We start from the raw sequence: 72,089 nt of genomic DNA on the forward strand, positions 1-72,089 counted from the left end.
CATATAGGTTTTTTATGGAACATTACATGTAATGTTTTTTTTTAATAAAATACTTTTTAAAACTTATTTTTGGTATTTATTTATTCAAGCACTTAGTCTTTTATAGTTGACCAGGGTTTTTTTACCCATTGTTTGTTTCTGTGCATTAATGCTATAGAATTATTTTCAAATTGTTTATAGCTGATCTTTAAAACAATCCTAAAAATAATTACTCTTTTTTTAAAAAAAATGGCCTTTTATATCTCTCTTTTAGTATATAGCACCCAGAATGCAAAACCCAGCTCTAAGTGCTTTGGGAAGAAAAGCAGATGTCACTGTAGAGCTTGAGGACTGAGAAGCCTTTGGCAGAAGGGTGGTGTTCACAGACAGCCACAGGAGGGAGGAAGGAGCCATGAGAAGTGTGTGGTATGGAGAGTCCCCAGGGAGGGGGAAACCAAAAGTTGATATCTGTATACAGGAATTCTTGGAATCATTAAATGGGTAGGAATATTAAGACTCACAGGAATTAATGGCCAACAAAATTTTTTAAATGATTTACATAAACAAATTAACAAATAAGCCATGGGAAAATTTTTCTCCTCACTTAAAAGTACAAATTAAAATGAGATGCTATTTTATTCTATTTGAGTGGGGGCAATAGTAGTAAATACTGGTATAATTTACAGTGAAACTAGTATACTCATTTTGGGGGTAATTTCTTGTGAATTGCTTTTCAAACTTATATAAGTACATGTCACATTCTATAAAGTATAGATCCTTTGACAGACTTTCATCTCTTATGAGAAAAGTATTTTTAAAAATTCTTAAGTGAAAAAAAAAAAAAAAAAAAAAATATATATATATATATATATATATATATATATATATATATATATAAAATAATGGGGGGAAAAGCAAAATTGAAATAGCCAGGGGTAAGGGTAAGGTAATAGTCACTGCTCTCAAAGGATTATACAAATATGTACTCCTACCAAATGTGAATCAAATACCTATTTTTATGCCCTAGCTAATTCTGACTGATACCAACCAGTCTTTGTAGGTAAAACACACTTTAATGCTTTTGTTTTTCTTTAATAATTAGTAATGTTGAGCATTTTATAAATATATATATATATATATATATATATATATATATATATATATATTCTTTATACTTCCATGATTTAATTAACCTGGTCTTTTGTCCATTATTATTTAGGGTGATATCTTTCTTACTGATTGTTACCTTTATCTGCCTCAAGCTACATAAAATTTATTTTATAATTTCTTGCCTTTTGACTTAGTTTCTTTCCACACAGATGTTTAAAATGTTTATAAAGTGAAATTTATTGTTTCTTTTCACTCTTAAAAAGTCCAGTTTTCCCCAAGAAATACATTTTCATCCATATTTTTTCTGGTATTTGGGGAATTCATTGTTTTCATATTTACATTTAATTCTTCATCTAAATTTTGTTTTTAAATAAAAATGAGATAGCTTATTTTGTCTTTGTTTTCTACAGCTGCTTAAAACATTAGAAAACTAACTGGGCACAGTGACACACGCCTATAATCCCAGGAACTGGAGAGGCTAAGGCAGGAGGATTGGACATTTTAAACCAGCAACTTAGCAAGGTCCTAAGCAACTTAGCAAAACCTTGTATCAAATAAAAAATAAAAAGAGCTGGGGAGGTAGTTCAGTGGTAAAAAGCCCCTGGGTTCAGTCCCTAATACCACAAACAAACAAAAAGCTGACAAATTGCAGATTAATAAGAGAAAAAAAGGAACATACTCTTGCATTGTAGTTTCTAAAAGACTGCTTGTATGTACAAAAATATTATTGTTACATACTATTTTTGTATTAAGCCAGCATCTAAACTATTTTCCTCATGATTTCCAATTGACTGGTTTTCCCAGTATACAACTGTATCATCTATAAGTAAGAGTAATTTGGCATTCTTATTACCAATATTATACCTTTTCTTTTATTCCTGGTTTTCAAAGATGATGAATTGGTGTTATGTATTTCCCAAGAGCAATCAACCAACCCTGGTGACTGGGTAAATTATTTCACCCTCAGGGGGAGTTAAATTGAACTCCCTATACCATTTAAGAGGCAGTATTTCCATTGTGTTAACTAATTTCCTACATAATTGTGTTTCTTGATAAGTAACTCATATGTGAGTGGGGAGAACATGAGGTGAAGGGGTCATTCTATAAAATGGGCCTACCATGCCAATCCCCACATGCTTTCTTTTAAAAAGCAATTTTTTTGCAGCCATGCCTGGCTTAAGTCAATAGGATATGCTATATTTCTCATCAAACAACCTGTTACTTACAGGAAAAAAGTAGGCCCATGAAACTCCTCCCTGCCAATAAGAATACAAGTTACCCTGAAGTGGAAGTCTTTTGTAACCTTTATAAGACCAGATACCAGGACTCAAGGACACAGGATGATTAAGAGCAAAGACTCCACCCATGCCTAAGAACAAGTTCCAATTTGAATCAATCAGCCAAAGTGACCCAGAGTTGCCTTAGATCCTCAATACATCATTATAATAGTAAAATCTCCCCTTCATGGGGTAAGACCATATGCAGTGGGGACTTGAAAGTCTGATACAATCCTGCTGTTATTCAGAAGTCAAGGGTGGACCTGGGCAGTATTCTGGAAACTTTCCTGGGACCCCCAATAAAACAGGAGAGCAGGAGGGGTGCACCATTCCCTCTCCTATCTAAGAAGACTCTACCGATTTCCTTTCCCCATCCCTTGTAATCAACTCATGCCTACTACTCTGAACAACACATATGAAGTCTTTCTGGCATGGTTACAAGAACTGGTGACTGAGGACATTTGTGATCACGTCAGCTCCATGAATGGCCTCGCTCTGTAACATTTTTATTTTTTCCCTTACATTATTGCTGGTTGCCAGAAACTCATGTTATTGCATCATCATTTCATGCCAATTAAATAATTGAAGATCACCACTTGTGTCACATTCTTGTGCCTACTAAGAATGTAAGTGGATGACTTAAATACTGAATGCTAGCTTTGTTCACAGTCTTTGATTAGCTTCACTGTGTAGTGCACACTTCCTCTGCTTTGGACCCTTCTAGGCCTTTATATTCTGGAACTTGAACCCTTTTCACCACTTTCTACCAGAGATACCAATCAGGAATGAATGAATGCATGAATTTACAAACCAATGAAGACAGGAGGGACATGAATGACCATCAACCTCTGCTATAGGCAGATGCTTGATGAAGTTTCTCTCACTGACCTTCATAGCTGTCTGGTGGGGCTGGTATTGTACAGCCTTAAAATTAAGGTTAAGAATAGAATTATGTCAGGAAGAGGATGCCCTAATTAGTTACACAAGTGGAAATACTATCTCTTAGAGCCAAAAGGTAGAGAGAATTTAATCCTACACCCACAAGGCTAAGTGATTTACCCATGGTCACCAGGCTGTCAATCACCTTTTCCAAGTAAGGAAATGAGGGACAAGAAAGTTGAAGTTTTCCTTTAGGTAAACTAGAAACAAAAGAGGTATGTCTTGGGAACACAACTTAGTAGGAACTAAGAATGCAAATTAAAGAGGCAGGGCTGGGCCTTGAGGAGTTGAGGGGAAGGGGGTCTCAGGGCTGGGACAGGTGAAGCCCACAGACTGAGCCTGTTGAGTTGGCACATGGACACCTGAGGCCTTGACAGTTCGGGGGCAGGAGCTCTGCTGGGAGATGGGTTTGGCTCATGAAGAGATAGGATGGAGAAGAGAGGAACCTTTTGCTTGTTAAAGTGAAACCCCTATTTGTGAAAATAATGAATGTTTAAATGGATTTAACTGAGTACAGAAACCCCAGAAATCAAATGAAGTTATCAGACATCTGGTTTTGTGTGGCATTTGAAGAGGGATGATAAATAGCATTATTCAGGCCCTTGAATGCCAGGATGGGGACCACTTTGCAAGTAGATAAAGCTCAGAAAACTATATGTTGAGGGATTTAAACTCAGGTTTCACCTTTCTCAAAAGCCCATGTTTTATCCACTAAGGTATGACATCTCTAATTTCCTATATTAAAAAGTACCTCTAGACCTTTCACTTATCTTTTAACAATATGAATTATATGTCATGTTTTGTTTAACTTTGACCACCTGGTAGACACATCCGGAAATAACTGTAGGTGAAGTTGGAAATAAAATCTAAATAAGTTACCTATTGATTACTCATTTACTCATAATGCAATACTTTCTTAAAGTTACTATTTTAAAATACAAAAGGTATTTTCCTTTGTGGTTCATGAGAACTTTCAAATTTTTTTGAAATTTTCTTTTTTTGTTTGGAAACTCAGTATACATCTTGTTTGGCTGATATACACCGAAACAGTTGCCTAGCCACATTTTATCTTTGTTCTTTTTAAATTATTATCTTTGTTTTTCAATAGTCATTTAGCAAGTTGAACAGTAAATGCTAACCCATCTCTCTGTCCTCTCTCCCAGAAAGCAAAGCAATAAGAGGATTTCCAAGCTGGACAAAATGGCACACCTGTAATCCCATGTACTCATGAGGCTGAAACAGGACGATTGCAAGGTTGAGGCCAGCCTCTGCAACTTAGCAAACAATGGTTTAGGAGAAGCATTTGCTGGAAATGGAGTTCAATAGTAGAGTGCTTGCCTTACATATGATATGCAAGGCACTTGGTTCATTCCCCAGTACTTAAAAAAAAAAAGGAAAATAGAAGAAATTTTAAATTTAAAAGAAGATAAAAATGAGACATGAAAAATATTTTAATTAGACTATATGACTAATTACAAATCTGGTTCCTCAAAAAAATGTAAAGATAAATACTGAGCTAATTCGCTAAAAATAAAATAATAAAGCAAGGAAGAAAAATTCACTACTCAAAATAGTAAACTATACAAGAGAAACCACAGAAATAGGAAATTAATAAACCATAAAGGAATAACTTGCTCAATTCTATTCAAGTAAATATAAAAGCATGAACGAAATGGATGATTTTCCAAAGAAAGTAAAACTAAAGCTAGAGGAGAGAGGAGAGAAAAATCTGAACCAATTATCATAGAAAAATTGGATTGAGAAAATTCCAAAGAAATGCTCCCAGAAGCACTACCACTCTCCAAGAAAGCACCCAGATGATTCCTTTGAGAAATTGCTCTAACTCTTAAGAATCAGATAATCTCTGGGTCAAACAAGTTAATTTGTCCAACTGAAACGTTGGTTGCTGTGTCACGTGAACTTACACAGGCCATTGTTGCCCATTCAGTTCTCTTTTGGTGTTTGAAAGAGCCATAATGCCCTCATGGACCAGGACCCCCAACCCAGATCATAAAAATCAAGCAAGCATCTTCCAGTTCTCTTAGCTTATATTGGGTAAATGCACACAAGCAGCTAATGCACAGTCCTTCCCACTGACTTACTAAATTTGCACCAAATGCTCTCTGTGGGCCCACCCTCACCCTACATGGGGGAGAGAAAGCAGAGAACAAAACACACAATGACCCTGACCTCCTAGAATTTATATTCTATGACATAGACAGCAGAAACAAAATAAAACATGCCTATTAAATGATGCTAAGTGTTACAGAGACAAGCTAAGCCAAGAAAGCTTGTTGGTGGGGACAGGGGGTGCTTCTATTTGGGGTGGTCAGGAGGAATCCACTAATGAGGTCATCTTTAAGCAAAGATGGAAGGAGTGAGGAGTGAGCTTAGACAGCTCAGGAAGAGAATTCAACAGAGGGGACCATTCTGGGTGGGGATGTATCTGGCATGTTCAAGAAATGGAAAGAAGTCATCCAGGCTGGAGTGAGTTCTGTAGGTTAGGAGAGTTCTAGATTAATTTATAGGAGATGGGATTAGATTAGAAAGGGCCTAGTCAGAGAAGTTTCGCTCTCAATCTGAATGAGATGGAAAGACATTGTAGGGTTCTGAGCAAAAATTCTAATTTCACATTTAAAAGGAACACTCTGCCCATAATGCAAAGGACAGTGGCAGAGGTTGGGAGACCAGACAGGAGGCTGTGGCCACAATCCATGTATCATGGTAGCAAGGACTCAAGCAGTTGCAACGGAGAAAGTGAGAACTGGTGGGATTCTGGTTATGCCCTGAAAATCTTTCCAGAGTCAAAACAATATACACAAACGTACTTGGATATGGACCTAATGATTGGCGATAACCAGTAGAGTTTTCAGGGTCAAAGACATTGGACAGAACAATCAATGCAAAATCAATAGTCTCTTATCCAGAAAACTATGAGCAAGAGCAGAAAGGGTTAACTTAATGAAACTCTAAGTCTTTTGAGTGGAGATTTTTAAATAAGTAGTTGATTACTATTACAAATATCACAAAACGCTTGGGACCAGAAGTGTTTTGGAATATTCAAAAATACAAAATGTGATATCTTGGGGATAGGACCCAAGTCCAAACACAAAATGTATTTATGTTTCACATATGCCTTATATATATTCCCTGAATGTAAATGTATTATAACATTATTAGTGCCCCTGCATTTTGACTATGATCCATCACCTGAAGTCAGGTATGGAGTTTTCTACTTTAATTCACGTCAGTGTTCAAAATGTTTTAGATTTTTGGGACATTTTATATTTAGGTTTTCAGATCAAGAAGACTCAGCCTATTAAGTGTAAGTGTTCATAGTCCAAAAATTTATAGAAATTAAACTTGAATTAGTCATTATGCTTATTGTCTATGATTGAATAATGAAGTTCCTTCTTTTCTAAATTCTAGTCCACAAACTATTATGAATTGCAAATCCTTATTTCTAGAATGCAGAACTTGTTAAAGGTCATAGGAACTACTCAGGGGAGTTAGGAGGGCCTAACAAAGAAAGGAATGACGTTGTTGGTGGTTTTGGTTCTATAGGTTTTCCTTGAGTTTGACATTCTAATTATAATTCAAGATGAACGGATACTTCCACATCACAGACTGAGGGAAAGGATCTGGTACAAAAACAAGAAACTCAGTCAATCTGATTTCGCTTGGTGAATACCACCATCCCGGGTACCCACTCTTAAACACTTTCCTGATGGCAAATAAGGAACACATGGCCCTTTGCCACCACAACCTGGCAGCTCCATGGGTTGGCTCTACCATATTGTTCATTTCTGCCTCCTGATTCCTAGCACAGTGCCTGGCATCCAGCAGATTCTCAATAAACATTTTTGTTGCATAAATAAACAATTAAAGGAATGAAGGGCCAAATCTTCTTGGACATCATTCTATCCCTTTATAGAATGAATATTACAATAACACACAAGTAATTTTATGCTATCCCTCAGGCCCTCGATGAAATTTTATCCCTCACTTTATGAACATTTGCTATAGAAGCTTGGTCAAGTTCTCATAGCCTCTCTGTCTTGGCTTCTTCATTCATAATATAAGGATAATAATACCAAGTTCCCAGTCTTGTTGAGAAGATTAAGATGATGCATGGAAAGAACTTAACACAGGGCCCCATAATTATTACATAATATTATTGACATCAAAATGGCATTAAAATTATTCAAAAGAGTATTATAAAGATGGCATCTTGTAGATAAGCTTTTAAAATGTTTCCTTTGTCATGAAAAATTGTATACAAAAGCAGAAAATACAGTGGACCTCCAAGTACCTAATACCCAGTTTCAACAATTATCAGCTTGAGGACAGTCACCCACCCCTATTCTCAACCCTTTGTTATTTTAAAGAAAATCTCAGACTTTATGCCATTTCATTCTTAATACTGCAATATTTTCTAAAAAATAATAATAATGAAAGTAATAAAATCCCATGTCACAACTAGAAATAACTAATAATGATTCCTTACTTAGATGAATTGTTAGTTTGCTGAAGGCACAAGTAGAATGGAAGAAGAAAATGGAGTCTCTCCAAGGCAGAGGCTTGGGTAAGTTCTCTCCAGACACAACACAATGGAAGAACCCATTGTCAAGGTCAAGGTGGACTCTCTTCCCTACAGGGTATGGGTGGAAGGCAGGAAGAAAACCAAGAATGAAGTCTGAATCTGGCATTCCACACCAGAAGCAAGGCAAAACAGAAAGTTAATTATGATTTTATTTTTACCTACACCAAATAACATATCATTTGAAACAATTCTGTGCAAATTCTTCTTCCAGATTAGTGGGGAAATAGAACTTGATCTTCTCATTTCATCTATCTTGAGGCACTGTTGGCCATGTTGGGTTCTATGCAGGTTATTATATTATTCAGCCCATAGAAGGATGATAGGACTGGTTTGGCTTCTAAAACTGGAGAGCTCAAAAGCTCACCCTTTTGGAGAATTCAATTCTTAAATATTCTACATTCTTCCCCCTTCTTTTTTTTCCTCTTATTTCTTCTACAAAGTCAATAACTCATTAAAAGTCCCAATTTCATTCTCTGCTTCTCTACATGTAAAATCTTGATGTAATGTATTTACCCTTTGTTCTTAACTGGAACTTAAAGCAATCTGGTATCATCAAAATAAGATCCACTGGTATTGAAGATATTGAACACCAATAATTGAAACCCAGACTATCAGCCCCCACTTGAGAAACAAGGTCAATGTAAAGTCTAGAACTGAGTGGGGCAATATCAGCAAGTGCAGGAGGAAGCCAAGCAGGCCAGGAGACAAGGCACACCAACCAGGTAGAAAGTAACATAAGATATGCTGCTCATTTCTTCTTTAAAAGCACAAGTTACCTTATAAGCAATGACAGCTTTAGCTGGGGGAGATAAGGATCTGGATTGCAGAAGTTTGACAACAGCATGAAGGTGTGTATACCACACCTGGTGTTACACACAAATCTTCCCATGCAGCTCTGTTACAGAAAGTGTGGGTCACAGCTGTCCCCAAGTAACTCTGGAATTTGTTATATGACACTGGTGATAGCTGTGTCCACTGGTCTCTGAAAAAAACCCTAACAAGCTCTCTGTTCCCAAACTGGTCATGGTTGAGGCTTTCCCTGCAATGGCCCCAGTTCCCCACAAAGCCCCAGAGTCACAAGCCCCCAGTATCTTACTTTGCTCTCCTAAGGTGCTGGGTCATAGGATTGGGGATAGCAGAGAGGGTCCACCCATGGGAAAACTCCCCTTCTGCTCCTTTCTTTGTCCTCCCCTTTCTCTACAGACTGCCCCTTTCCATCAGCAGCACTCACCCTGACCTTGAGCTCTTCTACACCTTCCCCTTCCCTTCCAGAAGCTCTGGTCTTGGCTAATCTTTATGATGGAGGTTGGGGTGAGGTGACTTTCAAGCCACTCTCTGAAACATTCACTTAAGAAAGTGAAAGAGGAAAATTGAATAGAGTAACATCCCTGACATAACTCTTTATCATCCATGTCTCCAGCCTCCACTAAAAAGAAACTTCCAGAAAGCAGGACAGTGTCTGTCTTACCTGCTGCTGGGAACAGTACCTAGTTGATGGCAGGGCAACAAATATTTGTTAAATGGAAATGAATGAATGAGTGAGCAAGTAAGACCCAGCACCATGTATTCCACACTGAAGGGGCTATTCTATGGAGAACTTGAAAAAGACCAATTGCCTTCGAAGACAAAGAAGCCAGATGCATTTCCTCTTTTGACCTCAAGAGCCTCTTTTGATAACAACAACAACAAAAAAATCTTCATGACTTTCTTGTGTTTGGAAGTATAATTTTAGTACCTCTAAAAATGTGTGCTAAAAGAAAAATGGTAAGAAAAAAAATACAGTGAATCAATGGGCAAATAACAGATGACTTAATCCAGTCGGATTCGAAGGAGATATGAAACAGATCTGATGCAATTCACAGTGACTGAGCTACATGCTGATTCACACTCACTTCTCAAGGGCATCTTGGTTTGACAGGTTTTATCCAGGTTGCTGGAACCCAGAGTGTGGGAATGGAAAAGGGAGTGGCATTAGTTTAGGGGGATCTAAGGCCACCACGGAGAGGGCACCAGTCATAATACAGCAGGAAGCCCTTTGGAAAGCCAAAGAGTGCAGGAAGGCCTGAGGCATTGGAGTTAGGTTAACTGGGAAGCTACCAAAAAAAGAAGAAAGAAAAAGATGGAAAGAGTCAGTAAGACTCCACCTTGTGAACAACTGCCAAAGGCCCTGATAGCTGTAATCACGAAGCACATTATTCAAAATCAACTTGTTGGCCCAATCCTGGTCCCTGTCAGCCTCTCTTCCTTGTAACTTGCAAAGTCCCTGCCCCTGCCCTCAGGATCTGCTAGCAAAGCTCCAACAAAAACAAGCTTCTACCAAATGTGACTTATAGCAAATTATCTTTTTTACTAATTTTTTTTTTCAGTACTGGAAATCAAACCCAACGCCTGGTGTATGGTATATTTTTGTTGTTGCTGTTGTTGTTTGGCTGGTTGGGGTTTTGTTTGTTTGGGGGGTTTTTGTTTGTTTGTTAACACAAGGTCTCACTAAATTCCCCAGGCTAGCCTTGAACTTGCCATCCTCCTGCCTCAGATTCTCCAATTGCTGGGACTACAGGGGTGCAACACTGCACCCAGCTTGAAGTTATTCTCATGCTTTCATTTTATTTAAAATGAAAGCATGAGAATTTTAAATAAAATTTTAAATAAAATTTTCATTTTATTTAAAATTAATTGCTTCAAGGAAACAGCCTGAAAAAAAGGATGGTCAGCCTGCTTGTGTTAATTTCCTCTTTTGAGATGAGTTGTCTTCTCATTGAAGGGAACATTGTTGCCAGACCAGTCGCACTTGGACCATGAGGGGAAAACATTGCTTTCTAGGTGTCCTGGTCAGTCTCCTCCTGACTGGTGGAGAAGGTAAGTGATTCATTTCTTCTTAATTGCCCAATCTCTGTCATCTGAATCTGATCAAAAGACAGAGATGACATTGATATTTTTCTGGGTTTTGTAAAGATTTTGGCTTTTTTAAGTCATTAAATGGTCAGAGCAGACATGGGGTGATCTTCTATGTACGACATGAGTAACTCTATAGGTACCTAAGGAGTGTCTATTAAAAGGAGGCACTGTTTTGGGCACAAGGAACTTCATTTGGAACAAATGTGCATGCATCTCTCTCTCTCTCTCTCTTTAAAATTTCTTTTGCCTTGAAGGGACACTGTTGCTTAGTGATGATGAGACCAGGCCTCCTAAGCCAGAATGTCAGAGTCTGGATTTCAATTCTGCCATTTACTACCTGTGCCTCAATTTTCCCCTCAGTAGAATGAGGATTGAAGGTCATTGTGAAGATCAATGAGTTAATATATGTGCCAATTTCCATACAGCAGTGCCTGGCACAGAATAGGGACCATAAGCAACTTGTGAGAATTCACTACTGATGTTAACAGAGAACCCTCCAAGAGTTATTACCACAACATACTTGAGAGCAAGGCCGTTGGAATCCCAGGTCAACACATGGGTATCTCTCAGTGTCAGGGGCTTAAGAAAATTCCCATGAAGGTGCAGTTGTCCAGGAATGATACATAAAAGTAATTCAAAGCTCTCTCTTCCAGAAATCTATGAATTAGCATATACTATTTCTCTGGGCCTTAGTAACAAGAACTCATTTCCCAGGAATTCTCATGCTACCAAAATGACCCTGGTTCTGCATCTTGCTGGGCTTGCTTTAGGCCTCAGTTTCCCCATCTGAAAAGGTTGTAATAAAAATACCTATGTCATTTGGTGGCTGTGGGAATTAAATGAGTTAACAAGTTTCGAACACAGGGCCTGATTTTAGTTGATGGCTCATATGAATGCCAGCTCAATGTTCACTGAATGCCAGTCACAAGGAGGAGGTGGAGGGAGGAAGAAAGAGGCTCCTAGCAAGGTGAACATGTGGCCTTGGTGAGGAGCATTCATCCCAGTCATGAAATCCCATCTCCATCTGGAAGAAATGAAGGGCCATAATCTTTCAATGAGATTTATTTCCCTTACAGCTTGGGGAGTAGGTGGAAGAATATCTCATACATTTTGATAGTCTGGAGCACATCATTCTGAAACTTCACATGGGGCTTGAGAGTAGAGACCTTGCCTGGTATGCACGAGGCCCCCAGTTCTATCCCCCAGAACTGAAAATTAAAAAGAAGAAAAGAAACTATATCATGAATCAAAATCATCACATTGAAGGGTCAAAAATGCTGATTTCTGGGCCACCTACACTTAGTGTGACTAGGGAACCCTGATGCAGATATTATAGTAAAAACTACTATTAATAACAATAGTGTTCAGAGTCATGTTCAGTGTTTTTTCTTCTTTTTATTAGGAATTCTGCCAGCCCGTGATTCTCTGAAGCCTCAGAAGGTACAGTTTCAGTCCCGAAATTTCCAGAACATTTTGCACTGGCAGCGTGGGAAGGCACTTACTGGCAACAACAGTACCTATTTTGTGCAATACAAAATGTAAGTAAATTGAGCTTCTTCCCCTAGCAGAGAAGGCCACAGGGACAGCATGTTCTGGAATGCAATGGGGTGTTAGGATCTAAGCTTTCATCTGAGGGGCTTCCAGGGGGTTGAAAAGAAGCAGAGGTAGGGTGACTTATCTTCCGTGAAAGCTGTCTGGGAACTTGAAATGCATGATGACATGCAGTCATTAGGGGAGATGCTACAGCCTAGCAAACAGCACCGAGAGACTTTGACTCCACAAAGGTGCTTGGCACAGGGTGAGCTCTCAATAGACATTTGTCAAAGGCATGTTGAAAGTTACTTGTTTAGCACATGGCCAGTACTCGAGGAAAACCATTGATAGTTGAAACGATCCTGTGGTAAACATTAAGATGAGTGCATAATATGTCTTAATCTAAAAATCCATTTTAAAAGTGGGTTCACTATTTAGAAAATTATTTTCAAACATTGATGACTCTTGTACACATGAACACATACTGGAACAGGCTGACGCATGCTCTTCTCCCTGTGATCTTTAAGGTAATCTTATAAGATCCTTGCCAACACCCAGAGATAATAAACTCCTTTCTTGGATCAAGATTTAGAAACAGACCATCTTGATTTGGAAATGGCAGGCTTTCCCACTCGTGTATTCCCTGTGGGTTTTTGAGGCTCTTCTTCCCTTGACACAGTTCGAGATGCTGGCTGAGCATGAGACAGAAGGTCATCACAACTTTTGCATTTTTTCATCAGAAATTCAGAAAATCAGATGTAGACATGAATCAAGGTAGCAATTCTTATTCCATAAATACATCTGTGTTTTCCAATATGGGATAAGTCCTAGAACAGATTTTTCCTATCAATTAATTCCAGAAAAAATATCCCCAGAAGTTTCTTGGTGTTTAATTGCTCCAGCTTTTCTCTAAATACTTTGTGTAGTAATTGTAAGATGTAAAAATCATTACAATAGAAGGTTCTCCACTACAAAAAAAAATTACATCTATGCACAATTGAGGTTGTAAAAAAATTCCAGCATATAGAAACTAGAAATTGGTACTTTTATTTATGTATTTATTTATTTTTACCATGAAGCTAATGAAGATTAAATTTCAAGTCCTCATGGAAGAATTTTTAGTCTGTGATTCTTTTGTCTTTAAGAGGGCTCCCAAGCTTATATAAATTTCAGAACTCAGAATACCTGGATCCATTCCTGACTCCATAGGAATTGTGCTATAAATAGAATTAATCTCTATGAATTAATTGTGCTATTTTCAACAGCACAATGCAGATTTATAATTTGGAAAACTTTCACTTTTGTTGCATTCAATTTATGTGGGTCTACTGTTAATATCTGTGTCATTTGGGATGTGGTAAAAATGAGATATTATATTTAAAAAGAGGTCTTTTTTTAAAAAAAAAAGAGAGAGTGAGAGAGGAGAGAGAGAGAGAGAGAGAGAGAGAGAATTTTTGATATTTATTTTTTAGTTCTCCGCAGACACAACATCTTTGTTGGTATGTGGTGCTGAGGATCGAACCCGGGCCGCTTGAGCCACATCCCCAGCCCCTAAAAAAGAGGTCTTGACACCTAACTTCAGCTACCAAACACAAGGTCTCATCAATAAACAACAATTTAAAAAATATCAAATTGTGCTCCATATGTTGGTTCTGTTTTAATCCTACTGTAATGAGACTGCTGTTATTGTATAGATTAGGAAGAGACAGAACAGCAATATTCCTCATTATATAGCTAGAAAGTTAAGATTCCAAGTCCTTCAACAAATATTTTGGGGAGGCTTCTCTCTGGCCTCCACTTTCTGCTCTGTTCCCCGACCATCACCTCTTGAGGAGATTTGTGACTGGTAAGGATGTAAAGCCTACCCATCCCCTGGCCTCAGGCTGAGCCAACCTGTTTGCTTCTTGGCCTTACCACCCTTTTGTACAGGAGCCTCTATCTCTCCAACCGCTACTCACAGGGCTCACCATGGAGCCCTCACTACTGTTTCCATTCTATTGTCAATAAAGATATAAGCTATGTGCATTCAGTAAGCATCATCTAAGTGCATCAACTTCTCAGGCTCAGCTGTGTTACTCACTAGCAAGCTGATGAGAAGAGGAAGAAAAGCCACATACTTAAAACCTCAGAAGCATTACGGATGTGGAGGATGACTACTTAAAAATGGAAGTTTATCCATACATCAGAATACTGCTCAGTATTTATACACACACACTTACCTTAGTGATACAGAAGTTGTCAAGGTTGAATTCGTCTTTCACCAAGCTAGCACTTAACAAGAATTTTTAAAACATTTTTGGGGCTGGGGATGTGGCTCAGTGGTGGAGGGCTTGCCTAACATGTGTGGGGTACTGGGTTTGATCCTCAACACCATATAAAAACCTTTATTTATTTATTTATTTTTATATCCATCTACAACTAACAAATATTTTTAAAAATTCTTAAAGATAGCTGTAAGTGTTCACAATGGTACTAATATTAGAGGACAGGTTTCAAGCTTTCTAAAAAATTAATACACTGGGAAAAAAAAAAAACCCTGAAGATTCCTTTAATGAAGAAAAGAAATGCAGATCTTGCTCTTTTCCTCTCTCCAGGTATGGCCAGAGACAATGGCAAAATAAAGAGGACTGCTGGGGGACTCCAGAACTCTTTTGTGACCTTACCAATGAAACCTCGAATCTGCAGGAACCTTACTACGCAAGGGTGAGGATGGCCTCTGCTGGGCGCTACTCCGACTGGAGCTTGTCACCGCGCTTCTTTCCTTGGTGGGAAAGTGAGTTCTTCCCATGCACTTTCTTTGCCTTTGCTCTTTCTGCCCTTGAACAGCCTCCAGGGCTTGGCCAGGTTCTGCTAGGTGGAGGTCTAGCCCTGGTCTTATTTAATCGTGTTTTCTGAACTATCTAGGGATATCTTCTATTACTCTGATCCCACAGACCAGGAAACCAGGCTCAGTCCTTGCTCAAGTTTCCCAGTGTGGGTTAGCAGAATCAGGATTCAAACCCTGTTGCCTCTGACTATAGAGCCTTCCCTCTCACACGTTGCCAGATTGATGCTTCTATTGAAAAAGTATTTTTAGAGAGCAGAAAAGAAGCCATATTGTCCAACACTTCCCCAAATAAGAGAGTTAAGTTCCTGAAAATGCCTACAGGAGAAGAATTTTATTTTGAGGAAACAAAGATTTTTTAGACACCTCCCCCAAAGGAGAGACAAAAGCGCTCTCTAGGAATACATTTCTGGGTGATGTTTATTTCTCTTTTAGCTTAATCATAATCACAGAATAATATAGTATAGTCTAAGATGTAAAATATAAAATAAGCCATTACCAACAGACCTTGTATAAAATGTTAGTGGAAAGGGAGGGAGAAAAACTAAAACTCTTAATGTACAAGTATTGTCTGTATAACAAACCAGGAAAGAAAATGCAGGTATTTAGCACAATTCTCACAGTTGCAAAGAATCATGAAGCTGTAGTTAATATTTTCTTTTCACATTATTAACTCAATGTGCACTTACTTTTTCACAATAAGGAGTTCTTTCAGTCTTTCTGGTGTTAGTTAACTGACATAATCTTACATTAGTTTTATCACCAAATATTAAAGCCCTGAGAGGCCCTCCAGAGGATGCCAGGCATGACCTGACCCTGTTGTGCTCAGATCAACTCTGTTTCCCTTGATCATCAGAATCAATCAGACAATGCAAGGACCTTATTTTCCTTTCATTGGCTGAATAGTACAAGAAGCTTCAAATGGTTGGGAGGCAGCCTTTGCTTCCAGGTCTTGAAATTATTCTTGTTATAAACCACAAGAATTAAAGGTCAAGCCTACAAGAAACAAAAAGTTTATGGTTTGTTCACTATATGCCCCTCTCACTTCCACTTTTGTATCCTAGATCAGAAAGACATAGCACCTTATTTTGCTCACAGGCTTAGAGCTGATATCAATTCAAATACCACCTTACAAGGTGTCTTTCCAACTGAGTATTCAGGTGTCCATTTCAGCTTCCTATAAAGTCAGGAATTTCTGAGTGGTGGAATATATGGTAAGGCCAAATATTATTGTGGGTATGAGACTTTGGTTCACTTCTTCCATATTAAGGATTTCTTTGTCTTAAGCAATGTATCATGGGGGGATATGGTCATGACTAAGGTGTTCACTACATCCATGGGCATGCTGTGGTAGAGAGGAATCTTCTGATAAAAAGCATGAAAGAAGTAAAGAAAAACTGAAATAAAGACTATTACACTAGAAGTGTCTATTCCCATGCCTCTTATCCCCTTCCAGTGGGAACAGAACATAATAAATAAGTAAATAAAAGTCTGCTTACAACTAGGTGGCAGATAACAGCCACCAGAGTGTGCCTCTGTTCAGCACTGGTCTTTATTAGGAAGCTGTATACTCAGCGGGATCATCACAACCTTTTTGAGAAGTTCATATTGTTGAGTTTATATACAGATGCTCTTCAACAGGTGGTAGATAAACCCTCTGTACATTGAAAATATCATAAAACTGCATTTATTGCCCCTAATCTAACAATGGCTTATCAGTACAGCCCACCATGGATCGCTAGTTTGTTTCCCCTCGTGGTCACAGGGCTGAATGGGAAGCACAGCTCCTGGGCTGCTGGGCATTTCACTAGCATGGAAAAGGAGAAAAATTCAACATTTGGAGAATAGGTTCTGATTAATTTGTATCACTTTCACCCCACTGGAAAGTCAAAAAAAAAATTATGAGTCAAACCACTATAAACCAAGGACTGTACGGCCTCTACCCACTTCATACACCATCTTGTTCTTCAATCCGTAGAGTAGTAATGATGGCACTTGGGGGAAATAGGCTGTCACCATGCCTTCCTAGGTATTTTAAAAAGTTTTATTGAGATTAAAATTCACAGACCTTATAATTTACCCATATGATATATAAAATTCATTAGTTTTAATGTGTTCACATATATGTATAATCATCAACCTATAGTGGATTTTAGGACGTTTGTATCACCACAAAAGAAAAAAAACCATGGCCTCTTGCTATCACCTCTCTATCATCTCCTCAACACCCCAGCTCTAAGCTATAACTGATCTACATGCCAGCACTATACAGCTTCCTGTTCCATGTGGAATCCTATGTGGTCTTTTGTGACTGGCTTCTTTCAGTGAGCATCCAGTTTTCAAGGTTTATTTGTGATGTAGCATGCATGGATGCTTCATTCCCTGTAGGCTAAATGATACTACATCATGTGGGTGTCCCACTATTTATGCACCCGATCCTCAGTTGATGGACATTTGGTTTGTTTCTGCCTTTTGGCTGTTCTGAATAATAAGCTATAAACATTCATGAATGCAAGTTTTCATGTGGGAATATATTTTTGTTTCTTTTGGTTATATATGTAGGAGTGGAATTGCTGGGTCTCATGATAAACACTATATTTTACTATTTGAGGATCTGGCAGACTGTACCAGTTCTCATCCCATCAGCAGTGTATGAAGTTTCCAACTCCTCCATGTCCTTAGCAATACTTACTATATGTCGTTTTGATTATAGCCATCCTAGAGGGTATGAAAAAGTATCTCCTGTGGTTTTAACCTGGTGATTTAGAATGTTGAGTAACTTTTCTTATACTTATTAGCCATTTATCTATCTCCCTTGGAGAACCATGAATTCAGATCCTTCACCCAATTTTAATTTGATTATTTGTCTTTTTATTTTTGTGTTATAAGAGCTCATTTTATATTCTGGATACCAGTCCTTGATTGGATATGTGATTTTCAAATATTTTCTTTCATTCTGGAGGTTCTTTTCACTTTCCTGATGCTGTCATTTAAAATATAAAAGTTTTAATTTGATGAAATACAATTTAGCTTTTTTTTTCTTGATCACTATGCTTTTGGTGTCAAACTTGAGAGTACCTTGCCAAATCCAAGATCATTATTGTTTATCCTGTATTTCCTTCTAAGTCTTTGATTCATTTTGAGTTGTTTTTTTTTTTAAGTATGATGTGAGGTAAGGATTCAATGTTATTTTTTTAATATGGCAATTCTGTTGTCCCAGCATCATTTACTGGAAAGACTAGCATACTCCCTTGAATGATACCAGCAACCTTGTTGAAAATAAGTTGAAAAATGTTTATTTCCAGAATCAATTCTATTCCATTGATTTATAAATGTATCATTTTTCCAGAACCATGCTGTCCTGATTACTGTTGCTTTGTATTATGTTTTGAAATTGAAACGGGTGAGCCCTCCTACCTTGTTCCCCCACCCTCAAGATTATTTTGGCTATGATGGGACCTTTGCAATTCCATAGTTATGTAGACCTTTTATTTAAATACTTCCTGTCAGTAGGTGCTTTTTGCTTTGCTTTCATATGGACACCAAAATGTTAACATTCTAGATCTTAATACTGATAAAAGAAAACTACTGAGATGTCCTAAATTTAATTATAAAGGTCCAGAGAATGCATGGAAAGAGAAAAGAGGTAAAGTTAATCAATATCATATACTGAAAAGAACAACATTACATTCTTCAATGTATGTTAGAACCAATTCCCATCAAGACCAACCAGTCTCTTGGGCCACAGTGTCCTGTTACCTGTAGTCTTTCTAGACTATTCACACCAATAAATCTAGAAGCAACAATTACTTTTTCTTGTGGATTGCCCTCCCATCCCAAAGCTATCACCACTTCAAATAGTCCCACCCCTTTACCTATAACCAATGTAGGCTCAACTTAAACAGTACTTTCCTTTCCCCTAAGTTTACAAAAATACCCATAGTTTTAGATCTAGCAGATATTTTCTACCTGCTACCTAAGCTTGCTACTAATAGTTGTAGGATTGACCCAGATCTTTTTTTCATTATGGTTTACCCTGTATTTTACTCTGCATCTATAATGACTCAGCAAATGCTTTTACTTCAGAGATCCCTTGGTGACAAAGAGTTTTGGATTAATAGCACTGAGGGGTCCATCCATAGGCCTCTTCTAACTGGTGTGATGTCCAGTTAAATCCAAATTAATTGGGTCATGTCAAAAATGCTGGATGCAATAGAATTCAGAAAACATCTCTTTCTTTTGCTGTGTTGTTTATTTTATTGTTTTGTGTATTTTGTTTTCCAACTCTCTAATTAGCAGACAGGAGAAACAGGAATTGAGCAAACCAATATGTGGTCTCTGGTACATGGTTTCTTAGGAGAACTTGAAATTCAAGCTCAAGGCACTCAACCAACAATTCCCTGGTTGAGGAAAAGGTGGTTGCATGAGGAAGCTGGTTTACACCAGCTGAGGGGAATTTCAGAGTGGTTGGATGACTATGTGCAAGTCTAGAAATGGATTCCAGTCAAATGACTCATCAAACAAAGCTTTCTCCAGTCTAATCAATTAGGCTACTCAGGTAGGAATAACGAAATACATTGGTTGAGATGAGGGGAGATTTTGGCACTATTTTGTTTAAATTTGAATAGTGTTAAGAAAGGTTTAGTTTCTTTCTATGTGACTACCCTCTAAAAAAAAAAGAAAAAGAAAAGAAAAGAAAAAAGTTTTGGACATGGTTTTAAAAGTCTTTTTATGCCAGGGCCTAATAGGTAAAGAATAAGAAATTCAGTCAGTTAAAACAGTTAAAATTGCAGCTTCTCTCAGGAACCAATCTTGAGGAGCCCTGCCCACTTGGCTCTCCTCATCCTCCAACTTGGCCCTCTCCTCCCACAGCTCCTGAGTCTTTCTGAAAAACCTCTTTTAAGAAACATGCTTTTCAGATCGTAGGGCAACATGTTTGCAGAGCCTGTGATACAAGATCATGAGTCACCTGTATGCATTGGCTCACTGGAGACCTGTTTTTGACCTGCAAAATATTATCTGAAATTTTGATTCCTGTTGTCTATCTGGAGACAAAGCAAGACTTTTAAAAACCTTAAGTTAAAAATAGAATTTGATGCTCAGTATAATTTCAATATTATCTGAGCCCAGAATTTATTGAATTAAAAATGCATATGGCTGGGGCTGGAGTGGTGGCTCAGTGGTAGAGCGCTTGCCTAGCATGTATGAGGCATTGGGTTTGAGTCTCAGCACCACATATAAACAAATAAATAAATAAAGATAAAAAAATGCATTTGGACTTTTGGACTAGGTCTGATATGGTAATGAGGTAAACTACTGTCAGCCTTTGTTCATTCTGAAATTACTCCAGGCATTCTACTAAGGCATTTTACTAAGTTCCAGAGGAAATATGGCAAGCACAGCATAACAGAGAAGTCCCTTACCCCTTACTTTCTAGAGCTTTCTGTTTAATAAGGATGACAAATATTAACAAAATAATCATGCATCCATAAAACAATAACTGTGGCAGATGGTGCAAGGGAATGATGTACAGTGTCCTGAAAGTCTAGACATGGAGGGACTTGGTCAGGGATATCAGGAAAAGCATCTCTGAGAAGTGACACTTGAGCTGATATCTAAAGAGAAATAGGGTTAATCAGACAAACGGTTGAGTAGAGCATTCCAGACAAATGGAGCAGTATTTATAAAGACCCTTTGGCAGGAGGAAGCATAGCAAATACATATATTTATATATTTATAGTAAGTGTGTGTGTATAACAAAATATTTCATACTTATATGAATATATAATCATATATATTTATATATAATATATATCTTATATAAAATGTTTATTTTTTTAATTCTTTTTTAAAATTTTTTAATTCTAATTTGTTATGTATGACAACAGAATGCATTACAATTCATATTACACATATAGAACACAATTTTTCATATCTCTAGTTGTATAGAAAGTAGATTCACACCATTTATATCTTCATACATGTACTTAGGGTAATGATGTCCATCTCATTCCACCATCTTTCCTACTCCCATATCCCGTCCCTTCCCCTTTCTTCCCTTTTTTGTCTAATCTACCCATGCTCCCTGCCCAAACCCCATTATGAATCAGCATCCTTATATCAGAGGAAACAGTTGGCATTTGGTTTTTTGGGATTGGCTAACTTCTCTTAGCATTACATTCTCCAACTCCATCCATTTACCTGAAAATGCCATGATTTTATTCTCTTTTAATGCTGAGTAATATTCCATTGTGAGATATGCCACAGTTTCTTTATCCATTCATCTATTGAAGGGCATCTTGTTTGCTTCCACAGTTCAGCTACTGTGAATTGAGCTGCTATAAACCTTGACATGGCCACATGACTATAGAATGCTGATTTAATTCCTTTGGGTATAAAACTAGGAGTGGGATAGTTGGGTCAAATGGTGGTTTCATTCCCAGTTTTCAAAGGAATCTCCATACTGTTTTCCAGATTGGTTGCAGCAATTTGCAGTCCCACCAGCAGTATATGGCGTACCTTTTCCCCTACATCGTTGTCAACATTTATTGTTGTCTGTATTCTTGATAGCTGCCATTCTGACTGGCATGAGATGAAATCTTAGAATAGTTTTGCATTTCTCTAATTGCTAGAGATGTTCAACATTTTTTTCATATATTTGTTGACTGATCGCATATCATCTTCTGAAAAGTGTATGTTCTGTTCCTTGGCCCATTTATTGATTGGGTTATTTGTTTTTTTGGAGGTAAGATTTTTAAGTTCTTTATATACCCTAGAAATAGTGCTCTACCTGATGTGCGTGTGGTAAAATTGCCCCCCAAATGTAGGCTCTCTGTTCACCTCACAGGTTATTTCTTTTGCTGAAAAGAAGCTCTTTAGTTTGAATCCATCCCATTTATTGATTTTTAATTTTAATTCTTACACTAAAGGAGTCTTATTAAGGAAGTCAGAGCCTAATCTCACATGATGGAGATTAGGGCCACTTTTTCTTCTATTAGTCACAGAATCTCTGGTTTAATTCCTAGGTCCTTGATCTATTTTGAGTTGAGTTTTGTGCTTTGTGAGAGATAGGGATTCAATTTCATTCTGTTGCAATATGGATCTCCAGTTTTCCCAGCACCACTTGTTGAAGAGGCTATCTTTTCTCCAATGTATGTTTTTTGGCACCTTTGTCTAGTATAAGATAACTATAATTATGTGGGTTTATGTCTCTGTGTCCTCTATTCTGTACCATTGGTTACAAGTCTATTTAATGCCAATACCATGTTGTTTTTGTTACTATTGCTCTGTAGTATAGTTTGAGTCATGGTATAGTGATGCTGCCTACTTTACTCTTCTTGCTAAGGATTGCTTTAGTTATTCTGGGTCTCTTATTTGTCCAGATGAATTTCATGACTTCTTTTTCTATTTCTATGAGGAATGTCATTGGTAATTTGATTGGAATTGCATTAAATCTGTATAGTGCTTTTGGTAACATGGTCATTTTGAAAATATGTTTATATTTGAATTTTTTCATCATTTTAACAGTATATTTTAATAAACAGAAGTTCTTAGTGTAATCCAATTCATCATTAATTTCCTTTGTCATTAGTACTTTAGGAGCCCACCTTTCCCCAAAGAATAGAAATATTCTCCTATGTTAGCAAATATCACCAAACATTTTCTATAAAAGATCCAATAGGAAATACCTTAGGTTTTGTGGGCCACGTGTGTCTGTATTGCAACTACTCAGCTTTTCATTGTGGTGCAAAAGCAACTATAGACAATTTGAGAATGAATAGGTTTGGCTATGGTCCAATGAAACTTTATTTACCAAAACAAACAGGCCAAATTTGGTTTATAGGTTGTAGTTGCTGAGAATTATTGCTTTTATCCAACCAGACTTGATTTTGCAAATTAGTAGTTTAGAAAAATAAGATTTTCCCTCCAAATTGATCCAATCTCATTTATTAAAAAGACCAGTTACTCCATGGAACTGTACTATGGACATAAATCAAATCATATCCAGGTTGTGTTGTGTTCCCTCCACCAGGTTTCTGAATGCAATAGTGATCTGTCAGGATGCATAATGTGTTCACATGTAAAATTTCATTTTCTAAGTGGTTTGTCAAAATTTCTATTCTTTCTCCAGTGAAAATAGATCCTCCAGTTGTAAACATAACCCAAATAAATGGGTCTTCATGGGTGGTACTCCATGCCCCACATTTGCCATATAAAGAACAAAAAGGAAAAAATATATCAATGGAAAATTACTACAACCTACTATACCGAGTTTTTATAATCAAAAGTTCACTGAAAAAGGTAAGATTGGATGAACAGATAAGTTTAAGACTTTTTAATTTGTTCACACAACTAACACATTGACTGTATTATTTTCCTGTCTTTTGCTACTCACTCCTCTATTTTTTCTTTTATTTTCTTGTTCTTTCTCACTTTAACCTTCATTGAGAAGGAATCAGTGCTAGGATAACCATTTGAATTTCTGTGTGTGCATGTGTGTACAAGTATGTTTGTGTGTGTGTGTGTGTGTGTATGTGCGTGCTTATGTGCCCTTTCATTCAGCTTGTCTTCCTTGTAGAAACTGGTATTGACAATATTTAATTCCACTTGACCGCCACAGATGTTCCTTCTGTGGGTTTTATATGCTTTATTTACTTGAGTAGCTTTTTTTCACAGCACAATACATTTGTACCAATTTTGCTATTAGAAAATCCATCATTTGGTGCCTTTATTTGGGTTTAGTGATGAACTGAATGTTTCTTTGGGGGGTGTCCATCTAAGACAGGATTACTTTGATTATAAGGAAGAAAAATCCTGTTCAAATTCACTGAAATGCAAAAGCAGAGGAGTTTTACTAGGAGATAACAAGCAATCTCATGGACAACCAGAAAGAGGAAACCATTCTTCTCACTTCACAGTTTAAATTCTTGAAAAAGAGACTCTGTCGAGCTAATCCATCAACAGTCCTCAGGGAAGTCTCGGGTAGAAGCTACTTGGCCACTGGACCAGTTCCTTTACCAAGTTGCAGCCCAGGACTCTGGGGAAGGAGGATGTGTCTAAGAAGGAACCCTACAACCCATCAACTAGGGTGACCATGACAGCTAACTGAATTTAACACAGGTAGAGCTTATCATGACTCACTGGAAATCATTTATCTTATGATTTTTTTTCTTCCCCTTGAAAATAGGAGCAACAAGTATATGAAGGGGCTAATGGTATTGCTGAAATTGAAGCTCTCACGCCTCACTCTGGCTACTGTGTAGTGGCTGAAATATATCTGCCCCTGTTAGACAGAAGAAGTCAGAGAAGTAAAGAGAGGTGTGTGGGAACCCCATGACTGATTATGGAGTGCTCCGCAGTATGGAAATCAAAAGCTCTCTGAGGATGGGAAGGCTCATGTTTAAGAATTTATTGAAAGTCTTTTCCATGTTTTCTTTAAGCAATGTTCACTGTTACATTTCAGACACTTATTTTGTTTTTCTATTGTTTCTTTCTTAATATTTCACTTGTGAACAAAATTTGACTGATACCCTTCAAAAATTAGAATTTAAAGAAGGTAAAGAATAAAGGGCTCTGTGAAATACAGAAACTTATTTCTGATTGTAACATCCTAAAAAATGATCTTCATTTTCCTAAAACAGCAAAACAAAATCTAAGAACCAAAGAATAGTAGGCATTTAATAAAAGTATTGAATGAATTTTTTGAAAATAGAATTACAGGCTGAGAAACAATCCTTAAGAATCATTTTTCACTCTGTTGAGTCAGTTAAATTGACATAGATATTCCAATTTAACATTTTTATACAAATGTTTATCTATGCATTTCTTTTTCTATATTTATTTTCTATTATGAAATATTTCTACTTAATGACCAAAATTTTGTTTTAAGTCCTGTTCTGTATATATAAGAACAGTTTTTTGAAAAAAAAATACTCATGATCTCTGGATTAATATCTAGATTATTAACAATAACATCTAAACATCAAGAGAGGTCCACTCAATATAATTTCCCCCAATTAACGTGTAATTACATTAAGATTTTCTTTTTTGTTTTGGTTTGGTTTTAATATTGTCTTCAAAGAATATGTCTTTATTCCCAAAATTAAGTGTAATATTTCTCAAAAAGAAAAAGGAAATTTACCTCCCCATTTGGACCACAATAACAGCTCAACCCTCCTGGCAAAGGGTGTCTTACTGAAAACCCCTTCATCCTTGCTGGTGGAGGATCTTATGAATAAAGGTGTGATTGGGACTCGCTAGAGTCCATGGAGAGAGCTTGGCTTGAATCTAAGGCACACAGATGGTGGTCATTTTGTTTGGGATACTTTTGGAGATTATAGGGATAATCAGAGTCCTCCAACCACACATCCACACACACACCTCTAAAGACCAGTGGCCTAAAGCTCAATAAAGTCATCTTCACTCGGGGCTAAGTTCTTGAGGTGTGGATCAGAGAACACTTGAATAATTTCTTATAAAAAATTGTGCCAAATGTGATTATAAAACCTTATAACTAGTACTCCTGATTGTATACAATTAGTCACAATAATAAATGGATTTTCAATTATTCAGAAATGCATGGGGTGGAATAGAAGAAAAAGAGTTAGAGATTGATTTCATTGCTTTTCCATATGCTCAGGAGCATAGACTTAGAGATTGAAAAAAAAGAATTTTATGTTTTTGAATTGTGGATTTTATTTTTTATATTTAGCTTATTACTTGGCTATTTTTTGCCTTTTATTCTTCTTAGGGAGGAGAAAAAATAGGAGCAATGGGGTGGGTGTGGAGTAGGGATTATTTGTGGCCAACAGCATTTAAGAAGGCTGACTTTTGAGAAAAAAAAAATTATGGTTGCTTTGTGAAAGTTATCAAGTAGCATCAAGTTTTATCTTAATTTTAATTGCTTTGCTTTTTTTCATACCTAAGCAGTTAAGCATAGTTAGGCAATTACAAAATATTCTGAAAAATAACAATTGTCACATTCTTCATCATGTTAGTAATGTATTGTGCTATTATTTCAATAAATCTTTAAAAAAATTGCTTGCATTTTTTTAATTTTTTAAATTGTATTTGTTTTAATTAGTTATATATGACAGTAGAATGCATCTATTCACTTTGATATATCAAACATAAATGGGGTATAATTTCTCATTTTTCTGATTGTACATGTTGTAGAATCACATCAGTCATACAGTCATATATGTACATGATGTAATAATGTCTGTTTCATTCTACCCTCCTTCCTATTCCTGTATCTCCTCCCTTCCCTTCACTCTCCTCTGCCTAATAAAAAGTAACTCTATTCTTCCCCAATGCCCCCACCCCCTTATTGTGAAGTAGCATCCACATATCAGAGAAAACATTTGTCCTTTGGTTTTGGCTTATTGGCTTATTTTGCTTAGCATGATATTCTCCAACTCCATCCATTTACCTGCAAATGCCATAATTTCATTCTTCTTTAAAGCTGAGTGATATTCCATTGTGTGTTTATACCACTTTGGGGGATATTTTGTGTTGTTTTTTTTTAATTCGTTCATCTATTGAAGGGCACCTAGGTTAGTTCCATATTAATTGAGCTGATATAAACATTGACATGGCCATATGACTGTAGTATGCTGATTTAATACCTTTGGGTCTAAAACTAGGTGTGGGATAGCTGGGTCAAATGGTGGCTCCATTCCGAGTTTTCTGAGAAATCCCCATACTACTTTCCACAGTGGTTGAACCAATTTGCGTTTCCACCAGTAATGTATGAGTGTGCCTTTTCCCCCACATCCTCACCAACACTTATTCTTGTCTGTGTTCTTGATAATTGCCATTCTTACTGGAGTGCAATGAAACCTTACTAGTTTTGATTTTCATTTCTCTAATTGCTAAGATGTTGAACATTTTCTCATATATTTGTTGATCAATTGTATTTCTTCTTCTGTGAAGTGTCTGTTCAGTTTCTTAGCCCAATTATTGATTGGGTTACTTGTTTGCTTTGTTTTGTTTTTGGTTGTTTGTTTGTTTGTTTTACTGTTAAATTTTCTGAATTTTTTATATATCCTAGAGATTAATGCTTTATCTGAGGTGCATGTGGTAAAGATTTTCTCCCAATCTGCAGACTCTCTCTTCACATTATTGATTGTTTCTTTTGATGATAAGAAGTTTTTTAGTTTGTGCATTTGGTAAATATTTTCTCCGAATCTGTAGACTCTCTCTTCACATTATTGATTGTTTCTTTTGATAAGAAGAAGTTTTTTAGTTTGAATTCATCCAATTTATTGATTCTTGGTTTTATTCTTGCCCTTCAGGGCCATGTTAAAGAAGTCAGAAACTAGCCAACATGGTGAAGATTTGGGCATACTTTTTCTTCTAGAATGGACAGGATCTTTGTTCTAGTGCCTAAGTCTTTGATTCACTTTGTGTTTGATTCACTTTGAGTTTCATACAGAGTGAGAGATAGAGGTTTAATTTCATTTTGTTACATGTGGTAACATGTAGAAGTTTACTGGTGAAATTTTTTGGATCTTCTAAGTATAAAATCATGTCATCGACAAATCATGTCATCAGATAGTTTGAGTTCTTCTTTACCTATTTGTATACCTTTAATTTCTTTCTTCTAATTTCTCTGGCTAGAGTTTCAAGGACAATGTTAAATAAAAGTGGTGAAAGAGGGCACCATTGTCTTTTTCCAATTTTTAGAGGGAATGTTTCAATTTTTCTCCATTTATAATTATGCTGGTCTTCAGTTTAGCATATATAGCTTTTATGATGTTGAAGTATATTCCTACTATCCCTAGTTTTTCTAGTGTTTTGAACATGAAGTGGTGCTGTATTTTGTCAAATGCTTTTTCTGAATCTATTGAGATGATCATATAATACTTGTTTTTAAGTCTATCAATATGATGAATTATGCTTTTTGATTTCTGTATGTTGAACCAACCTTGCATCCCTGGGATGAACTCCACTTGATCATGGTGCATCATCTTTTTAATATATTTTTGTATGCAATTTGCCAGAATATTGTTGAGAATTTTTGCATCTATGTTCATCAGGGATATTGGTCTGAAGTTTTCTTTCCTTGATGTTTTTGTCTGGTTTTGGTATCAGGGTGATTTTAGCCTCATAGGATGAGTTTGGAAGGGTTCCCTCCTTTTCTATTTCATGGAATACTTTGAGGAGTATTGATGTTAATTGTTCTTTAAATATCTTGTAGAACTTGGCTGAGAATCCTTCTGGTCTTGTGCTTTTCTTGAATGGTAAGCTTTTGATAGCATTTTCTATTTTTTTTTTACTTGAAATTGATCTGTTTAAATCATGTATGACCTCCTCATTCAGTTTGATTAGGTCATATGTCTCCAGAAGTTTGTCTATGTCTTCAATATTTTCTATTTTATTGGAGTATAAATTTTCAAAATAGTTTCTAATTATCTTCTTATTTCAGAAGTGTTTTTCAACATGTATTTTAGTTATTTGAGTTTTCTCTTTTTATCTTCATTAGCATGGCTAGGGGTTTATCTATTTATTTTTTTCAAAGAACCAACTTTTTGTTTCATCAATGTTTTCAATTATTTTTGTTTCAATTTAATTTATTTCAGCTCTGATTTTATATTTTTTGATTTCTACAGTTTTTGGTAGAAGGGCTTTGAGGTGTAATGTTAGGTCATTTATTTGTTGAATTTTTATTCTTTTAATGAATGAGCTCAATGCAATAAACTTTCCTCTTAGTACTGCCTTCATAGTGTCCCAGAAATTTTGTATATTCTGTCAGTGTTCTCATTTACTCTAAGAATTTTAATTTTATCCTTGATTTCTTCTACTATCCATTCATCATTCAATAGTGTATTATTTTGTCTCCATTTTTTAGAGTAGTTTCTCTGTTTTATTTTTATTGTTGATTTCTAATTTCATTCCATTATGATATAATAGAATGCAGGTATAATCTCCGTTTGGGGGTTTGTTTGTTTGTTTGTTTGTTTGTATTTACCAAGATTTTCTTTGTACCATAAGATATGGTCTATTTTAGGTAAGGAGCTATGTACTGCCGAGAAGTAAGCATATTCACTTGTTGATGGATGAAATATTCTATATATGTCTGTTAAATATAAATTATTGACTGTATTATTTAGTTCTATAGTTTCTTTATTTAGTTTTTGTTTGGAAGATCACCCATTAGTGAGCGGTGTGTTAAAGTCACCTAGTACTATTGCATTATGATCTATTTGATTCTTGAAATTGAGAAGGGTTTGTTTGACATATATATTGATGCTCCATTTGGGGAGGAGCATAAATATTTACAATTGTTATGTGTTGCTGATACATAATCCCCTTAAGTAGTATGAAATGTCCTTCTTTGTCCCTTCTGATTAAGTTTGGCTTGAAGTCCACTTTATCTGAAATGAGGATGGGTACTCCTGCTTGTTTATGTAATCCATATAAATGATATATTTTCCCCAGCCTTTCACTTTCAGTCTGTGGATGTCTCTGCCTATGAGTTTAATCTCTTGGAGACAGCACATTGTTGAATCTTGTTTTTTAATGCAATTTGCCAGTCTGTGTCTTTTGATTGATGTGTTTAGGACGTTAACATTCGAGGTTATTATTGAGATATGATTTGTATCTCCTGTCATTTTGTTTATTTCTTTTTTTAAAATTCACTTAGTTTCTCCTTTGGTTGACTATTCCTTTAGTGTAATTCCTCCCTTTGCTCATTTTCACTTTTTTTTTCACTTCATTCTCATGGATTATTTTGTTGAGACTGTTCTGTAGTGCAAGCTTTCTAGTTGTGAATTCTTTTAATTTTTTTATCATGGAATGTTTTTATTTCATCTTCCTGAAACTTAATTTTCCTGGACATAAAATTCTCGGTTGGCATCATTTTCTTTCAGAGCTTGAAATATATTATTCCAAAATCTTCTAGTTTTGAGGGTCTGGATTGAGAAATCAGTTGAGATCTGATTTCCCCCTGGTAATTTGTTTTGTTGTTGTTGTTGTTGTTGTTTTTCCTCTCTCATCCTTTAAGATTTTATCCTTATTCTATATTTTACACATTATCATTATAATATGTCTTGGTGTGTGTCTGCTGTGATTTCGTGCATTTGGGGTCTTATAAACCTCTTGTATTTGATTTTCCATTTTATTCTTCAAGTTTGCAAAATTTTCTGATATTCTGTCATTGAAAAAAATCCTTTGGTTTGTATCTCTGCTCCTTCACTTATACTGATAACTCTTTAGTTTGGTCTGTTTGTGTTGTTCCATAATTCTTGGAAGTTCTGTTCAGCCTTACCATCTTCTCTGTATGGTTAACTTTATTTTAAAGATTATGTATTTTGTCTTCATTGCCTGAGGTTCTGTCTTCCATGTGGTCTAGTCTGTTGGTGATGCTTTTGATTGAATTTATAATTTGGTTTATTGATTCCTTTATTTTAAGGATTTCTGATTTTTTTAAAGAATCTTCTCTAATTCTTTATTGTGATGATCTTTCACTTCCTGTATTTTTTCTGTGTTTACTCTTCATATCATCCTCTACTTCACAGATCAGCTTAACTATGTAAAATCTAAACTCCTTCTTGGACATTTCTTTTACTGTACTGTCAGTGGATTCTGTTTCTGGAGCATCTTGGTTTGTTTGGGGCACCTTGTTCCCTTGTCTTTTCATGTTGTTTGTGTTTTCCCATCTAGCAGTGTGTATCTGAGGCAATACAGATTCTACCCTATAGACTTACATTGTCCCTGAACGTTTCCAGTACTTTGCCTTTAAAGGTGAGACCAATATCAATAGCACCCAGTGTAAACAAAATATGGCTTTAAACCTAATAGCTCCCACTAAGGCATCTACTGCTTCCTCACAAACTGAAAATTTAATAAAACAGTTTACAATTTCAAATGATGGATGAGAGAACAGAAGTAGCATAGTACATGATGTTCACGAGGGAGGAAGAGAGAAGCTAGAAGCAAAAATTCACTGGAAGAGCGGAAGAGGAACTGACAGAGATTGGCTGTTGGTTGGAGAAAAGGTGAAAAGAGAATCTAGGAAAACAGACAAGTGAGAGGAACAATAGAAAAAATTTAAAATGTAAGGATACAACAAAACTGCAAAACACCATTCATATATCACCATCCTCCACACACTCATGCATAAAAAACATCCTGCTCCAAATAAGGTAGAGATGTTAGAGAATAATAAAATAAAATAAATCTCCATGGGAAATCAATCTCTCTCTGTCAGTGTTCAAAAGTTTCTCAGCCCTGTCTCTGACGTCTCACAGGACCACCAGGTCCAGACAGCCCTTGGAGACCCAGTCACTATCCCATGGATCTGGGCTGGAATACCCCAGCCTTGGCCACACTGCAGTCCCAAGATCTCATCGCTGCTCCAACTTGCAGAGAGATCCTCGAGGATACACCCACACAAAGGAGGGACCCTGAGAAGTAGCAGCAAGACAGGTACCACCAGCATTCCCAGCAGGATGACCCCCAGGTGCAGCCAAACCCATAGGCACCCCCACACTGGACCTCCGGGTCCTGTTGGAGTCCCCAGACAGAGGCAGCCGCCAGTAGCAAGCCTGTTGGTACTCTGGTCCCCCAGGCCCTGGCCTGCATCCAAAGATGGATGTGGCCATGTGCAACCAAAGTTGGAGTCTCCCCTGCAGCAGACTTTGGGTGGTGGTCGCAGCAGCAGTGGGACAGTGGCAGCGGGGACAGCATCACCCAGGCAATCTGGAATGGGAGGGCAGCAGAGATATCAGCGACAGCATTGTGGGGGCATTTGTGTTGGTGGCAGCCATTGACTGCAGCTGCATGGGCAGCGGCACCCAGAGAGAAGACCTGCAGGCTACCTGGACCTCAGGGCTCAGTAGCTGTGACAGCACCAGCAGCATTGGAAGCATGTGGGCCGCAGCCTCACTGGGAGAAAAGACCTCTGGGGTCAGCAGCAGTGGTTTCCGAGGTAGCGGAAGCCGTGCCCAGAGAAAGGACCTCCAGGCCTGGCAGTGACATCCACCCTTTTTTTTTTTTTTTGCTTGCATTTTGAAATATTTGTCATGTGGGCTTTTAGGAGAATACAGTGTTTAACTCTGTCAGTTAAAATCCCACTTGGCCGTCTACACTGAGTACCACCCAGCAAGGAGCACACCGTGTTCAGCAAGATGCCAGAGGCTCTCTGAGTGCCTGATGGTCGTGGGGCAACTCCACACTTCCAGCTCTGGCCAGAAGCTGTGAGGCCATCTTTGTCTCCTCCCTTTCTCTGACATCCTATACTCAAAGCATAAATACATTCTATTGGACCTACCTTAAAATATGACGCTTCTCACAACCACCTCATCCCATCATTTCCCATCTGGTTGGGATTCCGTCCACCCTCTTGACTCTCAGTTCTGCAGCTTCACTCCAGTCTAGGCTCCACAGGGTAGGCTGGGTGAGCCTTCAAACACAATCAGATCATGTCACTCTGCTGCTCTAAGACATTCAGTGACTTTTCATATCTAAGGGTTAATAGCAAAAGCCCTCCTAATCCTCCCAGGCCCTAGATGACCTGTTTCCTGTTCTTATTACCTCTCAGACTCCATTCATTCCCACTCACCTTGGTAGCTTCATTTCAGCACATTGACCTCATTGCTTTCCCTTAAATACAAATGCTCTGGCCTCTGGGCCTTTGCACCAGCTGTTTTCTGGAAGGTTGTACCCTGATTTCCACAGATTCATTCCTTTAGCTCCATCTGGTCTTTGCTGGACCACTTTGTCTAATCACTGACACTTCCCTCACTATTTGATTTAGAATCACAATTTACCCTGGTAACTCTTGATATCTCTCATTTTTCTCCATACCACTTTAACCACCTAAACTAATAAACTATAGTTTACTCATTGGTCTTGTTTATTATTTGTCTTCCCCGTCATCAACCAGGATATGAAGGGCTTTTTCCTTCCCATAGCTCTATCTTCAATATCTAGAACAAAGTTGGGACGTAGTAAATATTCAATTAACATTTATTGAATAGATTAATGAATCAAGAGTGGAACCACTAAGAGAATGGGAAGAGTGGGTCAGAACAATGGGAGGGAGGGTTTTCTTGAAATGTTGTGCAACCTGCTACCTCATCTTCCTGCAAGGATAAGTGTGGGAGAAGAAGTTATTCTTTTCCCAGACATCAAAACCAAGGTTCTTCCCATCCAGAGGTCAAGTCCAGAAGTCCTGTCCCATATTTTCTTCAAAAGGTGAGAGGGAATAAAACTGAAAATATAAAAAGGACACATCCACATTGACAAAAAGGGATTTTAGAGAGCATCCTCAAGACAGGGTCCAGGTGAGGGAGTGAACCATGAGAAACCAGGATGTCCTAGAAACATAAAAGCCTATTTCAACTCGGGCTGGATCAAAGCTGTTGGAGGGAGGGGCATCAGAAGGGAGCTGGCTTCTATGTGCTGCACTTTCATGGCGATGGACTGCCCACAGGATGGTGATGAGACAGAAGGGAGGATTCCAAAGGACACGCAAGACATGATACCTTCTTCAAAGGCAAAGGATATGGAATTCTGGCAAGATGACAAATGATGGAGGAGAACACACATCTCCAAGACAGGAGTTAAGCTCCCAGGTCCCCCTTACATTTCCCCACTAAGACACAGGCCCAAGGCTACTGTCATTTGCTTAGAATAAGTCCCCCCAGTCACGGCCCTCTTTGCATCCTCCTGTGGATTTGACACTCTGCTGGCTCCCCTCTCATTTGCCTTGGAGGAATCTGGTTAAGGGTCTGCCTGCTCACCAGGAACAAGCAAATGGTGACAGTCTTAGCCCAATCCTGTGACTTGGCGGTGACATTGGTTGGAGGCGCATCTCAGTTAAGTCCAAGCTCCAGCCTGCCCAAGTGCCACACCTACAGGTACACTACTTCTTCAACCCTCACCCTTGCTTACAAGGTCGTCGGGATTATTTCTGTTTCAGAGGTGAGCCTTGTCAGGTTGGGTGATTTGTTAAGGAGTGGAAAACCCCTTGGCTTTAGCTCTGTTAATCACATCCTCAAGAACTTCCTCTAGGTCTTAGTACATATAGATTTCTATTTCATCTCTTACTTAATTTTATTTTCTAAAATGTCAATTTTGCCCCACTGAATTTGGGGACTTTTTAAAAAATGTCAGTACACTGAAGGGCAAAGGGTTGACCTTTAGGCATGGGGATAGAGAGGTCTGATGGGGGCAATAGGAGAGCTGGTAGGTGTCCATGCCTCTTAGGAAGAATGAAAAATGCACCTAAAAGTAATTGCATTATTGGAAGGTACATATTCATTAGAAAAAAATGTTTAAGTCTATACATTTATTGTCCAATGTTCAGTCTTTTCAAGTTGCTTTTAAAGCTGTTGTCAGTAATTTCTATGATAACTTGATTTCAAGAAAAAAAAAACAGAAATTCATTTTAAAAACCAAGCTCCAATTTTTCAATTTAGGAAAAAGTATCTGATGAATGAAATCTGATTTCAAATGAACTGTAGACAAATCTAATTTTTAAACTACAGCCATTTTGAAATTCTTATACCAAATTCCTTGCTTTCCTTAATTTTTATGCCATTTACCCAGGAAAACAAGTGAACTAGGAAAACAGAATTATTTTCACTATTTTGATTAATTTTCTTGGTTTACTTTATCTTGCTGGTTGAGATCTTATTTCCTGGGAAGGAAAGTAGGCCTTCCTGTCTAAACAATGGCCAAACTCATCTAGTAGCCAACTGCTGGCTATTGCCGAGGCTAAACCCCCAAAATTGATCTCTGCAGGTTAGGGTTTGCCCTTAGTGTCCCAAAAACATACATTTTTTTTTTTTTTCAGCTGAGATCCCAATTCCTTTCAAGCACTTTTTCAACAAGACCTGTCCTTTCTTTCCCAAATCTGGCCTGCTGTGGGCAGGGTCTGGTCCCCTGGGCGTTCCTTCCCTCTCAGGAGTCCTATACCCTCCTCCATTATGATGCCCATTCGGATTCAGGAAGTAGCTGGTTACCCTTGTCTGACATTCACAAAGGAGTCAGTTCTGCCAGATATTTGCATTTGGAGCTTTTATCTGTAAAAGATTAATTCAGAACAAAATGCTTGGCCCAGAATGGAAATCATTCCAAACAACACTGTGCAAATGGAGGTAGATATTTTAGGCAGAAAGGCCCCTTCCCCTGCCCCTGTAATCACACTACACCCAAGACAGATGGTCCCAGAGATGGGTCTGTTTAGTCTTTTCAAAGGTCTAGAAAGGAAGGAGCTGGCATAGCACCTGCACCGCCATCCCACTTCCACATTCATCCCTCATCCGACAACACCAAGACTGCCACACGACACCCACAGAGCCCTGCTCCCTCCATTCTGTGTCCCTATTTGTCACCTTATCAAAGGATCCTCCTTCCTCCCCCACACACATACCCAGGGCATCTCCTGGTAGGACTTGACAGGTAGAGCAGAGCTCTTTCCAAATACTGATATTGAGAGTGGAGGAGAGAAGCCTGCTCCCTCCTCTGGTCACTGCAGTAAGATCAGCTAAGCCTCCAGCTGCCAAGGGCAACCTTCCAGCACATGGAAAAAGCCCAGCAGGAAGGAAAGTCCCCAGGAAGGAAAGCAGAGCGGGGGTGGCAAGAGACAGAACCCTGATGATGTCCAGGCAAATCCAGCTGCACTGAAAACCAGCCCAGTTCCTGAACTTTGACCCTGAGGGAAAATTTTTATTTACTTTTTCTTATTTCTTTGTTTTGTCTGAAACTTCTATCACTTTTAACCCAAAGATTCTTGCCTAATGGAATAAAAGAAAAAGTGTTTGTGGCATGAATTATGTATTGTATTAATCAAAGTACACTTGTTCCGTGTCTACTCTAACCTGTAAATATGGAGAAGAATATTGCTAGAAAAGTGCAGCTTTCTGTAGATGACACAATTGATGCAGTTTGAGTACCCGAAAGCCCTACAGAAATGTGCAGGGTTATTCTGGTCAGGGCTCCGTCAGAGATGGTGTCAAAGTCTAGCATTTTCAGTAAACTCTCATCTTGGTTATTTCACTTGTTCAGTTTTCAGTTTTCTTGGCATGAAGTAAAAGTCGGGTTTTATTTCTTATCATTTTTTTTATGACAGCCAATCAAGATCCCATGTGATATTCTTCAAAGGTCATATGGCTATATGAATAGTATGAACAAAGAGTCAATATTGCTACCACTAATCTCGCCCTGGGAAAAGAGTAGGGCTATGCTACTTGTACCTCTGAAAATATTCTGAATCAAGATGGTAGGAAAAATGTTTCATGGAAAGCTACCTCTGAAAAAGGGTAGAAGAAACCTATCATTTGCAAAATTTTTTCTTCAGAGCTTCTAAGGGCAAGGAAGATTTTAAAAGAGAAGATGCAGAAGCAGCAAAGTGAGATTAAAAAGCAAGAGATATATATGTGTAGATTTAGTTAACCTGTGCTGGTCTGGTGGGGGCGGGGGTGATGCCACCCTCTGCTTCCTTGGCACCTGTCAGGCTAGGGGCATGAAGCCCTGTCAGTGTTCACTTTTAGCCTGAGGAAATTGCTGTTGATTTTAGAGAGTCTCCAAACCTGTCTGTTTTAATCTCTCTCTTTTGCTTTAATAATAGAATCTTCGAGGTCAGAAAGTCATTTTTTTTTTTTCATGTTCCAAGTTCAGGCCAGAAATGGTACTGGCAATGCTGGTAAACAAAACTCAATTGCGCAGATCACATCTGCAATTCTGCAATCCCCTCCATACTTGATTCAAACGATTTCCCTCTCTGTCTGACACACTCACACACTTAGCACTTGCCAATGCAGGCTTCTAGCTCTTCATTTTTACTGTTTTAAAAACATACGTTTGTAATACAGTAGTGACTCTGCTTCTCAATGTAGGGTTACAAGGAAGACTGGTCCTTTGGATTACTCCTTAATCTAAGTGACCACAAAGAACAGACTTTCTCTTCTCCCTAAAGTCCAGCCATACCTGACTTCACCACTCTCCTTCATATCTGTGCAAAGAACAACATTTTCCATTCTTTAAAATTAATCTGGTATCTTTGTTTGTTTCTTCTTAGAATAACCTCAAGGCACAAATGGGCCCATGCATGGTTTTGCAACAATGGTAAGAATGGAGCTGGGAAGTTAAGACATTGACAGTCAGCCAAGGCCTCCACAAGTTGGGACCCATTGCTACTAATGATACTAATGATATCTGGATAGTTTAAGTTTATTATTAGAAGTAGTCGATCTCAGTCTTTTAAGGAAAAGGTAGTTGAGATCATTACTCTTATTTTTCATAAGCCTAAATGCAAAAGTGAATCTTTATTTGTCTGAAATGAAAAGACTCATCAGATACTAAGACCTGAATCTAATCTCTCAATAACTACACCAATTCCTTTCCCTTCCTGCAACTGAATGAGGAAAAACAATAGATCTAATAGGAAATCAGCTCCTAGGGTTTTCTTTTCCAGCCCAGTGGCTAGTACAGCATGGGTCCATTGTGAGTACTGGTTGACTAACTGAACTACCTCTCCTGTGAAGAATTTGTTATCTTTGCAGGAAGCTGCCTCTCAGAAACTCCTTCTGATGTCTGACGAGTTCTCCCAGTTTATAACATGGGGGCAGATGCTCTCTCTGCCAACCTCCCTTGCAACTAAAGTTCAAGTATCTGGGTTGAGTGGTGGGTGAGTGACACAGACATAGCTGTGGCTACATTTTCAGTGGCTTACTCATGCATATAATGTTAGAGTTCTAAGGGGCAAATATTACAATGACTATGCTCAGTATCCAATAGACCACTCTGTGATACAATGGAGACCTTATTTCTGGCTGTTCAGCCTTCAAATTTGGCTCTCAGAACCTCCAAGTCTGCCAAAGTCCTATAAGTTCCTCCAAGTCCTTTGGTTCTTTTCATTTTTTTTAAATTTTATTAATTTTTTACATATGACATCAGAATGTATTACAATTCATATTATACATATAGAGCACAATTTTTCATATACTGGTTGTATACAAAGTGTATTCACACCAATTTGTGTCTTCATACATGCACTTTGGATAAAGATGTCCATCACATTCTACAATTATTTCTAACCCCAGGCACCCTCTCTTCCCCTCCTACCCCTCTGCCCTAGCTAGAGTTCATCTATTCCTCCCATGCTCCCACTCCCTAACCCACTATGAATCAGCCTCCTTATGTCAGAGAAAACATTTGGCATTTGATTTGGGGGGGGGGATTGGCTAACTTCACTTAGCATTATCTTCTCCAACTCTATCCGTTTACCTGCAAATGCCATGATTTTATTCTCTTTTATTGCTGAGTAATATTCCATTGTGTATACATGCCACCTTTTTAATCCATTCATCTATTGAAGGGCATCTAAGTTGGCTCCACAGTTTAGCTGTTGTGAATTGTGCTGCTATAAACATTGAACAAAAAAATCTACCATTATCCTAATTGATTTCCCCCTATATGTAATCTGACTCTATTCTCTCCTGGTTTTTAATAGTCTCTCCTTATTCTGTATGATGGGCATTTTCATTATAATGTGCCTTGGTGTGGATCTATTGTGACTTTGTACATTTCGCATCCTGTAGACTTCTTGAATTTAGTTTTCCAATTCATTCTTCATGTTTGGAAAGTTTTCTGATATTATTTCATTGAATAGATGGTTCATTCCTTTGGTTTGGAACTCTATTCCTTCCTCTATCCCAGTAACTATTAAATTTGATCTTTTTATGCTATTCCATATTTCTTGAATGTTCTGCTCATGGTTTCTTACCATTTTCATTTGTGGTCTACATTCTTTTCAAGATTATATATTTTGTCTTCATTATCTGAGGTCCTATCTTCCAAGTGGTCTAATCTGTTGGTGATGTTTCTTTCATTTCAAGGATTTCTGCTTTTTGTGTGTTTTTTTTTTGAACCTCTATCTCCCTGTTGAAGTGATCTTTTACTTCCTGTATTTGTTTACATAGCTCCTTGTCAAAATGATCTTTTTCTGCCTATATTTGCTCTCTTACATCATTCTTCAATTCATAGAACATTTTAATCGTGTATATCCTGAACTCCTTCTCTATCATTTTTTCTGCTGTGCTTGCCATGGATTGAAATAATAATCTTGATTTGTTTGGGGCACTTTCTTCCCTTGTCTTTGCATGTTGCTCGTGTGTCTTCCCTTCTAGCACTGCAGGTCTGGGGTGTTTGTTGTTTTTACCCTGTAGGCTTATAGTCCTCTTGTATGGTTCCCAAACTTCTCCTTTGTGGGGAAGGAAAATGTTAACAGATCCCAATATCAACAATATACCACCTGTGAACAGTTTGCTGCTATTAAGACGTTTACAATTTGGTCACAATGTACAGAAATGTTGAATTTGATTATTATCTATAATATAATCAGTAGGTTTGTAAAAGGATTTACAGTTTCTGATGTCAAACAATGAACTGGGGGTGAGGTGTAGGATGATCTGCTGATGAGGTAGAATGTGAGGATACAGGGTTAATATATCGTAGGAAGTGTGAAAGAGAAATCTAATGAAGAGGGTTAGTATCAAGAGAATACATAGGAAGTAACTTGGGGTAGACAAGTACATGGGAAAACAGTAGAGTACACAAAACAAACATACGTATGTATTCAGAAAAATTAAAGGATGTTAAAATAGTAAAAATTGGAGAGGAAAAGAAAGAAAAGGAAAAGGGGGGCATATTCAACACACTTTTAGTATATTATTCAAATGTCCCAGTCCTCAAAATCCTAATTCATGCAAAGTACTTGGTTTCACATATGTTGGGGATGTGAGTGCAGGAGGATAGAGAGGGAGAAGAAAAAAGAGAAAAATGAAAAAGAAAATCTCGAAGGAAGAATAGTTTTAGAGATCATTATCTTTCCTGCTTCCCTTCTCATCCAATAGGTGGAATTGTCTGTTGTTAGGTGGTATCTCTGCCCTCAGGATGGTGAAGGTAACCAGGATGGGAAGGCTGGTTCTGGTGCAGGGTGCCTGAAAGCGAGTATGGCACCCAAAAATCCCTGGAGGGAGACTGCACCTCAAGGATCTCTTTCTGGGACCTCTCTTATGACTTGAGCACCCTGTCCTATCTCCCAATCTTGCCTGAAGATTTCCCAGTTCCTGGTCTCTCTGTTCGTCTCTGAACTTTTGCACCATCTCCCTCTCCCTTAGCAGTTCCCAGCTAAGGGACCTCTCTCCCTGGGGCTCTCCTGGGCGGTGCCCTGGTGGCACTGAGCACCCATCCCACTGAGAGCTGTTTTGTGTTGGGCAGTTACTGTGCCAGGTTACCACCACTGGGGAGAGAGGGGAGTTGGAAACGGGGTACCTGGCCAGATGGAGTTCCAATCTGGGAGCTGCCCCCACCAAATATAGCGAGGAAGGTGAGCCAAAATGGAGGTGGGCCACTTCCAGCGCCAGGGTGTTGGGTGGGGTAGGGGGAGCTGGGTGATGGCATTGTGCAGTGTGTTTAAAGATGAGCTCTGTGACATTCATTCCTGTGGCTTTGGCTGTCTTCAGAGACTGAGATGCCCCCAGGTGCAGGCAGATTACTGCATAGGGGACTATGGCAGTAGCTGTGGAGAGTCCCAAGATGGAGGCAACAGGGTATAGAGAGGGCCCACTCCACAGAGTATTATCAGCACATAGAATGCTTCTTCATACAGCCCCCTATATTAAGCTTTTAGCATTTCCAGTTAGTGTCCCTCTAGTCAGTCATTTGCATCTGGCTACCTTCACTTAGTGTTATGTCCATAAAATCCATATGTGTTGTGGCATGCATAAAGAGTTCATTTTTTAATTTTTTAAATTTATTTTACAGTAGAATGCATTTTGAGATATAGTACACAAATGGAACACAACTTCTCATTCCTCTGGTTGTACGTGGTTCAGAGTCACTCCACTAGTGTAATCATACACATATATAGGGTAATAATGTCTGTCTCTTTCTACTGTCCTTCCTGTCCCCACAACCCCACCCCTCCCCTCACTCCCCTCTACACAAACCAAAGCTTAAACAGTTCATTTTTAAATTAATATGTAGATTTCCATTGTATATTTGTAATGAAATTCACGTAGTCCATTGATGAACATTTAGGTGCCTTCAGTTTGGGAATATTGAAAATAATTTCCAACATCCTCCTTATATTTGTTTTTTCAATAAACACAGATTTCTGTTAGCTATTTCCTCAACCTGCACAGACATTTCAGAAACCTGCAAGGGACAATGGAAGATTAGAAAAGACAAACACACACACACACACACAGAGAGAGAGAGAGAGAGAGAGAGAGAGAGAGAGAGAGAGAAAGCTGGAAACAGGTGGGACACCATCTTCTGGTAGAGGAGCAATGACCAAAGCTAGCTCAGCAGGTTTATTATATAGATTTTATCATCAAAAGTATTTTCTGTGAGAAAGTTTCTTCAAAACATGAAGGATTAAAGGTAGAAGTATTGCACAACCAATTACGATTATCAACTTGTGCTCATAATTCTCTATCCCTGGCAGCTGGTGTTTGAACTCAGGGTCAAGATGTATAGTCTCGTGCCTAGCACAGAACCTCCTTTAAGCAGGGCATCACCATGACAACTGGGCAGTCTTGATCTCAACCTTCGAACAGGAAATTCCAGAGCAGGCACAGCTCCTGCTCTAGGATGATCAGAGACCGTGTTTCAAACCACCCCTCCCAACAAGATGTATTCCCAGAAGTAAGTCATTGAGTTTGAGTGTATTTAGTGTTAGTGAATACCAGCAAACATTTTTCTAAAGTGATTGTTTCAATTTATATTCCAATCGGCAATATAATTTTAGTTGTTCTACCTCCTTATAAGTATTTGGCATTGTTAACATTTTTTAAAAATTAGTCATTCTAGTGATTGCTTAGTCATATTTCAGTGTGTGTGTGTCTCTGTGTGTCTGTGTTTTCAAAGGATTATGGGAGAAAAATATTTATACTCATTGAAAGAAAAATATTAATTTAAATATAAATGTTAATGTCTACAGGCCAATAAAACCATAACTTTAAGGATTAGCTTTTCTACTAATAAACTTTTTATATTTTTATAGAAAAAAATTACTTGGATTGTTCTAGAGAATAATTTACATGCCGATCAGTTAACATCTAACATCTAACTAACATGAACTGAAAGTTTGTGTCTCCCATCCAAATTCACATGTTGAAATCCTTACCCTTAATGTGATGGTATTAGGAGAGGGGCCAGTGACCAGGTCATAAGGGTTGAGCTCTCAGGAAGGGATTATGCCCTTACGAGAAGAGTTACAGACAGATGATATTTCTCTCATCCACATGAGACTATAATGAGAAGACAGAGAGCTAGAACCCAGGACGAGGGCTCTCACCAGGCAAGGATCTTCCAGCACCTCAGTCTGGGACTTGCTAGCCTTCATACTGTGAGGAATAAGTGTTTGTTGTTTAAGTCAACCAGTCTAGGGTATTCTGACATTGTAGCCCAAAACTGACTCATAAATCATCCCCCCAAAATAGGATAAGTCTGTTTTAACAACCAAAGGACATACAGTCATCCCTTTTCCTTTACAAATTATTTTTTTTATTAATGCTTTCCTACCAGCTATATACCTGGAGCCCTATAAACCATAGAACATCTCCTGGACCAGTTTTCGGGGGGCATTGGTTCCCCATAGGAGGCACAGTTTTTATTCCTTAATGGGTATTTTGTCAGACCTATTTAAATAAATTTTATCGATACAGTCTAGTGGACTTGACTTCTCAGGCATGGAGAGCATCCGAATGGAAAAGGCATCTTGTTCCCTCTTCCTGGAATGTCCTTTGCTTACTTCCACTTGGCATCACTCTCAGACAACTTTCATCACTCTCATCACTCTCAGGTTTCAACTGAATGTTCTCATCACTCTCATCACTCTCGGGTTTCAACTGAGTGCATTCCCTGGTCGTTCTATGGGAAACAATTCCCCTTCACTTACTGTATACCGCAAGACTTTTTCCCTCTCATTGTAACCATCACACTTGTTAACCATTTTGCTTGTTTGCATTATTTTTCTTTACTCTCATCCTCCACTAGATCAACAGTGACTCTAGCATGGTCTTCACTGAATCCTCAAGATCTAAAACTGGAACATATTGGTGCTTATGAACTACGTGTTACAAGATTGCAATTGAGTGAAATCAGTGACAGATTTTAGCTACAGTCAGATTTTAGCTTAAGAAAAATCACTGTATATATGAAAATTAGAAGAGCTAGGCCACTCTAGGTAGAAGACCATGCAGGAAGTGTGTGGGAAGCCTAGATAGCAGGTGCACTTCTGAGGCTTCTAGGGTTTTGGCCAATATACCATCCTCCTTCGCAGGAAACTAGTTTCATTCTGGAAAGCAGCATTTAGTGTCAGGTCTTGAGGGAGGCTGAAAACCTGTTCATGGGAGCCATGTGATCATGTGGCCCATGCAGCAGGCCACATGGGCCTGAGGCCAGAGTGCCCATACAGCAGGGACAGAGGTTCTATCAGACTCAATGGCCTGGGCTCCCTCTCCCTGAGGCTGGCCTGGCAGCCTCCTCTGAGAGCCCCATCAGTCAATGCCAGCAGCAACCTGCAAACATCTTGCATATTAGTGTGTGTTGGAAGGGACAGTGATTTTTCCCTGGAGTGGACACCTCTAGATTTGAGTTTTCTTTCTTACTGTATCATGTGTCTGTTAGCCAGGACCATGAGTTTATTCAACATCTCATTCATGCATCGTGTTTTACTACACAACATTTCTTCTGACAAAAGAACTCTCTTTACAGGAAAAAGTAAAACAAATATATCCAATTGTATACTTTACATTTCTTTCTGGATGTTTTAAAAGCATCTCATGCTGCAATTGTCTAAATTCATGACCTTTCCCAAAATACAACCCCCACCATTTACTCTCTAAGTAATCTTCCCAGGTACCAGAACGAGAAAGATTGCATCATCCTCAGCCCCTCCCTCTCCCTCCTCCTTCATATCTAATCCATTTCCAAACCTTATTAATTTTCCCGGTTAATTTTTTTAAAGACATGATCTTGCTATATTACCCAGATGGCTTCCAATTTGCAAACCTCCTGCCCCAGCCTCCTGAATAGCTGGGATTACAGGTGTGTACCACTGCACCCAACTTGAAGAAGACTTTTAATTATGTTATGAAATAAACACTGACACACTTTCACTCTCTCTTCCCCCTTGTTCCCATGGAAGAGAGGAGAGGAGTCATCCTGACTGTGTAAATAGCATCTTACAACCTAAAGTCCGAACAGAAGCCTGAATAAGCAAGAGAGTGTTTAGGTGGAAAGACAAGGTAAGCCTGGATTCCCCAGCACTCAGGCACTGCTGTGACAGCCTTGGCCAGCAGCCTCCACATACAAATCCTTCTTGGGGCAAATTTCTGAATGTACATAAGTCACTTGGTTATCACTTACGAGTCACCATAGCTCCCAGCAGACTTTCTCTCTGGTTAGTGAAGCTGCAGTCCTGAGGATACAAGTTTTGTTTTCAAGGAATGAGAACTTTCTTTTTTGTTTCAAGTAGACAAAAGGAGTATAATGTTATAATGTTTCCTCATTGACTCAGCTAAAATGCTTCCAGAAACAGCCTGCTCAGAAGAAATATTATCTAATCTCTTAATCTAATCAACATCAAAAGTGGAGAAAATAACACACACTATTTTTATATCAAACATTTCAAGAATGCTTGGGAGTGTCACACCTGACTTAGCTTAATTCTCAGCCCCACCCCATCCTGCCAGCCTCACACATCACATATACACACACACACACTGCCACATACAGACACACCACATGCACATACCACATACACAAACCCTACATATGTACCATACACCACACCATACACATGCACCATATCGTCACACACTATCATACACAGTACACAGAACCAAACACACATGTATTCACCTTGTGGACATTTACACATATGTCACACATACACACATACACACACACACATACACAAATCTCCCTCTGGATGACCCAGACATGGGATCTCATTAATCTCTTAAAAAAAAAAAAGGAAATATTCCCTTTTTATTGAGTTTCATGTTGCCACTGTAGAAGAATATCTTTGTGATCAATGGAACCATTTATTATAATGAAAATGGGATATTACATTATAATAAATTTGAAAGATTAATGTGGAGACATAACCTTAAAAATGTCTTTCCTTCCTGTTTAGCAAGCAGCCACAATGGCAGCTCGGACTCTTCACAACTCTCATGACATTGTCTCATGACATTGAAGTCATCTTGGTTTGTGTAAGTATATTCTGTGATTTTTCACACAGTGATGAAACTTCCAAATAACACAATTTTCAGAATGTCTCCCACCAAACTACCACTGTACAGGACTCTTTAAAGGGTCCTTATGGCAGAACAAAAAAAAAATAAGGCTGAATCTGGAGCATTCTAATTTTTTTGTCATAAAACATCAGGGACAGAGCTAAAATGATCAAGAAAAATCAGTGTAGGGAGGTTATCAACAGCCAATTATGCCAATTTGAAAATGAGATTTTCAAAAAGCTAAAAAGAGAAAAATCAGTATAACATGCACAAAAAAATTGGTTGCAATAGCAACAAAAAATGAAATGGAAAAACAGGTTATTTTCATTTTTATTGAGTTTTAAATAAAGGCCAATGGTGATATTCATGAAGATTTATTTTCTTCAGTTGAGCATATCCATATTTCAGAATGCTTAAATGTATTCATTTCTATCCGCATAAACAGAAAAGGGGGAACAGAAACGTCCAATGAGCCACACAGTCCCAGAAAAGAAGCAACTCTACCAACTACAGAAATGAGCTCAGTTGATTTCCTATAGCAATAGGGGAATCAGGGGCCCGGTACTTGCTAGCACCTGTGACTACTCAGGAAGAAGAATTAGAAAGGTAGCCAGAGGGAGGCTGACAAAAAGAGACTTTCAGAAATATCCCCCCCAAAAAGAAAATTGCCAGTTGGGTACAGTGGAACATGCCTATATCCCATCAACCCGGGAAGAAGCTCCTAAGTTCAATTCTTAGTAGGAAAAAAAGAAAAAGAAGGAGGAGGAGAATGAGACAGAGACAGAGGAAGAAGAAAGCTACCCAGGCAAACTCCATTTCCCATTGCTTAGGAAAGAAAAACCACTACTGTAGCTAATGAATGTTAATAAAATACTAATGATAAATACTTGTACTGTAAAATATATCATCTGTCTCTGTCGACATGATAAAATGTATGGCTAATCTCACAAAACTTGAAGGAGACCCCATTTGAAAAAAGACATTGCTCCAGAACAATGTGGCCCCAGTGTATGAGAAATGGCCCCCAGGTTCTGTGAGACCAAAGAAAAAGAGGCAGACAGATCCAGGACTGCACAGAGTGCAATTTGGGAGGGACTTGCAGAAGTATGGTCCTGGCAGCAAGACCAAGTAGACCCCTGCCATTTTGGTCAGTAGAGGGGCATACACAATTGTCAGGACAAGGCGCCTTCCTCCCAGCTGGGAAGTACCTAGTTAATCTCAAGCTAATATCAACGACTTGGGCATGTGCCTGACTCTGGTAGCGCCAGAATCCAGTCATTAATCTCCCCACATGACTCTAATGGTCTTGATTACTAACAGAATTTAGGAAACCATGTGGGGAAAACCAGCCATGGTTACTGGGGGGCAGTCCTGATGGTTACAACCCGGGATGGCTGTGGTCAGCTTAACCCGAATCCATATTTCAAAAGTCGAGACTCTTCCTCAAACAAGTGGGGTAAGATTCCTAAGTGAAACAATGAAAACTGTTTTATAAAACAGATTCAGCTTCTGATAAATACTGGGGTTTGAATTGCTTTGGACAGTGCAGCCCAAGAACCTGTAGCATCAGCTTGTGGGTGATGCTTTCTATTACTTTCCTTTAGGTCTGGCAGAGTTACTAAGTCCTAAGCAAGTAGTGAAACAGTGGCTGGCTGTATGACCCAAGCCTCCAAAAAATGTAGAAAATGAGACCCTGAAAATGTGAAGGATAAGAATGAAAATTAATGTTTAATCTGTGCTATTTATAATCATTTTGGTAAAAAGGCTTTAATAAGTTTTATAAACTTTAAGTAGCTTATATTTCATGTGTCTCTTATGGGATTTAGAGCATTTATGTCTTGATTTGGTAAAATTTTAAAAGAGATTTGATTAAATGTTTAATAAATGTCAAATCTAACACTCTAACTGGTTAAATTCATAACGTTTTTTATTACTTGTGTAAGTATTATGTAATCTTTTAGGGAATTTTTTTAAAAATTCAGTTGATTAATAAATTACAGTGTTTATTAATCAAACATTAAACAATTTACAACCATCAAATAATATATTTTCTTCAGGCACTGAAGTTCCTGGAACATTAAAAAGAATCTGTAAACTTTCTTCTGCACTGAGTTCCACTGCCATAGTAACACTAGATCCATTTTCAGTTATGGTGACCTAACTACAAGAGACTCTTTGATTTAATAAAAATATACTGAACATATTTTGAGCATCACATTCAATGTGCTAACACAGTGTAAGCCATATCCTAAAAAACATTCTTTCTTGAACAATCAAGAACACCAGGAAACACTTCTCTACGTCTTTTGTTCTGTATCTGAAAACAAAATATGGTAGCATGTTGGGTTCTGCCACCAAGTATGCCAAGCAGGTAGCTTCAGACTTTGAGGAAAAGAGAGTTAGAAGTGCTTAGTAAGAAAAAAAAAAAGTAAATTAATTGGCCAATTCCGTCCTTCCTTATAGAATTAAATTAATACACATTTGTATTATTAAGTATCACTTTCCAGAGCATACATTTGCTTGTTTCTGTTCATGCTTCAATACATGTTTCTGTGGATTTTCACAAGTGTGGCATGTGCAGCAGTTACATGCAGTCACTAAGAAATTCCTTGCAATACTGAACAATTCTTTTTTTTTTCTTAAAATTGTATACAAAAGGCCTAGATGTAACATCATGAAGGATAACACCAATAGCTTACTAGACAACTAAAGGAAAATGAAATGCTAGACTTGTAAATTATGTTACTTTAATAAAAATATGCAATAAGATTTTATTTAAATTCCAGAACATTAAAGTTTCAGCCTAATTTAAGTAATTGTAATTTTATATTTCCATTAAATTATAAATATAATTTTATTAATTATACATTAGTCATTAATTAGAATGTTTTATTTTAACAAGATATTCTAAAAATGGTAACACCCATGGTTTTGATCAAATATCTAGATGATTTCCTTGTGCCATATATTATATAATTATAATTTATTATCAGTAGACAAGACCAAACTGCATCAATAGTAATAACATTCTTTGGAGCAATTTAGAGATTATGTCAAATATTTTCATCTGCCTAAAGGTGAAATGACTTGTTGAAACACATCCTACAAACAGCTTTTAAACAAAAGAATGAGCATACTGAGGACATACTCTCATTCAATTGGTTTTTAATTTATATAAGATGTAAGATGACCTTAAAGAGTGTAGTGAATATTGAAGTTTTCTGAAATCATGGTTTTTTTGGTGGAAAATAAAATAAATTTTGAATTTTTATTCTCTAAAGTTATTTGGTATGAACTGTTGTGCACTATTAATAAAATCACCAAAGTCTTCTAAAAATAAAATAAAGACAATACCACCAGTCTAAGGCTGGTGACTTTGTCTTTTCAAAGAAATTCATAGACTTCAGCAAAACAAAATTTATTCAAATCAAAATGAGTAAAAAAACTATTTAAGAACTACAGTGATTGTAGAAATTTGTCATTATCACCAGTGGAACATAAAATAAGTGAACATCTTGATTAAAACAATGTAATTAGTAATTATGAAAAGAGGTAATACAGGCATGATCAGTAGACGTTATGAAGTAAATAGATCATAAATAGATAATGCTAATAAGTAGGTAATAATAATAATATATTATTATTATATTATATATCTTTCCTATACATATGTAATAATAATTAAATCCAGTCCTCTTTGGTATATGACCCACTTCCAGTTACATAAAAAGTATAGCCTTGCAAAGTATAGCCTTTTAATTTTGTGGTTATAAAGGCACATTTGTCAAGGATGCAGGTCAAAATGTGTTTGGCTTAACAACTTGTCTGTCTGCTCTTCAGACAAAAGGCAGCACCAAGGTCCCTGTCATCCAGCCCTTCCTCCCTCATCACATGTCCAACAGGAAGAGGAATGAGACTTCTTCCATCATCCGGCAGTGGTGCATGGGGCAGGTACCTCCATATTTTAAAGTATGTATCCAAGTTCTGCCAAATGTCTCTCCAGACCTACCAAGTAGAGGACAAATGTGTCCTTTAATCTTCATGCCCACTCCCTCAACCAGCTTACAAAAGTAGAAGAGAAGAGTTAATTGAAAAGAGAGGAATTCGTAAGAGAGATTCACACAAGGAATCTGAGGGAACTCCAAAAACAAACCCTACCTATGGGGGAAACTGGTGTTCCACTGAACTGCTGGAACTCATCAGCCACCCCATTGCTCACACGGTTGGTGAGAGAGCTCTTGGGAGAGCCCAGAGTTCTACACTCATGGGATAAAATGATGTGTTCCCTGGATTCATGGACATACATACTCATACATAGATAGGGATGCTCCCTTTTCTCCCGAAGAATTCTGGAGGCAGGAGCTAGCTAACACAACCCACCATAGCAGCATAAGAAGAAAGGGAAGAAGTAGCATACATCTTCATTTCCATCCTTCAGCATGGCCAGGATGATGGCTTTCTCAAGCATTATGTGAGATAACTGGGTTCCAGCTATCTTGAAGGGATCCAACATAACAGGGCTGCTGGAGCTAGAGTACTCCAGGAATAGCTGGCTATAATGTAGTCTCCTGAGGGCTGAAACTTGAGGAGTAGTAGCCAGAATCCAAGATTGTGCTCAATAATCCTTACCCCTGAGTGTTCACACCCTTATGTAGTCCCATCTCATACGAGATCTGATCATCACAGCAGAAGTAACAGAATACTGCTATTGAGATTGGGTTATAAAAGATACTATATACAAAATATGTATATATATGTTATCATAAATTATATATATAATTATATATCTGTATTTACCTATCTTTATCTCTATCTCAATCCCTGAGATGAGTTCTCTAAGGAAAGCCAGCTGCCATGTCAGAAGAAACCCTATAGAGAAAACCACAGGTAATAAACTGAGGCATCCTGAAAAAAGTTACTTGAATGAGCCTGGGTTTCTGTTTGCATCCTCCAGCCTAAAATGAAGCTTGAGATGACTGTATCTCCAGCTGACAGCTGTACTGCAACTTCATGATCCAAAAACCACCCACCTAGGCCATTCCAAATTCTTAACTTTCAACAACATGAGATAATAAATGTTTGTGTCTTAAATTGCTAAATTTTGGAATTATTGTCTATGCAACAATAGATAACTAGAACAGCTGGAGAATACATTGATTTCCTCAAGGGATTGTGCAGGGTGGACTGTCTCACAAGAGCACTAACTATACCTTACAAATTGAGTTTGGATGCCACCTTAATGGTGTACATGACAGCAGACAAGAGGATAATAAATAGCACCAACTTAGCAGAAAGAAACTTTTTCCTTCAGTCTAATCTGAGTCCTGTCCTTGGAAAACCCAGAATACTGGAAACATATTTTCTATAACCAGAACTTTGGAAGTAGTAAAATCTAGGGAACAAACAGAATCCAGGCCCTTTGTTGCGATAGGTACTTGAATCATAGTTCAGTTCATTGTTGGGAGCAATGGAGGAGGAGCTGAGGCAGGGTAGGAGAAACTTTGAATTGGATGAGATCATTGTTGTGGTCTAGGTTAGATTGGAGGTTGTGGACTTTTAAAATTGTGGTGGAATAGACATAACATAAAACATCTAAAACATCTAAACTACTTCTAAGTGTATGAGTCACACATTGTTGTGTTACGATCTCACCATCCATCTCCTAAACTCTTCATCTTGAAGAATTGAGACACCTATTGAAGTGACTCCACATTTCTCACTCCCATCAGCCCCCTGGCAACTACCACTCTATTTTCTGTTTCTGAGTTTGACTAGATACTTTATAGAAGTAGAGTCATTTAGTGTTTGTCTTTCTATGACTGCCTTATTTTACTTAGTATAATCTCCTCAGGATTTATCCATGTTATAGAATGTGTCAGAATTTCCTTTTTGAAGCTTGAAAACTATTCTGCAATATACACATTCACACACACCACATATTTTCATCTGTTGATGGACACTTGAGTTGCTTTCATTTTTGGCTATTACAAATAATGCAGCCATGAACATGAGTACACAAATATCTCTTCAAGTCCCTGCTTTTTAAATAACCATAAATTATGGTTATATACCCAACAATGGAATTCCTGGATTATATAGTAATTCTATGTTTAATCTTTTGAGGAACTGCCAAACTATTTTCCATAGAAACTATACCATGTTACACTCTCTGCACAAGAGCTAAATTCCCTTCTGAAATGGGGAATGGGGCACATAATCCCTACACACTGAATTTATACAATATTCAGACAGAGGAGGCCATGGCCGACCACCAACTTCCCCAATTGATGTGTTCAGGGCTCAGAAATATTATGGGGCACATAAATTCTTTTTCTAAATAATAATAATTATAATTCCTACTTTAGAAAATATGAGTAATTCATAATCCAAAGTACTATATATTTAACATATGCACCTATTAGATGAAATCTAGTCCCTTAAAATATTAGGCATTAAAAGTGTCATTTAAAAGGAAATATCAATTCCAAACCACAAGCTTAAGAAACATATAAAATGGTTGTACATTGTCTTCGATGTGTTTCCATTCTATTTTTATAAGTTTTGAAGCAATTTGTAATGCTAATCCATACATGAGAAGAATATAGGCCATCAATGCAGCATGTGAAGATGTCTCTACTCATTTAGCAGATGCCATATATTTCCATTTAGGTAAAAATACTTGTATTTATATTGGCATTTACTTGACATTGAGCATTGTATTGAAACAGATTTCCTGAGAGAAAACAACACAGGAGATAAATGCTGTGTTTAGTGACTCGTGCAGTAATTACATGCCATCACTCCAAGTGTTTTCTGTTTTTAGGAGCAGAGCCCTACTGCACTTTGGTGAGATGAAACAAGGGTAGAGACAAAAATAAAAATAACCTTTATAGATGATCTAATAAAGTCATGGAGTCACATGGAGTACTAAGGGAAAACAGGATTCTTCAGATTCCTCCTTTAACTTTGGATTGACATCAAAGTAAAAGCTTCAGTTAGTGAGTGGTTATTTCCTGGTTCATGAAAGATTTTAGGGTAGCTTTATTCTTGGACACTTCCCAGAAACAAAGGACTGGGCTCCCTGAATCATGCATTTGATCCAAGGTGGCACTTCTGATACATATGCACACACATACGTCTGTGTGGGTCATGCCTACAGATACACACAGCATTACTGTATAAATACATGTCTGTGTTCACACATGTACCTTTGCATGTCAGAATTATTTTCTAAAGAGAATTGTTTCCTTTTCTTTTTTGACATAGAAGAAATGCCAATTTCTTGCTTTTTGCCTAAAATTTTTACTGTTTTAAAATAAAGTTTTACTACATCTAAGGAATTTTTGCAAAGCTTCAGTAACCAGACACACTTGCCTGGAAAGCCCCTGTGCATTTCTCTTAAGACTTTGGTTTTGGGGTGGTTGGATATGTTGGGAAAGGGGAGAGAAATGCAGAAGAACTGAAAAAGAACCTAGTGAGAAACTGTGCCTTTCTAGATTCTACCACTAACTAAAGTGTGTTTCTTAGACTTTGGTGAACTTAAAAAAAAATCTGAGAAGCTTTTTCAAAATATAGATGTGCAGTCCCCAATACTGGGAATTATTTCTGTGAGTTTGGTTAGGGATCAACAAACTCCTTTTCTGTAAAGGGTTAAAGAGTAAATCTTTTAAGGTGTAGGCCATATAATGTTTGTCAACTACTCAACTGGGCCACTGTAGCACAAAAGCAACCACAGACAATATGTAAAAATACGGGGATGCCTGTGTTACCAGGAGTTTCACATAAAGAGAGATTTGACCCACAGATCATGGTGTGACCGCCTTTGATATAGAGGGAGGCCCAGGAACACTGTATTTGAAGAAGCCTTACCTATCGATAAAGTGCTCAGAAGATTATAATAAAATGCCAATAGCCCAACCAAAAAAAAAATGGCAAAGATTTAAAATAAGCATTCCAAAAAAGAAGACTTAAAATTATTTTATAAAGAGAAAATGAAACATAATTAATAAAACACAAACTATAATAAGACACCATCTAGCATCTACTAAATCGGCAAAAACTAAAAAGTTTGATAAGAAGCATTTTTGTAAACCTTTGGGAAAGTAGGCACAGTGAATACCCCCAGGATGAGAATAATTGCCACATCTTCAGAGGGCCACTTGGGTATAGCTATCCAAGTGACAAGGCCTATTCATGTAAGGCTGTTGAGTAGGAAACCAGGTTTTATTACCGAAGCACACTTACTAAGAAAATGGCTGGACTTTTGCCCTAATGGTCATCTCAGAGAATCCTGGTATGTGAAAGGATTTTTATGAGGGGGGAAAACCTGAGAAATGAGATGATGGGTGGAAAAGCTATGTGTGGAGTTAGGTACCTTCGGGTACCTTTAGGTACCTAACTCTACTACTTTGTTGAATATTTCTGCAATTCCAACAACCTTACTCCTGGGACTGTTCTGTAATCCTTTAGATAAACATTTTATTTTCATGCAAGTTGTACATTGTTTTTCCTTTAATTAGAGAATAGGATTAGCAAATCTTTGGCCCACATGTTGATGTTATTTGAAGATCACCAGGTATTCTGGATTCTGAAACAGCTAAAGAAAGATTATCGATTCTGAGGTCTGGGGACCCACGCTTTTCCTCTTTTCCTGGGAGGGTTGACTGTAATAGTTCATAGCTCTGTCATTTAAAGGAGCTTTCTTTTTAGAAGTTACTGTGCTGGGCAAAGGAGAAAAAGAACAGAGAAAGATCGACCTCACAAGGGGCCATTTTGAAAAGCAAAGCTAATTTCTAGAAATGGTGCAGTCATGACCCCTGTCCAGCGTGACAGACTGTTGGCTATCGCCCCCTGACATTCACCCTTCTTTGAGGATGGGGCTGCCCTGCTTAAGATGACATTTTTCAATTTTTTTTGCAGGTAGGTAATATCCAGGCACCTAACTTTTCACCAGTCAGAAATGAGTGTATGCATGCTATTTCACCTTCTAAAAGTTGTTTACTTTTGAATCACCCTTCTTTCTTCTGTTTCTCCAGCAGTCATGAAGCTACCTGTGGAAGTTGATGGCTTGTCTTCGTTCATGTGAGTTCCTCAACAATATCATGGAGCAGAACCCACTTACCAGTCCTGCACTGAGAAGGAATATCTGTCATATTTAAACAAGGGCACTTTGGATTCTCTTTACAGAGGCTTAGTACCCACCATAACTCATACAAAAGTGGAACCCAACACTGTCATCACAAAACGCTAAAACATGGCATTGGTATAATGGGAAAGCAGTAGCAATGAGAAACTAGGTATTTCAGACCAACAGGTTCATGACTCTCCTGTCACAAAATATTTGTTAAAACTATCATGTATAATAACTGGAAAAGCACATCCCTTCTGTTTCTTCAAAGGAAGCTGCTACAAAGAATCAGAATGTTAATGTGGGTTGGCTGCTCTGTTTGAAAAAGTTTTTTTTTTTTTTAATGCAGTGAATTAAGGCAAGAAATGGCAAGTCTGTAAGCAGAGGTGGGGAAAAAATAGATATCAATAAGGATGACACTTTGTAAGGCTTGAAAAGTCAACTGATAACACACCCCAACCGGCATGAAATAAAACTCTTGCTCAAAGGCCTGTTAAAATCCTCAGCCAAAGAGGGAAAGCCTCAGGCAAAGAACACGTTCAGGGTGTTGCCTTCCTGCTCAAGCCAATTTTTTTTTCAGGTTCACTCAAGGCCATTGGGAGAGGAAAGAGAAGGGTGTCCAACCTCTATGCCACCAAAAAATGACATCTATGTTCAGAAGATCTACATTCAGAAAAAAATTTTGAGCATGATCATTGGATCAGATAATTGGCAGGAGACAGACCCAGAGCCAAACAGACCCAAAACCAGTTTGAGTCCTTTTGTCAGGAGCAAAAGTGTGTGTGTGTGTGTGTGTGTGTGTGTGTGTGTGTGTGTGATGAAACATGGTGAATGAGTCCTCTGGTCAGCCCATGGTGCTGGGCCACACAGAAGCATGTTGGGCTTCTAAAGCCAAACCAACTGAGATGCGTCTAACACATATGCTGCTGCCTTTGGTTGATGGGCACTTAGACTGGCAGCAGCCAGATCAGTCTCAGGGTGAGGGAGCCCATACTGATGAACCAGATAGAGCCTCTGTCTCTGCACAGGCACTTGCTCTCGTGCACACTGAGAAAACCATGGTTGTCTGGAAAAGAGACTGAGTAGGTTCCATGTTCACAGAGCAGGCCACTTGTCTCTCAATCCTCAACATCCCATAGCCCATTTGTGCTATACGAACTGTCAACCAAGATATAATATAACATAATATTAATATAAGCAAATGAAGTATTTATTTGAGAATGGAAATTGCAATTCTGGCACACAACAAAGGGTGTGTTTGACAAAGGAGAGGGAAGGGAGATTTTTAAAGGAATCAAGCAGAAATAGTCTGATCTTGAGTCACTTGTTTTGAAACTTTTGGATTGATTGACAGGGGCTGCAGATAGAAGGTTGCATAAAAGGTTGTTTTGTGGCAACCAGCAGACTGTCTCCTGATGGGCCAATTCTGCATCATCAGGGAGTTGTTTAGTCATGCACACCCAACTAATTCAGCCTTCAAAATGACAGTCAGAGACATAAGATAGAATCTGTTTGGCTTTGACCAAGCTTCACAAAACATGGTTGGGTCTAGTCTTGAGATGCCCCTCTTGCTCATGGCTTGACAGTCCAAGAACACCCACCCTTTTCATGGTGGGGTGCTTGGGCCACATGATCACACAGCATCCCATGGACAGGTTTTCAGCATCCCTCCAGACCTGACACTAAAACAATAGCTGTTTTCCAGCATGAAACAAATTACCTGCAACAGAAAATGGTATACAGGTTCAAATCCCTAGAAGCCTCAGTTGTGTAGCTGCTACCTCGGCTTGCCACACACTTCCTGCTTGGTCTTCTACCCAGTGTGGCCTCCTCCCTGCTAATTTTCATATCAGAGCCAGAGTGAAATCAAACCAAAATCTAACCATGGCTAAAATCTGATTCATTCAATTGCAATCCTTTAACACATAGTTCATAAGCACCAATTATGTGCCAGTTCTAAATCTTGGGAGTTCAGCCGAGACCAAGAGGCCCTGGAGAGCATCTTTGTTTTATTCTTTGTATCTGCAAAATAGATGCTTACCTCACAATGTGACTCAATGAGCACTAATCCAGTACTCGTGTTAAAATTTCACCATTCATTACATTTCTTCTTTAGATAACACTGTTCAGTTTGTGCTAAAATGTAAATACCTATAGATCTTGGTCATTCTTAGCCATTAACACTTTTGAGTAAATTAATTTATAGGATGGGTTCCAAAGAACACAACTCAAGGTTGGTTTAGTAATATCTGTATGAATTTTATAGCATTCTTGCCAGTGACTTTTGTGCACAGAAAAAAAAAAAGTCATTTTGGAGAATGCTATGACTTTTTTTTTTTTTGTAGTTGTAAATGGACAGAATGCCTTTATTTTATCTGTTTACTTTTATGTAGTGTTGAGGATCAAACCCAGTGCCTCACACATGCTAACAAGCACTCTGCCACTGAGTTATAGCCCCAGCCCCATGCTGTGATTTTTTAAATGAAAATTACAAATTCAAATCTTTTGTTATACCTTGAGTTTTTAAGTTCATCTCGAGAGCCTTATTGTGCATGAATCTGTTTATGTTTATAAACCCTGTTCTTAAATCTGACAACTCCTAATAGTCACTTTAAAGGATTCTACAAGTTAATTATTTAAAATATTTATGAATTTAAGTTATTTTCTACCATCTTTTAATACTTCAATTGAACAAACAGTTGTCAAGTCTATAAGAGATCTGATTCTTTTACCCTCCTTGGAAGCTAGCTCATTGGTCTGTCAATGTTTCTTCGATGCTTATGAAAGACTGAAGACTCCTGAAACAGGCACAACAGTTCTTTAAAACAGCAATTTCAGTAGCCAGAGTATCATCATTTTGCATCAGTTCATAGCTCAATAGGTTTGAGTTAGGACCCAATTATGATGTGACAACTAACTTTAATATGGTGTCCTAAATGGTATACAGGAACTAAAAGAAAAGGATCTTAGGTTAAAACTAAGGAAATGTGAATTAAGAGAAAAACACTTAATGTATCAATTTTATTCATTAACTCTGACAAGCACACCCTACACATGTAAGATGCTAATAAGAGGAAAAGCTACATGTGGAACACAGGGAAACTCTGTACTATCCTTATAGTTATTTTGCTAATTTAAAACTATTCGAAAATATTTTTTAAAAGTTCAGTAGATGAAACTATTAAATGATAGTACATACTTGAAGGTTGGAAACATTGTGGAAATTGTAGCCAAATGACCAGCATTTGGGAATGCTGACAACAACAGGGACCGCTGAACCACAGCTGAACCCTTGCTCTTTCCCACTCAATGTGACAGGAAGATGTGTGATTCAACCTCGGCAGTATCTGCCCACAGGTTCCAATTTCAGATGATCGTCTGCAGTACAAATTACAAGTCTTACATCAACCCCCTGAGAATAAGTGCAGCCTAACCACCGAAAGCAGAGCTGAAACTTCTCTGAGACTGAAACACCTCTTTCTCTAGAGGGAACTGGGGCTTCCTGGCGGCTGAGTCCTCAGGGGATTTCTAGGTGGGCGTCAGTTTTAGCACCCAGACTCTGGCTTACCACAGGGGATTGGCTCTTCAGGAGCCTCCTGTCCTTTAGCAGAGCCCTTGGTAACCATAAGCCCTATGGACAGACAAGACCCCTTGCTCAGGGAGAGGGGAGAGGGAGCTGAGAACCATACCCAGGGATGCCAATCCCCAGTACCTCCTTCCCATCTGACTTCCCACCCTGCCCACAATCACTCTCCCTAACCTCAACATCCAAGCTCCCAAAATGAGAGGAAAAAGTACCAGCATACCTCATCTGTAAAACTAGGTTAACAGAAAAGTTTACACTCGTGGTTGTAGAATTTTCTCCAATATGAGAAAAGTCAGAGAGCTTGCTGAGTCACGGGCAGCTGGGCCCACCTCCAGAGTTCCTGTTCAGTAGGGCCCATGCTTTGCATTTTTGACAAGTCCCCAGGTGATGCTGAAGCTCTGGTTGGAGAGGCACACTTTAGGAACCACTGGTTTAATCACAAGGTATCTTTCCACTTTCATGTTTATTAAATCTGTGTGTCTCAGACTCAAGTGATCGTAAGAATCATCTGGTAACTTGATCAAATACACAATAGATCAGTAGTCCCCATCTGGAACTTTCTGACTCGGAATTATCAGGTGAAGACCCCAGGTGATTCTTGTGCTCAGAAGAGTTCGGAAAACTTTATTATCCCAAAACCCAGGGTACCATCACTGAATATGGTCTTAGAGCAGGACATGGTGGGGAGATCATGGGCATTCAAACACAGCCTGTAGCTCCCAGGAGAAATGAATAAAGTTAAAAGATGGGGTGAGGGTTTTTCCCTGACCCGTATTCCTTGCATGCAAAGATGGCAGTAACCATCTCAATCATGTGGCATGAGTTTTGGATACTCCCTTATCAATTCCATTGAGTGGGGAAGGCAGAAGGTTCATGGGACTACAAATGACCAACATGTTTCTGGGTCAAGGAGTACCATAGGAAGGTCACTGAATGCTACTTGAAAGTCATGAGTATTTTGAATGCACTTGGTTTCCTCAAACACTTAACACATTCATGAACAGGTTATTATTATTATTATTATTATTATTATTTTATTTATTATCCTCTCTTAGGAGTCCAGTCATGTTTAAACACCAAGCTACTATAATGAGTAATCAAAACATATGATTTTGTCCACCTAGCTAACAATCAGAGAGGTTCTTCAAAGAATAGTGATTTTTTAAAATATTTTTTTTAGTTGTCAATTGATGTTTCATTTTATTTATTTATTTATTTATTTATTTATTTATTTATTTATGGCCCTGAGGATCGAACCCCAGGCCTAACTTATGCCAGACAAGTGCTCTACCACTGAGCCACAACTCCAGTCCATTAAAAATGATATTTATGTGGGAATAAAGTGGCCTAGCATTGAGAATATATAAGCCATAGGGAACTGTGAGTGTATTCAAAGAGGTTGAGACCAGGGGAATCATTCAAAGGTGAAATGAGAGTGATTGCATAAAACATTTTGAAACAATAGTCCTTGGCCACAAGGATTAATAACAAGGGTCACACCAGTCTGAGGTTAAGCAGACAGTTGCTTGGCATTTGCTCTTGCAGAAGTATTTTTTTTGTGTGTCAGGTTGTGGTAGCTTTTGTGGAAGATTGTGGTTCTGGCAGAGTCTTTTGTGATCATTACTGTCAGGCAATTGTGTGTGACAACCTTCCCATCATAACCTCCCAGTTTTATTCATTTATACGTATTTTTTTAAAGAATGACATAAGAAACTCCATTTTCATTTTGATAACTTTCATAGCTTCTAGAATCTTTTATGGTCAAGGGGAACAGTATGTCCAGGTTTTCTCTGAATAGATTACTATTATCTGTATCCTATGTAGCCCTCACTTTATTTCCTGTCAAAAATATGTTGGCTTGGGTGATATGGTATATGTCACTCTACTGATAGCCCTAACATTCCATACTTCCATGGATCTAATTGTAGTCCCTTATATTTGTCTAATGTCTTATATGTTAAAAAGATGCTCTTAGAAAATGAGTTGGAGGTCTTCTTATCTCCACTGAGAATTCTGGAAAGACAGACTTCAAGAAGCAAAGTGGCATGACCAACATCACAAGGTTAAATTTGTAGCAGAATAAGAACTAAAGCCTGGGATCCTTCCAAATAATATTATTTGAAGGTAAAGAGGTCCTTCTCTTTATATTACCTATGTGTGCCAGGAGATGAAATTCTACCATTAAGATTTTCATTTCTTGAATCTTTTTAATATTGGTGTTAGAAGTCCCTTTTAAAATAAAAATATTCTAAGCCTCCACCAACTAACAAGGTTGAGCAAAGAGGTGGTAGAAGGCTGGGCCTTGTCTAGTAGGTAATGAGGGGCATGCCACTATCATTACTCCTCCTTCCCTGGCAGGAAGTAGGAAGAAAAATGGCAGAAAAGGAAAGAATACGGAGTAGAAAGGCCTTCTCAAAAGGTTATGGGGTGGGGGTAGAGGCTTGTAAGGCCAATAGAGCATTATAGATTTTGCCTCCCTTTTACCTGCACAGTTCCCATGAATACTAGGTGATTCGAATTAAACAAAAACTAATACTAACTCTAAATGAAAGCAACATGAGGCTTTATTTTGGCCTAAATTTTGTCTGCTAGATTAGGGGGAAGAAAGACATTTCTTACAGAGAAAGACCCTACCCCAGGATGGCAGCCCAAGACTCTCCATAAAAGAGCTATTTCAAAAGGCCACTCTCCAAAAGAGAAGGCTGAGTCAGGAGGAGACCAAGAATCAAAGTCTTTCTCCCTCTTTTCTCTGGAAGGCAGGAATCTGGGCCATGTCATTCTTTCCTGGTGGTGACCCTCCTTTCTTTCCTGCAGCATCATGGGCTGCTCAATTAAACAAGAGGCTCAAGGATAAGGCTGTTAGAAAATTGGAAAGACAAGCAGCTAGAGAGCAGCTGCTCCTGCCTTATAAATTAGGAGAAGATTATGCAGAGCCAGCTGTACCATATAAATGCCCGGTTTTTATACCCCACCATGATCCTCTGTGTTCATCATATGGTCCAGCATCTGGTCAATTCTGTCCCCAACTCCCATATATCTATTCAAATCAAGCATTGGCTGGGGACTTATTTATGTATATGCTTCAATCTCAATCAGGATCCCCTCCTGAGGGCTTAACTCACAATGTGGCAGAGAGTTCACTTAGCAAGTCCTTTGTGTCACAATTATACATTCCTCGTTCACCTGAAATTGATAATTTTGCTTTCCGTGGGTTTAGGAGGTAAGTGGGTAGCCTAATGAGAAATGTCTGTATGTATAGGGAGAAAGAGACAAGGAGACACACACACGCTCACATGCAGAGGGTGGGGGGACCTCAAAGTCTTCAAACAACAGAAATAACTCTGAAACAAGGTAAAAGAAATGTGCCTTGAATATATACATTGAATGAGAAAAAGAAGAGATTTCCCTGTGTTTAAAATATCTTGAGCTAAACCTGAAGTTACATTAAACTTTCCTAAGTGTTTTTCTTTTATAAAAATAATGTTTCCAAGAAGATATATGATCTGATTTCTTGGCCTCAGGGATTTGCTTTGAGTGTCTTTGTTTCTTTATTTTAGTGGGACCCAGGTATACGTGTCCATCTTTGTGGTTCACTCAAAGAAAATTCCTTCCCTCCTCTCGTATCATACATCAAAACAAGTTATGGATTAATCAAAGAATGAAACAGAAAAAGTTCAAAATAAAAGTTAACGTAGAAGAAAGTATTTTTCTGCTCTCTGGAAAACAAAGGGTTTTTAGAGTATTAACAATGGAAGAAGTCATAATGAAAAATGTTGATATATTTTTGTTCCGTAAAACCAAACTTTCTGAATCACAAAAGTCAGCATAAACTGAATTAAAAGATAGTGAGGTGTGATTTTCTTTGTAAGGATAATAAGCAAAGAGTTCATATTCTTAAGATGTGAAGAACACTTATTAGTCAATAATAAAAATACCTAAACAACAGGTAAATAAGAAAAAGACATAAACAGTTCTCAAAAGAGGAAATAAAAATTGTCAGCATTTTTTTCATGGTTCAATTCACCAATAATTTTAAAATCTTAAAATACTATTCTAGACCGACAAACTAGAAAACATTAAATTATGATACTCATTTTGGCAAGGGTGGAATGAGATCAATAAATTAGGGAAACCAATTTGGAAAGCAAATTGGCTTTAAAATGTTCACATCCCTTGACTGAGTAATTGCATTTTGGGGCCTATATACCAAGGGTAAAAATATTTTTTAATGCAGAATGAAATTCATCACAGTGATATTTACTACAGTGTATACTATAGCATATAAAGGTAATTGTTATTTTATTGATAATATCATAATTATATTAATTAAGATAATTAATAGCAGAACAAAAGGTGGAAACAATCTCAATGCACTTCAATTACAGGGAAACACGAAAGTACATAAGCATGTCCATTGGGTTATTACAATCTTACTAAAAATCATTCTTACAAGAATAGCATGGAGGAATAAATCACACTTCTCTGGCCTAATTCATGCAGCACATTTTCCATGTACACTAGGTATGTGTGATGTGTGAAGTGTTTTTAAAACTCCCAGCCAGTACTTGGCATGTGGAAAGTCCTTCATGACTCTTAGGTATTGTTGGCATTCTTTTTAAATCCTGAGACAATTCTGTGATGTTGGCTCTTAGGTATTGTTGGCATTCTTTTTAAATCCTGAGACAATTCTGTGGTGTTGGCATCGACTTAATGCATGTCACCAGAGAGCGAGCCAAGGTTCCATGAGATCAAGCCCAAGGGTGTTTGAGCTGCAGTTGCAATACAGATAGATCAAGCTGCACAGTCCAGGTGACCTCTCAACACATCACGTCGTCAGAAGCCAGAGAAATCATCAAAGCCAACAATGGGCCCCACTAAGAAGCTATTTTTGAATCTTTGTAGGGTTGGCTTTGGGAATTTGGGGTCAGCTGTAAAAGAGACTGCTAATTCTGGTTCTGGTATGGAGGGGACATTTTAAGATCTTAGGGCCATTTCATATAAAAGAACTATCATGTTAATAGTATTTCTTCACTTGCCAAAGGAAGAAAAAAATAAACATGTGAATTCTTTGCAATGTTTTTGGTGTTGGTTTGTTTGTTTGTTTTTTGCTTTTTCCATTTAAAAGTTGTCTGATATCTGAAGGCAAGCATGCCTATAAATTGCAAATCAGAAAATCCAAACCTGGACTCTGAGTTATCGAGTGGAATGCCATAAATGTGACCCAGCTGCTAACTTTGAAGGCTGCAAACAGAGGGATCTCAAAATGGCTCATCAAGTGACTTGTAAATATCAATCATGCAAGAAAGAGTAGCTTGTTTTTTTCCTACTATACCATGATACTAATTGTATCCCCTTTATTATATTTTGCTACATATATTTTTTTCTCTGTTTATTTTTGAGAGATAACATCCTTTCTACAACATTCCAGATGTGTTGATACAGAGGTTTAAACATTAGTGTTGGTGAGAGGAGATACGCCAGATGGGTCTCTGATATGGAAAGGAGGCATTTAAGACTTTAAAGTGATTGTCAAAATGTTCGAAAAGAAAGACTATTATGCAAAAAGCATTTTTAAGTTCCAAAAGGGGGCCAAAAAAGCAAAAGAGGTTGAGCTGCAGCTTTTCATTTAAAGATTTTATCTCATTTTAACTCTTTTAGGTACTTTGGACACAAACATGTCTATAAACTTTACAGATTTGAAATTAACCATCTTGGATTTGGAGCATTTTAGTCAACAGAACACTATAAATGTGATCACAGCTGTTTCCTCACAAGCTTCAAGACATAGGTGTCCCGACATGGTCAGCCAAGTGGCTTTTAAATATTGATGATGCAAGAAAAATTACCTTGGTTTTTATATAATTGGGCACCATTGAGAATTTGCAAGGTTTCAGATTTACTGGTAATAAAAGCTGTAAATTGAGTCTTCCCTTACGACCAATCTCTTCATCTCAGGCCTGCCCCCAAACCCTACTTTTGCAACATAATAACCAGTTAAACCCTAGCTTAATTAATCAGTTTTATAAGGTAGTTTTATCATCAACCTAGAATATGATGATGCAAATCTCTTTTCATAGTACAGGGTGACATACTCATTCACGTTCACGGATATCCAATATGATCATTTTCTCTGACCACTTCTTTCCTCTGGCAATATCTAAAAGGTGGTGGGGGTGGGGGGATTGAGGAAATGGAGGTTCTCCCACCAAGAAGATTGTTCTGTGATACTGCAAGTGTGACATCAGGCAGAAAGATCAGTTCTGATACAAATGGCAGTGGTTTAGAATTTTATTGTTATTGTTTTGGTGCAGGTTTAATTTTAGTTACAGACTTTAGGTCATAATGAAACACTTCAGAAACAGGTGACATTGAACTTCAGAAACTGAGCAAATTATTCTTCTAATATGGTCTGAAGAGAAAATATTGACCTTCTGATACACTTATGGGTACCACATGGAGCCATTGTATGACTGCTGCTTAGGAATCAGTGTTTAATATTGAAGTGTGTCCACACATATTCATGCATGCCCACTGCTTCTCCTGCTGTCTTCCCTGTGTGTTTCAGAGGTATTTAAAGTTAGTCTCATTTAAAGTCTGGAGCAGGTAGGGGTCTGAGAGAGGTCCCATTGGAAACTGAGTTTGGTTGCAGCCTCTCATGATAGAAGAAGTGGAAGCCACAGGGAACAAGTTAACTCCTCCAAAAGATGGTGAGCACCCACAGCCCATTCTCAAGTGAGCCTTCTGTTTGGCTCACAACAACACGACAGTTGGAATTCTCTCTGTGCCTAGGAAGTACAATTTTCACTGTCATGTCGAAAAACTAACCCTTTGTTTTAACAATATAGGTTTTCTTTTACAGTCATCGATTATATAATTATATAAACTCAGGAGCAACTCTACTTACCACCAGCCAGAACCTTTCTTTAGGTAGTAATTTTGCACATTTACTGAAAACATAAAGTTGAAGCTTTGCACTTCTCAGTGGTTTTGATTGCAAACAGCAGCCCATTTTCTGGATAATATAAATAAAATATGCATTTGTTAGAAAGATATAAATTAGCTCCCAGATGTCAAGATAATGATGCTTATTTAGGCAGAAATTGAGGCAGGCAAAGCCCCCATCAACATCTGGGCTGGATTCCTGCTGTTGGGCCACTATCCTCACATTATACCATCACAAATAATACCCACATGGCCCTGAGCCTTTGAGATGCCCAGTCCCAGTGGGAGAATCCTCTTAGACACACTTTGGTCATATGCCTGTGCTCTAGCAGCTAGGAGTCAAAGAATATTTTAAAAAAAGATCTGCTTAGGTGGGGAACAAGTGCTGTCTTCCACCCATCTTTGGATTCTCCCCAATCAGGAAAGACACTGGGCATCCAGAACCCTAGAATGTTTAGGACTTGATCTTGAGCACTTCACCTACATTTTCTAACTTACTTATAGTAATAGCTTATTTCTCTCTTATACAATCTTAAAGATGAGAAACAAGGCTAGAAGAAGATAAGCAACTGCCCCAAATGATCCAAGATCCAAGACATTGAAATGCTATTCCAAATAGCAAAGAAATTTTAAGTGATCCTTAGTATACTTGGTATTTGTTTGACATGTCTATTTTCCTTGAAAAGTTGTGATCTAAAAATAACATCTGTGGTAACACTCTTAACCAAAACATGGGTTTAATAAAAATACCCATTTCTTCAGATACACCAGTAAAATAGTACATGTATCTTTATGAACAAGTTAGAGCCCATTGCATTTTATAAGCCAAAAGCATATATTCTTCCATATAATCTGTCAATTTATCTGAAAGCTTGGGAGGTACACTGAGGAGCTACAAGCCACAATGAGGGGCTCAGAGGTTTTTGCTTTTTTTTTTTTTTTTGAGGAACACTACTGACCCCCTGTGGCCATATTTCAAGGGGCCCTCTTGCACTTAAAACCCTAGCCGGAGAACAGGAGAGCAACTGCCGTGATGATCCCCTAGGTTTGATCCCAAAGTGTCATCACCAGAAAATGAGTTGTCACTGTTATTTTCCTCTATTTAAAAGCCAGTCTATTTCTTAATGATTTGCCCACAATACAATATCCATATTTTTAAAAATATTTCTTAAGTACCTATTATGTTTGGAGCATCTGGGAGGTGCTTTACCTACATTGTGTCACTTAATCATCACTATCATGGACTCATCTTCATTTTTAAAGACGAAAAATTGAAGCTCAAAAATGTAACTTTCTCCAAAGTCAGATGCACAAAAGGGATTTTGAAAAAAGGATTCAAATTCCCCTACTTTTCCATCTTTTCCTAATGTCTCCCATGAAGGCTTCCACAACTGCTTTGCCCATAGTACTATCATCTCCTCTGGACCTCTACACTTAGCATATACTGCTTTATGCTTTTGTGTTGTTTGGAGATGTTTTTTGCTGTTTGTTTTGCAGTGCTGGTGATAAACCCAGCCTCACGTGCAGTAGGCAAGCACTCTATCACTGAGCTACATCCCCAGCCCTATTTTTATAAGTCAGCTAAAAACCTTCATTTTTGGTCAGTCAGATGGAAGGAGTTTAGTTTGCAAACTTCAAACAAACAAAAACTCTCCAGGCTCAGAGTGTGACTGTAATAAGAAACAACAGTGGTGATGGTGACACTTATAGACTGCCTGTTGTGCTCCCACAGTACCAAGTAGAGTGCACAGTAATAAGATCCTATACTTTGATTTAAATATTTTTAGGACACTTTAAAATAAAATAAAAAAGCATTTGTAGGAAACTGAAAAAAAATGAATGAGTGAATCTTTAAAAAAAAAAAAGAGAGTTGGGATGTAGCTCAGAGGTAGAGTGCTTGCCTAGAATGGGTTTGATCCCCAGAACTGCCAAAAAAAAATTTAAATTTAAAATAATTTTAAAAATTAAATAAGGGAGATAATTCCATCCCTGATGTTACTAGGAAGTGCTTCCTGGATCCTCTGGATGTTTACTTCCTATGAGGTCTTGAAATTCTAAGCCAGCCCCAACCCTTTGTTTTTGCAGTGATTCCACTACATGATGGATGGACTTAGGAAGAAGATCTCAGCCCTCTAATTCCACCCCCCACTTCTTCCTCTTGGGAGTGAGCTAGCCTAAGAGAGCAGGAGCTCTCCTCTGATTTTCTTGCTCAGGCATTTCTACAGGCCAGTATTGCTCAAGGGTGGGTAAAATGGCCTGGCTTTGGGTCAGAAAACAAACCCATTTTGCTAAGCTACATATTAGACTCCCGTCAATAAAGATGCTAGGTTTGGAAAGTCTTACTGATTGATATTGTGTTCTGACTTCCTGAGCCACTTTTCCTAATGCCATTCTATTTTAGCCATGCCATGAAACAAAGATTGCTCATTTGTTGTTGTTTCTTTTTAGTCAGAAGTCAGTCTAGAATTTAGTATTTCAGTTTTTTCTTTATTTTTTAACTTAATTTCTATGAAATTTTATGCTATTGGCAATTTTATTTCATAAAACTTCTGTTATCGGAATGATTCTGAAGCATTTGAGAAAATAAATTCCAGTTAAATGTTCAAAATTATTTCTAAAAATAAATAACTTGCATATTGAACATAAAAAAAAATGCTACCTTTCTTCAAAATTTACCTTTTCCCTCATTTTCCAACTAGTTTAAAACTTATGCACAAAAGAGGAGCAAACTTCTTGAGGACCACAACAACTGGCAGCCAGAGAGAGTTTGTTATCAATCAACAGAGGTTGAAAAATCATTTTCTCCCACTAACTCTGTTGCCTCTGTCTGCAACTCAAGGTGTGGTCTGCAGGAGAGCGGTGTGTACTGCCTGGTGCTGTGAGAAATGCACAGTATTAAACCCCACCCCACATTTAGGGCAATGGAACCTGTATGTTAACAAGACCCCAAGGTGACTCCTACACACATTAAAGTTTGAGCAGTAAGGTGCCAAATATTAACAAGAAAATGCAGTATTTCTCTCTCCCACCTCCATCTTTCAGTATGTTAGTTTATAGTGACTTTATAGATTTTTAAAATAATTTTATTGGTTTTTGTTTTATTATTTTATCACTTTTTATTATTTTATTTATCATTTTATTATTTTATCATTTTATTGAACATGTCAACTTTTAGATAGTATTTTACAATAAATTTCTTTAATAACTTTTATGATAGTAATAAAACTATGTGTGTATATAAATACATGAAGCAAAAATGTTTATATATATGTTTATATATATATATATATGAATATATATAAACAAAAATGTATATATATATATATATATATATATATATAAAAACATTTTTGCAAGTATATAGCAAAATATATACTTCCCAGCCTGGCCTCAAACTCACAATCCTCCTGCTTCAACCTCCTGAGTGATTTAGATTAAAGGCACAGGCAACTCTGTCTAGGTAAAACTTATGTATTAAAATGAGGGTAAAATAAAAACACTTTTATAAAAATGTACTTTAAATAACATAAACTATATTGAACATATTTGTGTTTTGATTATTGGTTGCTAGTCAACAATTTTGTTTTTCTCTCACACATGGGGCCATCAGATCTCTTCTAAGTAGAAGACAGACTTTCATATGAGTCTTAATGACAGCTTTGTTGTCGTTTCTGACTAGTGATTCACCATTTTTGACAGAAGGGAGTGAGAGTCAGAGGAAGATATGAATCATTTATTTCTTCTTTTCAACAGAATGTCAGCCTGTCTCACTGAACACATGTCAAGATCATGCTGCAGTTAAGACAATAACACCTTATATTCGTGTGGTATGCTACCATTAGCAAGGCACCTTCCCATGTATTATCTTGTCTCATCCTCCCACTAACTGGCAAGGTAAGTGACATGACTTGCTTGAGATTGCAATAGTTCCCTTTTATCCAAGGGGAATACATTTTAAGATTCCCAGTGGATACCTGAAACTGCAGATAGTACCCAAACCTGTATATACTATTTTCTACATTTATTAATTAGGCAACATAAGATATTAATAATAACTCATAATAAAATAGAACAATTGTAACAATACGCTGTAATAAAAATGTGAATGTGTGTGGGCTCTCTCTCTCTCTCTCTCTCTCTCTCTCTCTCTCTCTCTCTCTCAAAATATCTGACTGTACTTTCACCTTTTCATTTAAATAAAGGACTTCTCTTTGGTGTACCCAACTTGCCAGAATCATTAGTCTTGTACTTGGGGCTATTATTAAGGCAATAAGTGTTACTGGAATATTAGCACTGTAATGCTGTGTTGATCTGATAACTAAAACAATTACTAAGTGACTAACAGGTGGGGAGCTTATACAGAATGGATACACTGAACAAAGTGATGACTCACATCCCAAGTGGGACAGACAAATGATTTGTGATTTCATCACACTAGTCAGAATGGCATGTAACTTAAAACTCACAAATTATCTATTTCTGAAATTTTCTATTTAATATTTTGAGAACAAGGGAAACAAACCTGCAAATATGGGGACAACTTCTGTACATGGTAGTAAAGAGCAAAACAAAGATGAACAGTCTATTCTCCTGACTCTAAGTCCAATGTCATCACCAGATAAGATCTTCATGGAATTTGTCTCAATATTCTCTATTGAACAGAATTAAAGTCTGGATATGAAAATAGAGATAGATGTTGATAGAATAATTAGGACATGTTGGTACTACTATGAATGCTTTACCTTTGAAATTTTACTGAAACTTTCTATAAATATATATACACATACATACACACACGTGTGTGTATGTATATATAAAAACATTTAATTTCCACAACAACCCAATTATCCAATTATTTTTATTATTATTCTCTATATGTGTGGGGGGTAGGGTGGAAAGTGTGTGTTCTTGGCTTTGGCTTCTAACCAAATTTATCAATATCATCAAAAATTAGCTTCTGCCCCTCCCCCAGTGCCTGCAAGCTAGGCGAACCTGCAACCCACGGGCGGGTCAGGTCCAGCAACCTGCAGAGTGAGAGAACAGCTACGCGCGCCTGCAGGGAACGCGGACAGGACCCACAAGTAGGACAGGGCCGGCGGCTTGCTGAGGGGCAGGCCCGCCCCCTCCCCCAGTGTCTGCAAGGTAGGTGGGACTCTGACCACTGGCATATGGGCCGAGCAGCCTGCTGAGGGGTGGAACCGGCCCCTCCCCCAGTGCCGGCAAGCTAAGCGAACCTTCGACCCATCGGGAGGTTAGGCCCAGCAACCTGCGGAGTGACAGAGGTGCCCCTCGTGCCTGCTGGGTAGGCGGACCTTTGACCAACCAGCAGAGCAGACCTAGGGCCTGCCAGCATAGTAGACGGATCACACAAATTGGAGGAGGATCACAGCCACTACCTGCCCTGCAAGGTGACCTTTCAACCATACAAGAGCAATATAAATAAATAGAGGGAAAATTTCAAAAACACAACAGTTTCACCAAGCAGAAAGAAACGCCAGCAGTATGAAAAGACAAGGAAAGAAAGGACCACAGGCAATGCAGGTCAACTCAACTTTAGAAGAGGTAATAGGTGCAACAGATGGAATGTCAGATAGAGAGGTCAGGATATACATGCTTCAGATGATCTGGAGTCTCAAGGAAGACATGAGACAGCAAAATCAGATAATGAAAGATCACATTGACAAACAAATCCAGGAAGTAAAAGATCAATTTCACAGGGAGATAGAGGTAATAAAAAACAAACAAATAGAAATCCTAGAAATGCAGGAAACAATAAACCAACTTAAAAACTCAATTGAGAATACTACCAGCAGAGTAGATCACCTAGAAGAAAGAACATCAGACAATGAAGACAAAGTATTTAAACTGGAAAAGAACATAGACAGCTCAGCAAGTCTGCTAAGAAACCATGAGCAGAACATCCAAGAATTATGGGACAATATCAAAAGACCAAATTTAAGAGTCATGGGGATACAGGAAGGCACAGAGCTCCATACCAAAGGAATAAACAGTCTATTCAGTGAAATAATACGAGAAAACTTCCCAGACTTGAAGAATGAGACAGAATCCCAAATCCTAGAAGCCTACAGGACGCCGAATGTGAAAAATCATAAGAGATCCACACCTAGACACATTATAATGAAGATGTCCAACATACAGAATAAGGAGAGAATTTTAAAAGCTGCAAGAGAAAGAAAGCAGATTACCTTTAGGGGTAAACCAATCAGGATAACAGCTGATCTCTCAACACAGACTCTGAAAGCTAGAAGATCCTGGAATAACATATTTCAAACACTGAAAGAAAATGGGTTCCAACCAAGAATCGTGTATCCGGCGAAATTAAGCTTCAGGATAGAAGATGAAATTAAAACCTTCCACGATAAACAAAAGTTAAAAGAATTCGCAGCTAGAAAACCATCTCTTCAAAAAATCCTTGGCAAAACATTACAGGAAGAGGAAATGGAAAATAACATTGAAAACCAACAATGGGAGGTAGGACAGTAAAGGGGGGAAAGTAGTCAAAGAGGATAACAAATCAGGTTTAGTAACATCAATAAACAAATATGGATAGAAGAACAAACCATATCTCAATAATAACCCTAAATGTTAATGGCTTAAACTCACCAATTAAGAGACACAGGCTAGTTGAATGGATCACAAAACAAGACCCAACAATATGCTGCCTACAGGAGACGCATCTGATAGGAAAAGATATTCATAGACTGAAGGTGAAAGGTTGGGAAAAATCATACCACTCATATGGACTGCGGAAACAAGCAGGAGTGTCCATACTCATATCCAATAAAATAGATTTCAAGCCAAAGTTAATCAAAAGGGATAAAGAAGGACACTTCATACTGCTCAAGGGAACCATACACCAACAAGACATAACAATAATAAATATATATGCCCCAAATAATGGTGCAGCTGTGTTCATCAAGCAAACTCTTCTCAAGTTCAAGAGTCTAATAGACCACCATACAATAATCATGGGAGACTTCAACTCAC

General features: G+C 37.9%; 1 protein-coding gene across 1 annotated transcript; it reads left to right on the plus strand.

Annotated features, from left to right (window-relative positions):
• The first annotated feature begins 10,703 nt into the window (after nucleotides 1–10,703).
• Nucleotides 10,704–24,497, plus strand: Il22ra2 (interleukin 22 receptor subunit alpha 2). The gene is made up of 5 exons (XM_026391913.2): nucleotides 10,704–10,764; nucleotides 12,206–12,341; nucleotides 14,931–15,109; nucleotides 23,292–23,461; nucleotides 24,348–24,497. The coding sequence occupies exons 1-5, from the start codon at nucleotides 10,704–10,706 to the stop codon at nucleotides 24,495–24,497; spliced, it is 696 nt and encodes a 231-aa protein (XP_026247698.2).
• The last annotated feature ends 47,592 nt before the right edge of the window (nucleotides 24,498–72,089 follow it).

Source organism: Urocitellus parryii, chromosome 8 (genome assembly GCF_045843805.1).
Source record: "Urocitellus parryii isolate mUroPar1 chromosome 8, mUroPar1.hap1, whole genome shotgun sequence".
Classification (NCBI taxonomy): domain Eukaryota; kingdom Metazoa; phylum Chordata; class Mammalia; order Rodentia; family Sciuridae; genus Urocitellus; species Urocitellus parryii.

Bases quoted from the DNA above. Each gene is read 5' to 3' on its own strand.
- Il22ra2 (XM_026391913.2), top strand. From the start codon at position 10,704: ATGAGGGGAAAACATTGCTTTCTAGGTGTCCTGGTCAGTCTCCTCCTG. The intron at 12,342-14,930 runs GTAAGTAAATTG...TCCTCTCTCCAG, and splicing joins TATTTTGTGCAATACAAAAT to GTATGGCCAGAGACAATGGC. The intron at 15,110-23,291 runs GTGAGTTCTTCC...TTCTTTCTCCAG, and splicing joins CTTCTTTCCTTGGTGGGAAA to TGAAAATAGATCCTCCAGTT.